Source organism: Gossypium arboreum, chromosome 6 (assembly GCF_025698485.1).
Source record: "Gossypium arboreum isolate Shixiya-1 chromosome 6, ASM2569848v2, whole genome shotgun sequence".
Taxonomy (NCBI): domain Eukaryota; kingdom Viridiplantae; phylum Streptophyta; class Magnoliopsida; order Malvales; family Malvaceae; genus Gossypium; species Gossypium arboreum.
This window is the reverse complement of record NC_069075.1, coordinates 127,244,568-127,316,656: the sequence shown is the minus strand read 5'-3', so window position 1 is coordinate 127,316,656 and position 72,089 is coordinate 127,244,568. Positions and strand designations below refer to the sequence as shown.

The following is a 72,089-nucleotide window of genomic DNA, read 5'->3' as shown; positions in this document are numbered from 1 at the left end:
TTAGTTTTGATTATGGATGTTTTGGTTGCTTAAACATGCCATAGTTTTTGCCATTGAACTTGTGTGTGTGGGTGTAAATGAGGGTGACAAATGGCTTGGAAAATACCCTTTACTTTGTCCACACGGGTAGACACAAGGGCGTGTGTGACATATAGTCTGCCCCATGGGCATGTGTCATGGCCGTGTGTCCCCTGCTGTAACGCCCCCTTACCCAAGACCGTCGTCGGAGTCAAGCATGAGACATTACTAAACTTATTTTAGCATTTAAACAAGTTCAAACAATTCTCGTGGTAATCTGTCCATCTGCATCACAGTCGCTAAAAAAATCATATCTCGAGTTACCAAACTCAAAATCAAATTCCGTAAATTGTTCCTGAAACTAAACTCATATATATACTTACTAATTTTTTTCTAGAATTTTTGGCTGGGCCAATTAGTACAGTTTATTAGTTAAAGTCTCCCCTATTTTAGGGTTAGGCTACTCTAACCCCTGTGCGCTACGAATCAAATTTCTTTCTGTACAAAGATCCAATGACCATGTAGTTTGTTTCTATTAAAAATAGACTAAATAAGGAACCTGTACATATAAAGTGTGAGTCCTAATTATTTTTACACAATTTATGGTGAACTTCTAAAGTCAGAACAGGGGATCCAGAAATCGCTCTGACCTTGTTTCACCAAAACGTAAATATCTCATAAAATTCAACTCTTTTACTTATTTTGTTTCTTCCAAATGAAAATAGATTCATTAATATTAAATTCCATATTCTATTCATCATTTAATTCTATCTCTACAATTTTTAGTGATTTTTTCAAATTCACGTCACTGTTGTTGTATGACACTATTTTATAGCCAATTTCACCATTTTATGGTTTTCCATGGATTAGGAAATTCATTAAGCATACATAACACTAAATATAAATTTTGATTAGCCATTTCAATAGCTAATCATCAACAAGCATTTCCATATCACTCATTCACAATATAATAAGATTATATACACAAAAGAATCATAATGCTATACATGCCATATTCCCAAAATATGCAAACCACTAAACCGAGATGGTCCGTTGATAATGTGAACGTGCCTCTGACAGTCTCAATCTCCAAGCCGGCTTGTCAAAAATACAAGGAATGGAACGGAGGGAATAAGCATAAATGCTTAGTAAGTTCACATGTAAATAGCAAGTACCATAATCATACAATCTAACATAAAACATCATTTGCATAAATATCACCAAGGCATTCATGTTACACTTGCATTTACTATCTTATCACGATTTCGACATACCAAGTTCTCAACCCGAGGGTTTAAGCACATACCTGTCAAATTTTCTCATTCACCACACTTACCAACATGTCACCTTTGTTTTAGATACTCACCTTATTCACTTAAGATTTACCCGTTGAACACATCGGAATATAATTCGAATACAAGGATTTCATGCACATAAGTGCCATACTTACAGCTAGACAAACTCAATAGCCAGCGAAAATTATGTAGCCAAGCTACCATGTAACCCACCCATAAGCGAACTCGGACTCAACTCAACGAGCTCGGGCGTTCGCATCCATAAGTGAACTCGAACTCAACTCAACGAGCTCGGGTGTTCGCATCCATAAGTGAACTCAGACTCAACTCAACGAGCTCGGAACTCAAATATCCTAGTGACATGTCACTTATATTCTAATCTATTCCCAATGTTCAAACGGGCTTTTTCCTCGATCACACATCTTTGTCGTCTTCCATGGAATATCGAAACCGATACTCAGTAGCAATTCATATTTAACAAGTAGCACACATAATTTGCATATTACTCAATAATAACCACAAAGCATAATAGTTCATGATATTAATCATCATATCATATAAATAACATTAAATTACTTAAAATGAAAATTATGTTACTACATTTACACATGAACTTACCTCGGTACAAAATAAAGAAATTTTTGCAATTTAGTCCACAATCTTTTCCTTTCCCCGATCAAGGTCGACTCCACGTCTTTCTTGGTCTAAAATAACACATTTAACTGATTTAATACTCACATTTATCAAAATATTCCTTAGCTCTAACTTTGGAAAAATTATGATTTTGCCCCTAAAATTTTGCATATTTACACTTTTGCCTCAAAGCTCAAAAATTAATTTGTTTTCCAAAATTATTATGTTTTATGACATGCTGATCATTTTTCCCTTCTATGGCAACATCAAATTCTCACTTTAACATGTAGTTATAAACATTAGGTATTTTTACCGATTATGTCATTTTACTCGTTTTCACGTAAAATCGTTTAGTAAAAGTTGTTTAACACAATTTAAAGCTTCATATTATACCATAAAACATCAAAATAAACACATTTCATGTATGGGTATTTTTCCAAATATAAACCCTAGGTTAAATTATTGCTAGAATAAGCTAAATCAAGTTACCGGGACTCCAAAACGTAAAGAACATTAAAAACGGGGCTTGGAATCACTTACTATGGAACTTGGAAGCTTGAAACAAACCCTGGCTATGGAGAACCCTTGAAATTTCGTCCTAATTAAGAAGATGGACATATTTTGCCATCTTTTTCCTTTTTTTAATCTTTTAATTACCAAATGACTAAAATACCTTTCATTAAAAACTTTGGTTATTTCTACTATGTATGTCCATTTTTGTCCATGAAAACCTAATGGTATAATTACCATTTAAGGACCTCTACTTCAATTATGCTCTTCAATTAAATCCTTTAACATCTAAAACTCATATTTATCAACTTTTGCAACTAAGTCCTAATAGGCAAATTAGACATGCAATTCATGAAATTTTCTATCGATATTCTAACACATGCATCTAATCACTCAATAAATTATAAAAATTAATCGAAATAAACACCTGCACCCTGAATTTTGAGAAACAAAATGCTCAAAATTGAGCACACGAGTAGAGACACAAGAGTGTGTCTCAGCCGTGTGGATGACACAGCCTCAGGCACGGGTGTGTGCCCTGGATGTGTGAAGCCTGCACCTATTTTATGAAAATTAAATTATCCACATGGCCTAGCACACGAGCGTGTGACTTGGCCGTGTGACATCAATTTGTTCATGTATTGCAAACCAGAGAGTTACACGGGTTAGGGACACGGGCGTGTGTGGCCACACAGCCTGCCCACACGGGCGTGTCCCAAACCACACGGGCATGGGACCCCTGTTTTGTGGAAAAATTTTCTAAGTTTCATAAAATTTTCCTAAGCCGTCGGTTTAGTCCCTGCTCGCTTCCAAAACACGTTTTGGGCCTTGTAGGCTTGTATTAAGGACTGTTTGGTTGAATGCAAATGGTTTTAATTTGGACGCAAATTTATGACTCGAAATTGTGTGAATGCTTGTGTTGTAAGTCCAGTAATGCCTCGTACCCTGTTTCAGTGTTGAATACGGGTAAGGTGTGTTACATGGGGTCTTTATTGGAAGGTGGATATCGCGATACCCCAAGGAGATATTACGATACCACTGAAAAGAATCTTTGGTCTTCTATACTATCAGAGGTATCGTGATTCCAAGTGTTGGATATCGCAATACCCTTGCCTTAGGTGTCGTTCTTGCTCATTTTCAACTTCGACACATCCCTACAACACTCAAACACACGTTAGGTCTCCAAATGGCACTAGCAACCAATTTGGGTAAAAATAGACAAAAACGAGACATTTTTACTTATTACCCAAAAATATGAAAATAATGAAAAACTATGCTAAAAAATCTATTTTGCTCGAGAAAAAGCTTCTTAAATGCATCAGAAAAGCTTAATTTTCCACATCTATTTATGGCATGTTCCCAAACTCAACCTACTATTATGGTCATTCCTCCAGATCAAGCCTCCCAGCAATATCAACTCATTTGTTCTCAACACCATCTTATGGAGATGCAGGAAATATGTATCTCATGGAGAAACAATTCTTGGCTCAAAAGAGTCAATTCCAGGAATGATAAGAGCATCAATGACTACTGGATCAGCAAAATGCTCACAATGAACAATTAATCGTGAAGTTGCGTGCAACCAAAGACGTTGTCAAGGGTGGTGACTTTCCCGTTCCATTGAAACTAGAAGGTATGACATAATCTACTATCCAAAAATATAAGAAGGATCTTGACAATAATAAAGTAGTACAAGATCTTCAGCCTATCAATCCTTGGAGCAAAAACCCCAAAATAAGGTTTTTTTTTCTACTAAAGAACAAATTACAACCCGTAAGTTAGAGCTCTCACAAGAGGCTAAAGGTTCTAAGTCCAATTAAGTTTGTTAGAGCTATGCTAGAAAACCCTTAGCCCCATCCATGCTTACTCACAACCTTTTCACTTCTTTAAAGTTTCCTAAGTTGTCTTATACCGGCGCGAGTGACTTAGAAGACCACTTAGCTCATTATAACAACCACATGGATATTATTGGAGCCTCTGATGTTGTGAAATGCAAAGCTTTCTCCATGACCCTTTCTAGCATTATTAGGCAATGGTACCTATCGCTCCCTTCGGGGTCCATCGACAACTTTGATTAGTTAGTCAGCTTATTCATGAGCATATTTTTAGCCAACAAAACCCTTCACAATAGTCCTTGGCTTATCTTATGTCCATTTGGCAGAAAGAGAATGAATCCCTCCATGATTTGATGAAGAGATTTAATGTTGCAACCATGATAACAAAGGGTGTTTATGATGCTCTAGCCATTCAATCTTTTTTGCAAGAACTACTCATAAGTTTCTCCAATTCCACCTCATTGGTAACCCTTTGGAAAAGTTATCTCAATTATACAAAATGGTTCATCGTTTCATGAAATGTGATAATATGGACATAGATCAAGTCAATCCTATGATGTAAGCAACCCAAGGATCCTACTTTCCGAAATGATATTCCCTTCCGCGTCACAATCAAGCTTTAACATGCCAATACCATCCCAAGTAAAGGACTCACCCCCAATAGGTGACGGGCGATTCCAACAACATAACCCTCCACAACAAGGGGGTAAATGGATGGTTAAAATTGTAGGGCCACCTCGTCACTCAAGACCTATAAGGGACAGTCGTCCTAACCATTATCAGTGAGAGTAGGTTCCATATAATAGTAACCGCACATACCATTAACTTAATTATTCCACTGTCATCATATTTGACCAAGTTGAGTAGCAAGGAATCTTACCAGATGCTCCCATTATACCCTTCAATGCAAACTGAGATGATTCTCCCTTTCATTGTTGCTATCATAATATTGAAGGCCATACTAAAAATAGATATGTCCAACTTAAAGATGCCATTGAAGATGCTACCCGAAAGGGTCAACTATAGCAATATATGGTCCGAGACACCTACCTACTAAAGTGAGTACACAATCAAGAAGTAGAAACCTTTGATAATTGATGTGAAGACAAAAGAAAGAGGTCGATACATGAAGTTATAGATGTCTTGATTGGTGGCAAGAGAGATTGGGTCACTCGAGCTCCAAACGAAAAGCTCACCAGCAGAGCGTTTTGTCTATCTCTACGTGTAACACCTATATCCCATTTCTGTTGCCAGAATATGATATTGAATGTTACCAGTCAAATTGAAATAGTTAATATGATTTACATTCAATATTCAATTCAATTCCATAATAGAAAGTAATATTCAATATAACAGAGATCATTCGGAATCGAGTCTTAAATCGAGCTCCCAAAGCTCTAAGATAAGTTATGACCATTCAAGGACTAAATCAGAACAAATCAAAACTTTCAGGAAAAATTTGGAAATTTTCAAGTTAGAGGTCACACGGCCGTGTGATAGTGTTCAGCCCGTGTGGCTCCAACATGGCTGTATGGATAACCCACACACCCGTGTGCGACTTCACAAGCCCGTGTGCATGGGTCGTGTAACTCACTGATTTGAATCACACAACCATGTCGTAGGCCATGTGCCAACCCGTGTAACATTCAAAATAACTATACACAGTCGTGTCACAGGCCGTGTGCCTGCCCGTGTGAAAACTGTACCTATACTATTTTACACACACCCTGAGGACACGTCCATGTGAATTATCTTGTGCCTTACACGGCAGTGTGACAACCCGTTTGAGCCCAAAAATGACCAATTCCAAGCTCAATTTCACCCCTTATTGTTTAGGTATCTATACACTTTCAAATACACATTTGAAAGGTGAAATTCAACTTCAAAACACACTCAAACATGACCATAAATTCATTTTATATATCATACATTTGTCATCATGGACACCCAATGTATCTCACCATAATTCACTTCAAACTTTGCAACCACAATCACATTTTATCTCTACAAAATAATATTCATTTCATTACAAGCTTAAAGTTAATGCATAGCATAACATTTCATACCATGACCTTTAAAACGCATTTAGGTAACAAGTAGGAGATCACAAATTATTCAAGAGCACAACATGACACAACATATTATACAAAACTAAGTATTTAATATAACTATACATAAGGGTCCTAGTACATGCCATATACCAAAATTGAGAAATTAAGTCTACCAAGATTCTCGAATAGTCTGATTCTTAGCATTGACCCGATCTTCTTAGCCTTCAAAATGTAATCTACAAAATAAACAACATATGGATAAGCTTTAATAAAGCTTAGTAAGTTCGTCTAGAATTTAATAAACCTTTCAAGTCAAACTTATATTTAATCAGTATTAAACATAGAGAATTCATTATACGCAGCTTATAACAGTAATTAACAACCAATTCAGTAATTCAATATACTCGGTGAACATTGCTCGATTTAAGTTTTCATCAATATATCCGTAGATTTCTCCTCGTTTGAGTTTCACTTAGTATAATAGTAAGATTTTCTCGATTGAGCTTCATTCAGTAAAACAGTAAGATCTGATCGATTGAGCTTTATTTAGTACAACGGTAAGATTTGACCCGATTGAGCTTCATTCAGTAGGACCAATAGATATGGCTCAGTAGAGCATACTTTCAGTATATGATATAACATTCATTAAGAGCATGTTAACAAGAATGTAAATATTTTAGAAGTATAAATAAACATACGAACTTACTGGATTGATTTGTAGGAGATTCCAAAGTAAGGACTACTCCGTAGTTTTCCTTTTTCCATGATTATCAGCACATTCTTGATCTAAAAATAATAATTTCATTCCATCAATTAGAATAACAACACAATTTAATCATTTCATGCAACTAGGTCCTTTTTAACAAATTACCTATTAGTCCCTTAACTTTCCATTTTTATTCAATTCAGTCCTTAGTCCCTAATCATGCAATTTACCCATTTTTCCTAAACACCCTTGATAACCAAATGTTCTATAACTTCATATCAGTCCCTATTTGCAATAATTTCACCTCAAGTACAAGCAATTTATCATTTAATCAATTTAGCCTCTAAACATTAAAATCATCAAAAATCACTTTTCAAAATAATCTAATCTATTAACAAAGCTTCATATTTCATTATAAGCATTAAGAAATAACTTCATTCATTAATGGAAAATCTTATAACATTTAACAGTTTCACAACTTGGTCCTCGATTTAGCTAGACCAAGCTAATATGAACTCAAAAACATACAAATTACTAAAAACGAGCATTAATACACTTACCAAATCAAAGCTTCAAAGCAAATCATGATAACCCTAACATCTTCTTTCTATTGCCATGGGGAAGATGAGAAGAAAATGATTTTTTTAAATTTAGGTTTAATTTATTATATATACTATGACATTTTTGTAAATATTTCAACTTTCTTAATTAAGCTTTAATAAATCATTAATTAAGCCTAATTAAACCACTTAATTAAGCATAACCTCGTCAAATCCCACTTACTAATTTCCCATGAGTTAAATTGTCCATTTAGTCCCTTTAATTTAACTACTCAACCTTTGCAGTTTTTACAATTCAGTCGTTTTTACCTATTGAACTATCTAAACAATAAAATTTCTCAACCAAAATTTAATATGACTTTATATACCTCGTAAATATATTAATTAAATAATATTTACAAAGTATTTCGTTAGAATTATGATCTTGAAACCACTATTTTTGACTCCATTAAAAATCAAGTTGTTACACTACATTAATAAAGAAGCCTAGATCTCCTCTTTGGAGTTTGATATTTTCAGAGGTAAATGAATGGGAAGTTTTAGATGTAGTGTAACAGCCCATTTCCAGTAGTATAAAAAAATGGTTTTGGGACTAGAATTTTGATAAGTGAGTCAGTAAATATTATTTATTTAATATTTACGAGGTCATTAGAGTGTCATACTAAGGTTTGGTCTAGAAATTTTGATATTTGAATAGCTAATTATGGTAGAAAGACTAAATTATAAAAATTGGAAAAGTTAATCGCTATTAAATTATATATTCTAAATAAGTATAAAATCATGATTGGAAGGTTTTAAGTGACAATTAGTCCATATTAGTTTATAGTGGATGGTTGTGGTATGAATATTAAAGAAATTTTAAGTTAAATTAAAGGGTAGTTTAGTAATTAAGTAAATAATAAACATAAAAAAAAGAAGAAAAAAACCAAGCCATCATCTTCTTCATTTTTTCTTCCTTGAATCGAAAACACCATTGTTGGGGTAGGAGAGAATCGAACAAGCTTATTTCTTCTTGCAAGATATGCAAATCAAGCCCGTTTTTCGTAAATTTTATATTATTGAGATCGTTGTAGCTTAATCTAGCTACCCCAGGTATTAAATTGTAAAATTGTTAAAAATTTTAAAAGATACTGTAACACCCCAAACCTGGCCTAGAGATTATGGCCGAATTTGAAAAGCTACATTGGCCATTAAAATGGCCTAGAAAATCTTTCAAAGTTTTCAAACGTACTTTTTAAAACCATTTGCGTAAATCATTTCAAACTAGTGAAATCGAGAAATTTTAAAAACCGATGACTTCGGTATTTTATTTGTAAAATTTTGATCGTTGTTCAAAACTTTCGTAATTTCAATCATATTTAAAATCATTTATTCAAAACTAAAGAAATTGACTATTTGTCACTTGTTTAAAAAACATGTTAAATTAATAAAATTAAATGTCTTTAGAAATTTCATTTGTAAACATTATAAATTTTAAATTAAGTCTAATTTTATTAAGAACTTATTTATCATATTTGCAGCGGAAAAATGTAATATTGATATGTTTTTACGAAAATCGCAATGAACTATTTTGCTAAAAATCAGCATTTCATGTAAATTCAATAAAACATCAATAGGCAATTTAAAACCTCAGAAAAAAACCAAGTCATATATTTGTCTAAAACTTGTTTTCATTGTCGTAGTGAGAAAGAGTGATTTTGTCAAGTTTTAATAAAAACCACATTTCATGCATAATATTAACCAAATACTAATTCATGCAATTTTTTTTAAACTTAATGTCATGCAAGCAATTCAAGCAAATCAGAATGAAAAATCCCCAAAGTAAAGTCCCATTCCACAATCCATAATCAAACTTATTACAAACCCAAAATAAAAAAAAAATCAAAATAAAATTTAATTAATTTAATTTAAAAATAATTCCGAGAAACTCCTCCAAATATCGTCATCGCATCCTAACCTCGGTTTTATCTATAAAATCAAAAAAACTAAATGGGGTGAGCTAAAAAGCTCAGTGTAAGTCTTATAACAAGTTAAATAATAATAAACACATACATATCGTACAACACATCAATATTATGCATATGATCATGGTAGTGCAATTTTTAGAAAACAATTATACAATTTTTTATAAAATATCCTACCAATCACTGTTACACTCCAAAAAGAGTTCCCCATAACTCATCCATCCAAACACTCCAATATGTGGATGAAGCCACTGATATTCGCAGATATGTAGGTTGTGGATAAACCACCATGTAGGTTGTGGACGAAGCCACCAATTCTTTCTCCTTATAATATCCCACTCGTGCATGTGATATAGCCACAATGAACATATAAATATTTCATTTCAAAATATCATTTATCATATTGGACATGTTGAAACATGCAAATCAAATCATATAATATCATGTATGGCATGTTTAACATGCGTTTCATGTATTGTTTCAAGATATCGAAATATCACCATTTATTTGTCATATAAAATCAATTATGCCATAATATCACATAACATGAGAATGAGAATAACATACATTTCAAACAATGAAAATCATAACCACACAACATAGATTTCACAAAATTAGTTGGTTCAAAATCACTTACTTGTATAATCTGTTTCGATGGATTTAATCTATTGTTTTAGAATACTTAAAGTATTCACATAAATCACAAATAAAATAATAATATTTTGTTTAGGCATTATTAACGTTATATATATAACTTGTATCGGTTTAGACCCATACCTGAATTTGTATGACTCGATAATAATGATGTTGTTTCCCAACTTTAAGAGAGGAGATCAACCCTTGAATCCTTAGTTAAATGTTAATACCGCGTCAGTATATTGAAAATTTTTAATAATATTTTTCAATGAATGATTAAGTTTAATCACTTACTTAATCAATGGTCCCAATGACAAACACCTCTAAAGGATAGAGTATGGATCCGGGGTTTCAAATAAACACTTCATGCCCAAACAAGAAATACCCTTGTTAGAATATTTCATAAACGAGAATAAAGAAATAAATAATATAATCAGAGGATTTATCAATACTTATGTAAGCTCGAGGGTAAGGAGACTCAACGATCCTTTCGGTGACTCGATTAAAAGGGAGAATTCTCAACTAACAAATAAAATGAAATAATAAAAATGATAGATTATAAAAGATTAACAATAAAACCTTTCAATAAAATTGATATATGAAGTTGAATAATAAAAAAGTTGATTACGAAAGAGAGGAGGAGAAAAATAGAAAATGGTGAAAAACAGTGGTGGACGATGGCGACGGCATAACGGCGGTGGTGACCGTGGAGGTTCGACGGTGGAGATGTGGTGGTAAGGTAGTGGTGCAATTGGTTAGGAATGGAGGAGATATGGAAGAATTAAGGAAAAAAGCTCTGTTGAAGAGGTGAAATGGAAGAAAAATGAAGAGGAAAAGGAGGTGCAAAAGAGGGGGTGGCAAAAATGGAGAGGAAGAAAAAAAATGAACATCAAAATGTGTAATTCACCTTGTCCAAGATCAATGTATGTCACACAAGGTAAGGTGAAGAAAATAGGAAGGTTGAGGGGGTAAAGGAGCAAAAAAGAGATCATGAGAATGAAATCTTCCTTTGCATGGAAACTAGGAGTGGACGATTAAGGAAGTTTTTTCCCATGCAAAAGTTGCCAAATAAATTAAATAAAATATAGAAAGTGTGGAGACTTAAACTTAAGACCTTTAGGAAATTATTTAAGCTCCTAACCACTAAGCTAACTTACTTCCTTGTTCACAAACTACAATATTTATTTTAAAAATATGGTGTGACATTTGCTAAGATTTGAAGCGAAATTGCACCATATAGAAACTAATGTGAGGGAAGGAATTTAAACACAGATCATTAAGGATAGTTCCACCACTACTTAATCACTATACTTGATACTTATTTATTATCAAATGAGCAAAAGATCATCTAAAATAAATTCAGGCGTGACCACTCTCGGTTCATTAACCCAATTTCTACTAACCCAGTTTTTGAGATGTAACAAACACCATTGTGATTTTTGAAGCTTTTTGGATGTTAAATGGTAGAGTTTAAAACTTTGTTATGGAATAGAATTGTTTTGTAAAGTGGTTTTTGATAGTTTTAAGTTTAAGGACTACAACATAATGATGTCAAATTTAATATAAAAATTTTGTAATTTTTTATTCTAGAGATTTATTGAAGGACGAAATTGATAATGGAATGAAAAATGAAGCTCAAATAATAAAGATATGTAAGTTTCAGTTTTATGGACTATATTGAATAAAAGGTAAAAGTTTAGGAAAATATTGTAAAATGTTATTAAAGGGTCATGTAATAACTCAAATTTTACGGTTATCGGAAAAAGTGTATTTTTGAGTCTCCGTTCTGAAAATTGGATCCGTAAATAATTATAAATTTTTTTTAAAAAAGTTAATTGAGTGGTTAATTAGAGTTTAATTAAGTGAATTTAACTTAATTAAGGATAATTGATAAAATGATTAAATTGAATAAAGTGTAAAAGTTTAATTATAGATTAAAAGAAAATAAAAGGACCAAAATGGAAATTATGCCATTTAGCATAAGTGACGAAGATATAAAGTAAAAATCTAAGATTTTTACTTAGATTTCAAATTATAATATATATATATTTATTAGTAATAAATGATATTCAATTAATTTATTATAATTATATTATAAGATATTTATATGATAAATAAATTAGTACAAAGACAAATGTATAGTAAATAAAATATATGTGTATGGATAAAAATACATACATTTGTAAAACATGTATTAGATATTAAATAGATATTTATTATATTATAAAAGATATTTATTAATTAAATAATTATATTATAAGATTTTATATGATAAATATATTAAATAATGACAAATGTATGGTTATAAATGAATATAAATGTATTAATAATATACACATGAATAAATAAATAATACTTATTATTTAAGTATAAATACAGATGTGTGTATATATATATATGGAAAAGAAAGAAAAAAAAAGGATAGAAATGAAGAAAACAAAGCAAACGAAACAGAGAGCAGGGGAAGAAAGAAAGAAAAAGAGAAAAGAAAGAAAAAAAGGGGAAAATTAAAGGTGTGATGCTTGGAAGTTTAATAGGTAAGTCAATTTAGCCCTTTTTACTTAATTTTGATGTTTTAGAAGCTTTGGAACAAGATTTTGATAAAATTAAGTTGATATTTTGAAAGTTAATAGATTTCTAGATAATGTTCATGTTGAGTAAAATGATGAAATAAGGATTTAATTGATACAAATTCAAGTTAGAAATGAAATAAAGATTGAATTGTAAGGTAATTCATAAGTTTTATGTTGAAGGGCTAATTTTTAAAGTTATTATGGATGAGTGCTGGAAGCATATGATGAATAAACATAGAATTGAAGCTTTAATTTTGATATATGATAATTTTATCAAGTAAAATTAATGGAAATTGATTTTAGGACCTAATTGTGAAAATGTTTGGAATTAAAGTCTAGTACTAAAATTATGATTTCCAAAAGTTGTAAAGTAGTTTAAAGTGATATAATAAAGTGTTAATTGAGAAAAATCAGCTCAATTGAGAGGCTAATTGAGTAGGGACGAAATTTTTATTTATTAAAGCTTAAGGGAAAAAAATGGTAATAAACAGCTTGCACTAAAACAATATTGGACAGCAGCAGTAGAGTAAGTTTGAAAAATCACCATGAATTGTATAAATCGAATTAGAAGATGAAAAAAATATGAAATTAAATATTATTTAGTTTAGTTTCTCATAGAAGAAACGGTGTAAGTAATAGATTTGTAAATCATGAGATATAATGAATTTTGTGAGACAAAGTCGAATGAATTTGAGTTCCCCTGTTCTGACTTCGGAAAATCATCAAAACTTTGATAGAAATAAACGGTAATATCATTCGAATTCTGTACAAGGAGATAATTAGTTTTCAAAGAAGAAGAATCGAATCATCGACATGCAGAACATGGGTAACTTTAAAGAATAAAATGTACTTATTGGCTAAACCAAAAATTCTGAAAATTTTATTATAAAAATATATATGAGTATAGTTTCATGGAAAATTTGTGTATCTTAATTTGGAGTTCTATAGCTCCATATATAAATAATTTAGTGACTAAGACACAGATGGACAGCTTGAATATTCATAAAAGTAAATAATAAAAATTATAGATGATGTTACTTACAAGTGTGTTATATACATTAAGGATGTGGAATGGAGAGGAGGAGGAGGAAAATATATATTAATATCCAGCTAGCATGGCTAATTTGCATGTTTTAGTCTTAAGGACTAAATTGAATAAAAATAAAACTTTAGGGGCAATTTTGTAAAAATGTCAAAAATGACCAAATTGAAGGGAATGAATTTTTTTATTATCCAAATTAATAAATTGAATGAAATTGTCAATTTAAGATCGAGTGAAAATCGAAAAAATGGTAAATTACCAAAATGCCCCTGAATCTTGATATTTTTGTAATTTCGCTAGGTAAGTTCGTGTAACTTGAATTATATTCTTAAATGCTTGAAATGCATGTTTTTTTATATGAATATGATTTGAATGTTCATTATATGAAATTTTATGAAACATTGACATATTTGATAAAAGAGAAAGAAATCTCGGTTAAATGAAAGGAAAATTCGATAGATCTCTGAAAAAGAATTGACGGTAAAAAGGATCTAGCCTGGACGGGTGATCCTATCCTGATATAGCCCTCCCGAAGAATATGTGGAAATGGATTTAGCCCAGACGAGTAATCCGAATTAGGGTTTGAATATAGCCTGGACTAGTAATTCAGATCCAAGCTCATTAGAATAATTGTCGTTGCAGGGGATTTAGCCTGGACTGGTAATCCTGACAATACTCTATGAGTTTATATTACCAAGGATTTAGCCTGGACTGGTAATCCCACTGTAAGGATGAGGTTCGCGGGAGTGTGCTCTCTGATATGAAATGTGTAAGACCATGGTTGAAAGATACCATGGCAACCTGATATGAAATGTGTAAGACCATGGTTGAAAGATACCATGGCAACCTGATATATGGTTGAAAGATACCATGGCAACCTAATATGAAATGTGTAAGACCATGGTTGAAAGATACCATAGCAACATGATATGAAATGTGTAGGACCATGGTTGAAAGATACCATGGCAACATGATAGAAAACGAATAAGACTATGGTTGAAAGATACCATGGCAGCGTGACATGAAATGAATAAGACCATGGTTGAAGGATACCGTGGCAACATGACGGGAAAATGAATAAGAACATGGTTGAAAGATACCGTGGCAACATGACAGAAAATGAGTAAGATCATAGTTGAAAGACACAAAGATAAATAAAACCGTGGATGGGAGACGCTATGACATCTATTGAACAATTGATTTCAGGTAATATGTACCGGATGACGAATGGTTATATGAAATGGTTGTGTGAAATGCTTACAAGAACTGGTCATATGGAAATATATGTACAAAATAGTTGTATGAAATAATTATGAAGATAGATAGACGAAATAAGAATAAGTACATGGAATATAATTTATGTTAAGTTTGATATAAACTTTACGGAATAAATATACATAAAATATATGGAAATGATGGAGCATGAAATATTGATATAATAAAATGATTGATATATATACTTATGAAAAAAAACGGTAAGAGAATGATATGTTTCATGACATGTACATATATGATTGTTTTTGATATATTGATACAAGGAAATTATGTAAGTAAAGACAATTATTAAACTCAAGTGTGACATGTCAAGAAAATAAGTATATCAATGTTGAATTTATATGAAATATGTGCAAGTATACTAACAATGATGTTGTTGGACGCTTAGACAAGTACCAAGCTATTGATTGAATGGTAACATGTTTAATTATAAGGAGCATTGAAATGGTAAGTACTTAGATGAAAATAAAATTTAAGATTTTGCGAATTTTTTTTTAATCCCGATTTAATTCCAGTTGGTTTCTAGTGTATGTTTGGGGCTTCGAGGGCCCAATAGAGAGACGTTGTAACGCCCCAATTTTCGGGAATTCTGTGAATGTTGGCAAAATTTCATGCTTTGATTTTGTCATTTGTGAGTGAAATTATGAAATAGGACCTATGTGAAAATGTTTGAAAATGCTATAGGCTAAATTGACGTGGCCAAATAAATAGGAGTGCAAAATAGGAGGATTTGCATGACAAACCTCCCATTTTACATGAAGTGGCTAGCCATCATGTTATTGTAGACAAAATGTACACTTGATATCCATAATTTATGGTACAAATTGATACAAATTGATAATAGGTTAGGTAAATGTTCCATGATAATAGGTTAGGTAAATGTTCCATGATAATGGGTTAGGTAAATGTTTCATGATAATGGGTTAGGTAAATGTTTCATGATAAGAATTTCATGTCTTTTGTATTAAATAATTAAATGGATGAAATATGAAGTTTTATTAAAAGAAAAAGGGGTGAAAAGAACAAAGTTTTGTCCATCTTTGTTGATCATAGCTGAAAGTTAGAGAAGAGAAAGGAGAGGAGAAAGCTCTTGAGTATTCAGTCATTAGGAGGAGGAAAATTGAAGGTAAGTTCTTGGTACCTTGTTTCTATTTTGAGGTTCATGAGTTCTTCTTGATTCTATCTTAACTCTTGAAGTATAATTTGATTTTTAGTTGTGTTGTGAGCATTTGGTCATGAATTAAAATGAAGGAAATGGTTGTTGTTTCATGTTCTTTTGATGAAAAATGGAAGATATGTGAAGTTGAGCCAAACAAATGAGCATGCATGTGCCTTAGATGCTAAAGGGAAAAATCGGCTAACATGTTGTGCTTTGAAATGATGAAATGGAGATTATGCTTAAGTAAAAATCATAGATATGTGATGATTGATTGGTGATATACATGTTTAAATAACATGCATGCAAGATAGGTGTATGAAAGAGTGATTTGGTAATAAATCTGCTTGGGACAGTAGCAGTAACATGACTTTGGAAAATCACCATAAATTGTGGGAGATGAATTAGAAGCTGAATAAATTATGTAATTAAATCTTATTGAGTCTAGTTTCTAATGAAATAAACGAGAACATATTTTGAATTCTGTACAATGAGAAATTTGATTCGTAATGAAGAGTGGTCAGATTAGTCAAACAGTGAAACATGCGAAACTTTGAGAAAAATCTGGTATTGATTGGCCAAACCAAAAATTCTGAAAATTTTATGGATATAAGATATATGAGTCTATTTTCAGGGAAAATTAACGGTACTTGATTTGGAGTTTTGTAGCTCCAGTTATAAATGATTTAGTGACTGTTGCTCAGGAAGACAGCTTGCAGTGAAATGATGATTATGTGGTAAACATTGACAAAAATTTGTTAATGAGTTGCTTATTGATTTCTTATAAGCTTACTATAATCTGTAGGTGTGGTTGGCCGAATATTGTAAGGGGTTAATACGTAGTTTGTATTTGAATAGTTAGATTAACGTGTCAGTAATCCAATTGTAGGCGGTTCGTGTGTGGATCTCACAAGATATCGTCGCAAATGTGTGTGTAACTAACACCTCTTTCTTAGTCTAGATCGGCAAAAGTCGAAAAGTCAAATGCCTAAAACCGGTATTTTGTAGATTTGCGAGTGTGTGAATGCTCGTGAGGTAAATCGATTAATGTTTTGGTAAGCTGCAATGTTTGGACCGCAAAGTGCATGATTTCGTGTTCTCGATATTTTTGGGCTTAATGGGCCAAAATTAGAATGATGGGCCAATCTGCCCAATTCGGTAAGAACCCTTGGTACGTGATTCTATTAGTACGTGAAAAGTAGGAATATGCATGAAAAACCCTAAAATAGATAAATTACTGAAATACCTTTAAAAGTGAAAATTTACGCTTTACCCCTAGTAGATAAATTACCAAATACCCCTAGGGTTAAATTGACCTAAATGCATGTTTGATCGTTGTTATTTATCGCATGCCATGTTGTTCTTATCTGATGCATGGACCGGGATATTGACGGAGGAAGTACTTGAAAGTGGCTTGTCCACGATCGGAGGCTTTGCCTCAATTTATCGTTAATCGAGCGACAAGGTCAAGAATGTGGAGTGTTAAATGGGTGGGTTGAGCTATTCCCACATGGAGTGTATGGCTGGTACGGGTGGAGTGTAGTGGTTGGTGGGTTGAGTAGTCTCCCAAATGGGCTTGCATATGTTATTGATGTTGCATGTATTTTGAAATGGGCCTATGGGCCATATCATTATCTGAATAAGGGCTAAGGCCCGCTTTATTGTAATCTGAAAAGGGCTCGTCCAAGACCACTGTTACTGAATAGGCTTAGCCCAATAGGCTTGAGCTGGCTTGGGCTTTGAATGGGTTTTCCTTACACAATGAGTTTCCTCAAACTCACCCTTTTATTTTCATCCACGCAGTAATCCCCAACCATAGTGGGCTTGGAGTCATGAAGGAATTGGAGTGGCCACCCGCTCGAAAGTTTGATTTTCTTCCGTGAACTGGACATCCTTTTAATTACGCTTTGTGGTTTTGGGCTTTTAAATGTAATAAGGCCGCTTATTTATTTTTGGTGGTTTTAATATGTATTACTAAGATAGGTAATACTTATTTTAACTGTTGAAATTGGATAGCTTTAGGCGCGTTTTCAAAAACAACAGTTGATTTCAAAATAACACGACAACAAGCAAAGCTTCCGAATGAAAGTATTTTCCAAAATTAATCACTTTTCCTAAAAATGACTTAATTGAACCGGTTTTCTAGAAATATCCATGACGTTAAGGTGTGGCAATGGCGGTATGCATGTCTAGGATTGGATCCGAAGGAGCTTGGTACTTAGCATCCGATGGACTCACCACCTCTTTCCGGTTTCCTACCGGTGCACGACTTCCATTCACTTTAACCCTTAATGAATTAATCTTTTGAACATCAAGTACGATTTTCTGGACTTAGAATGGAAATTTTTTTTAACGTTTTTGATGTGGCATGCCGGATTCGGCCATAACTTCTGGGCTGGGTTTGGGGTGTTACAGACGTTATGATTATTTTCAAAATATGAATAATAAATGACTCAAAATTATCTGAAAATGTTCAGTAAACTCCGGTAATGCCTCGTACCCTATTCCGGCAATGGATACGGGCAGGGGGTGTTACAGGTCATATGCATATGTTTAGACATTATAATGTATTTAGAATTGTTAATTGAGTTAAATTATTATATAGATCAAGAAATGGACCAATCGATCGATAAACGTAAAAAATAAAAAATTGTTGAATAATCTTTGGTGTCATATTTGTTGCTGATTCGTGTAGGTAAGTTCGTATTAGGTTTGTTTTGATTAATACTTATTCATGTTTGTATTATGTATATATGTATTTGAATTTTAATTGAATGATCAGGATACAAATGACATGTCATTAGGATTTAATGTATCAGGTACTTCGTACCGGTGATTTCGTTATATCAAATACTATGTATCGGTAACTATATTATCAGGTACTTTGTATCGGTGTTCATGTTGTATCAAGCACTATTTACCAGTGTTTATATTTTATCAGGTACTATGTACTAGTGGCTAAGATCTAACATTTTTTTTGAATTCTCCACAGCTCATGGGAGTAGCATCGAGTAATAGTTTATGTCCCTATTTACGGCTTGTGTGAGCAAAGTTATCCCGAGTATTCGAAGTTAATTTACTATAGTTCCTCGGGCAACACTAAGTATGAAATTGAATTGAGATAAAAAGATGTATTTGAATGGAAATGTTAGCTATGAACTGAATATGGTTGTTATGCATATTATGTTATTTATATGTATGGAATGATGTAATAACCAATTTGGTTATGTCATGAAAGGTGTAAGGTGAAAATGGAATAATATGTATATATGTTATTTTCATTAGTTAAATTATGAACTGTTAGGTACATTGTGTTTAATTTCATACGAACTTACTAAGCTTTAAGTAACCTTACCTTTGTTTCGTTTTTATTTCTTGTAGATTTTCAAAAATCGTGCAGTCAATTGGATCATTTTTGGAGCTCACACTATCTACAGTCTTTTTGGTAGACTTTTAAACATTTTGTCCCAGTTATAAATGGCATATAATAGGTGTAATTAGTTATATGATGTGAAGTTAAGAATTATGCTTTTGTGCCAATTTGATGTGAATGATATGTAATGTTAATATTTAAGTTGTGTTGTCATGTTATGGCATGAGTTGGTACTTATGCTTAGAACTATTTTGGTGAACTTTGCTTGATGAGACTTTGGCATTTGAAATGATGATCATCTGGTAGAAGATTATACATGAAAATATGGTATGCATGATAACGAATGGTTTGATTGTAAATTGTTGGATTGTTGTGCCAATTGTGGCATATTAGTTAGGCACTTAGGATGGACGTTATAAGTTGTATTTTTGGTGCATCTAAATAGGTTTAAAGAATGGTTAATGCATGCTTGTGGCATATGTGAGCATAGGGTTTTATAACTTGCTTTGAAAGGTTCTTTTGGTATACACAGTTTAACACACGGCCGTGTATGGCACAACTGTGTGGTCTTTATGATTTGGGAGGTGATTGGTGTACATGGCCTAAGTGAGTTACACAGTCATGTGACTCTAGTTTGTACAGTCTCAGTCTATTACATGGTCTAAGAATACAGTCGTGTGACTATAAGTTGAAATTTTGCAGATAGGTCCACACTATTTCAGTTGGTTACACGTTCCGGCGACACAGTTGCCTAGCACCCTTCCACATGGATTCAATTAGGGGTACGGCTTGGTGACACGATTGTGTGACTTGCTTACACACGGCAAAGCTTGTCACATGGCCTAAACACATGGTCGTGTGACCCTTAATTGTTGAAATTTCCTTACCTTTTGTTTAGTTTGCAATTAAGCCCTTATTTGATTTTAGGTTGATTTGAGAGCTTTTGTAAGCTCGTTTTAGATTTTTTTTTTGGTAGTAAATCATATTATACTTAGATTATTGAAATATTTATTGTTTGATTGAATGTTTAAGCTAAAATCATAGGTGATACTTGTTGTTAACCGTCGTAGCATCAAATAGCTCAGGTCCGGTGACAGAACCTGGTGTAGGGTGTTACACATGGAAAGAGATGATCCTCTTATTGTCTTAGCCACCATTTCATCCTTCTAGATTAACGGATTCATGATAGATACAGGAAATTCCATGGACATATTAATCGTTAAGGCATTTCACAAGATGTGTAACACCCCGAACCCGAGACCGTCGCCGGAGTCGAACGCGAGGTGTTAACAGACTTCAACCCACTTATTGACAATTTTCAGACAAGCTGCCAATCTGAGTACTAGTTGTTCCAAAATTCATAACTTGAGTTTTACAACTCGAAAATCAGTTCCGTAAATTTTTCCTGAAACTAGACTCATATGTCCATCTACATATTTTTTTCTAGAATTTTTGGTCGAGCCAATTAGTACAGTTTATTAGTTAAAGTCTCGCCTGTTGTAGGGATCGACTACACTGACCTTTGTGCGTTACGAATTGGATATCTCCCTGTACAGGGCTTCAATACTAATGCCGTTTGTTTCTATAGAAACTAGACTCAGAGAGGAATCTACACATATATGGAATGACTCCTAATTATCTCTGGTTAATTTACAATGATTTTCCAAAGTTGGAACAGGGGATCCAGAAACCGTTCTGGCCCTATTTCACAAGAACTTTAAAATCTGTTAACTTATAACTCATATGACCATTTCGTTTCTTCCATATGAAAGTAGATTCATCAAGGTACACTTACATAATTTATTTGCTATTTAATACCATTCCTACTATTTTTAGTGATTTTTCACATCCACGTCACTGCTGCTGTCAGCATCTGCCTTTAGTAGGCTTTACCTATTTCATACTTTCCATGATTCAATTGGCCCTTTTTACATACATAGCACAAAGCGTGATCATGATTAACCATTCCAATGGCTAATCGTTTCAAAATAATTCCATACCTCATAAGGGTCAACATACAAACGATTATAGTTCTATGCTAAAACGTATATAAGCCATTTTCGCATGGCTACCCAAGTTTACACAAACCGAAGGTACATGACCTTCAACAAAGGATGGTCCTATACATGCCATTTCAAAGTTCAACCAAAATTTGTACCAAAATGGGGCTTCGATAGTGTGGATGACTTGACTTCTTTGATCCCGAATCCGATAGCTAACGAGCGAAACCTATAAAACAGAGAGCCAAAGCAACGGGTAAGCATTTTAATGCTTAGTAAGTCTCAAGCAATGAAATCAGCTTTGACTAAGGTATTTTATTCACATGGCTAATTAAACCACTTTACTAATTCACATTCCCATACTCATACTTATTTCACATCACCGACCCTTATGTTCATACACAAAAGAACAACTTAGCCCAAGGCCGGTAGCTCGTTTATCAACTTAGCGCATACTTACTTGTAAGAATTCAATTAGTACAAGTACATACAAACATACCTCATTGCTGGAATTTTCACAAGTGTATAAGCTGAAATTTTCACAGCAAGATTGCTCACTTCCGAATCACATACTTTCGGGATTTAACCGGATATAGCGACTCATACGATTGCCTTGGTCATAACCGGATTTGGTGACTTGCACAAAGGCCTTGGTCTTAGCCGGATATATCAACTCGCATACGAATGCCTTGGTCTTAGCCGGATATATCAACTCGCACGAATGCCTTCGGTCTTAGCCCGGATATATCAACTCGCACGAATGCCTTCGGTCTTAGCCGGATATATTTTCAATGTTCACTTACACATATATCAATATTCAAGACACGTCCATAGTTCATTTTCGTTACTAAAGCTCTAACACAAAATATTTATCAACCTTTACTATTTCGCTCAATGGCCACACAAACAAGGAGCATAATTTTGATATAATTCAAGTAGGGTCATCACTCAAGACTTACCTTGGATGTTGTCGAGCGATTTCGACGGCTATTCAACTACTTTTTCCTTCCCTTTATCGGATTTAGCTCCCTTTGCTCTTGAGCTAATTCACACAAATTTAACTTATTAAAATCTCATCATGATAGCTTATGGCGAATATGACAAGGAGTGTAAATGGTCATATGGCCATCCTTTAGCTCAAATACACAATGGTCATGCACATTTTACATCACAACAAGCAATTCAATACATTCAAACATCAACGTGAAGTTCAAAGTACTTGGCCCTTATATACATTAGGCATCAAAGTTGCATATGTACGAAATCATAAATCGAACTCAACACATTAGTTAATATTCCTCTTAGCCAATTTTCTAAGCCAAGAATAGGCATCAATATGCTTGCCTCAAACCGAATGCATGCACACTAATTACCCCTCATGTGGCGAATATACACTTAATACCACACAAAAAAACAGCATACATTTTACTACTAACACATTACATATCGTAATTCATTGCACATCTCTTATTTACTTCATAATCAACACATCATCACAAGCAAATATACACTTTGAATTAGTATATATGTCATACCAATCCATCATGTGCAAACATATATTCATGTAGGTGCAAGGGCAATTCTCAAATGGCTTATATCCAAATATATACACATTTCCAAAGCTTAAATCTTACTTACCATGCAACATGCATGAATTATACTTATGGATATATCATGGCGAATACCACAACACCACACCATTTCAATTTGGTCATGGTGAAACAAAGAACTTAGTATCTCATTCAAAAAAAAAATGCTAAAAGAAAATCTAAGAATCTTCAATCCTCCATCACATGTATCACTTTCAAGCTTGTCATTTAACATGCAATGGCATTAACACCACATTCACTTTGGCCGAATTTCATTCCCATGACATAACAAGGATTTGAACCATGGGCTAACAAGAACATTAAGCTAGCATGCATGAACCTCAAACATACCTTAATCTTGATGCAAGTTTAGCCAACCTCTTCCTAATCCTCTTCCAAACCAAGTATGAAGCAAAACTCCTTCCTTAACCTTAGTATTTTCGCCAACAAGAGAGTGAAAAGAGATGAACAAAATTTTTCTTTCTTCCTTTAGGACATTCGGCCAAGCTATGGAGGAAGATGGACACTTTTTTTTTTTTTGTTTCTCATCTACTAACATTAATTGTTTATTCCATACCCTTATTTTATTCTCTCCATCATAACCCATTTACCAAACATGTTTCATGACATGATTTTTGCCCATAAATCCTTGTCATGGCCGGCCACTAGCTATGGGGAAATTTGACATGCAAGTCCATTGTTTTGCATGCATCCTTTAATTAGTCATCACACATTTCCCTCATACTTTCAAAGTTTATTACTAGGTCCTTTCTAGTGAAATTCACATCTATAATTCTAAATCAAAGCATAAAAATATCACACATGAGTTAACACACATTACAGGCAATAAAATAAATATTAAATTATTTTTATGCCTTGGTTTTGTGGTCCCGAAACCACATTTCGACTAGGGTCGTTTTAAGGTCACAACTCTCCCCACTTTAGAAATTTTCGTCCCGAAAATCTTACCGTAAATAGGTTTGGATATTGCTCTTTCATAGAGTTCTCGGGTTCCCAAGTAGCTTCTTCTATCCCGTGTTTGAGCCATAACACTTTCACTAGCGGAACCCTTTTGTTTCGCAACTCTTTCATTTCACGAGCTAGGATACTGAATCGGTTCTTCTTCATAACTCATATCGGCTTGAATTTCAACCTCGATGGACTAATTACGTGCGACGGATCGATCTATAGCGTCGAAGCATTGAAACATGGAAGACGTTGTGAATCTTTTCAAGTTCGAGGGCAAGATCAAACGATACATAATCGGGCCAACTCGTTCGGAGATTTCAGACGCGCCCAATGAATCTCGGCTCAACTTGCCCTTACGGTAGAATCTGAGTATCTTTTTCCACGCGAAACTTTAAGAAATACTTTATCTCCCACGATACTCAATGTCCTTTCGTTTCAAATCCGCATACGATTTACGACGATCGGAGGCTATCTTGATTTTCACGGATTACTTTTACTTTCTGTTCAGCATCTTTAATCAAATCCACTCCAAAATTTTGTTCTCACCGAGCTCGGTCCAAAACAATGGTGTACGGCATTTACGCCCGTACAAAGCCTCGTAAGGCGCCATCTTAATACTTGATTGAAAACTATTGTTGTGTTTAATTCAATCAAAGGTAGGTACCGTTCCCCACGAACCACCGAACTCGAGGATGCAACATCTCAACATATCCTCAAGTATCCGAATTATACGCTCGGATTGACCATCGGTTTGGGGTGAAAGGCGGTCTTGAAATGCAACTTGGTGCCCAATGCTTCTTGTAATTTCTTCCAAAATCGCGAGGTGAACCTCGGATCTCTATCCACACAATGTAAATCGGTACCCGTGTAATCTCACAATCGAGAAACGTACAATTCAGCTAGTTTATCCAATGAAAATCCATACGCACGAGGATAAAGTGAGCCGACTTAGTTAGTCTATCAATAATAACCCAAATTGCATCCTTCTTACTTGCGACAACGGCGGTCCGGACACAAAGTCCATTGTGACTCGATCCCATTTCCACTCGGGTATCGTGATCGGTGAAGTAACCTCGAAGGCACTTGATGCTCCGCTTTCACTTGTTGACATATTAAACATCTTGCAACAAAGTCGAGATGTCTCGTTTCATACCATGCCACCAAAACCGACGTTTCAACTCATTGTACATCTTCGTACTCCGGGTGGATTGCCATTCGGCTACAATGAGCTTCGTTCGAATTATCGAAATAAGTTCAATTCTTTGGAACACACAAACGACTTCGAACCTCAAACAATCGTCATCATCAATTTGAAACTCCGATTCCTTGTTCGAACACACTCACCCGTTTTGCACGCAACTCCTCATCAACTTTACGAGCTTCACGAATTTGATGAGTCAACAATGGTTTGGCCTTTAATTCGCTACTAACACATTGTCGGGTAGGATAGACAAGTGCACATTCATCGCTCGTAAAGCAAGCGGTGATTTCCGGCTTAAGGCATCCGCAACCACATTAGCCTTTCCGGGTGATAGTCAATGACCAGCTCATAATCCTTTAACATTCGAGCCAACGTCTTTGTCGCAGATTTAAGTCTCTTTGAGTCATCAAATATTTGAGACTTTTGTGATCCGAATACACATGGCACTTTTCACCAAATAAGTAATGTCGCCATATCTTTAAGGCGAATCGATGGCGACCAATTCGAGATCATGGGTCGGATAATTTTTCTCATGTGGCTTTAATTGTCTCGGCGCATAGGCCACAACTCGACCTTCTTGCATCAATCGCAACCTAACCCAAGTAGGGAGGCGTCACTATAGATGACAAACTCTTTGCCGATTCGGCTGTATTAGTAATCTTGGAGCTTCCGTCAAATGAGTTTTCAATTGGTCAAAACTTTTCGACACTTTTCCGTCCATTCAAACTTGACATCTTTACAAGCGGTTTACGTCATGGGTGTGGCTATCATCGAGAATCCTTTTACAAACCGTCGGTAGTAACCGCAAGTCCCAAAAGCTCCGAACCTCAAGAACATTTCTTGGAGGTTTCCGATTAAGTATGGCTGAAATTTTGCTTGGGTCGACTCGAATACCCGATCGAGATACCACGTGACCCAAGAAGCTAACCTCTCTTAACCGAACTCACACTTGCTAAACTTAGCATATAACCGCTTATCCCGTAAAATTTGCAACACTAATCTCGGTGCTCGCATGTTCGGTCTCATCTCTTGAATAGACCAAGATGTCGTCGATGAACACAACTACGAACCGATCCAAATATGATCCAAGATCCGATTCATCAAATCCATAAATACCGCAGGGCATTAGTGAGCCCAAACGGCATCACTAAGAACTCGTAGTGACCATATCTCGCTTAAAGGCGGTTTTGGGTATGTCCGATCTCGGATTCATGGCGATAATAGCCCGATCTCAAATCTATTTTTGAGAACACCGAGGCTCCTTCAGTTGATCGAACAAATCATCGATACGTGGTAACGGATACTTGTTCTTTATTGTCACTTTATTAAGTCGACGATAGTCGATGCACAACCTCATGGTTCCGTCCTTCTTTTCACAAACAACACCGGTGCACCCCAAGGTGAAAAACTCTCAGGCGAGCAAAACCTCTATCCATCAACTCTTGCAACCGAGCTTTCAACTCCTTTAATTCCGTTGGTGCCATACGATATGGAGCTATCGAAATCGGTGTGGTCCTGGTACAAGCTCAATGCCAAACTCTATCTCCGAACAGTGGCAAACCCGCAATTCTTGGGAAAAACGTCCGGTATTCACAAACCACCGCAGATTTGGGTTCTATTCCTAACTCCTTATCATCAAGTACATACGCAAGGTATGCTTCACACCCTTTTCTTACATATTTACGGGCCAACATTGATGATATTACACCGGCAACCCTTCAAGTTCGTAGACTCAACTCGGATCATCTCGTTGTTTAGCATCTCAAATCAATAGTCTTGCTTTTGCAATTCACAACCGCATCATGCACGGTCAACCAATCCAACCCAAGAATAACATCAAATTCATCGAACGGCAAAAGCATCAAGTCCGCGGAAAAACAGTACCTCGAATTACTAGGGGCACTTCTTACACACTTTGTCGACCAGCACATAACGACCCAAAGGATTTGACACCGAATTACGAACTCGATGAGACTCAATAGGCAAAGTCTTCTTGGATGCTAAGGTTTCGCATATATAAGAATGAGTAGAACCGAGGTCAATCAAAGCAATCACATTAGTATCAAAGAGAGTGAAAGTACCGTAATAACATCCGGCGAGGAGGCATCCTCGCGTGCGCGTATAGCATAAGTCCTAGCTGGGCGCGAGCCTCGGATCTGGTCGCAGATCTCTAGATCCTCTCGACCACCACTAGCCTTGCCGTATTTCCGGATGGTCTACCTCGAGCGGTGGTAGTACCGGTTTCCCACTCCGATCTACATTCTGCTCGCACAACCTCGGGCAATCTTTAATGAAGTGGTCAACTGATCCACACTTGTAACAGAGCGGTCACGGAATCTGACTTCCAAAATGCCATTTGCCACAATCTGGCACTCGTCCTCTCTCGTCGATCATTCCCACTCATGGCGATCGAAGTGATTCGTGTGGTCACAGGGGTCGATCGCGATCTCGTCTAGAAAAGCCCGAAGTGTCTCTAGATCGGCCTAAGCCATCTCTAAGTTTCTTTGATGATTGTTGGAAGGGCTTCCCGAATACCTCTTCTGAAACTCCCTTGCTCCCGCTTCGCTTTCCTTTTCTCCATACTAAACTCCTCGGCTTTGCATCGCTCGCTCGACGAGAGTCACAAACTCTCGGATTTCCAAAATGCCAACATACAACTTTATCTCATCATTCATCCATCTTGAGCGTTTACACATCACACTTACAAGAAATGCATTCTCAGCGTCTGGCTAAGCCTCACGAATTTTCGTTCATAGTCGGTAACCGACATGGAACCTTGTTTAAGTTCGAGAAATTCCTTTCGTTTTGGTCCATAAATCTCGATGATATACTTTTTCCGAAACTCGGTTTGGAAGAACTCCCAAGTTACTTGTTCATGGGCACAACAAAGTCGAGTACTCCACCAATAGTAGGCGTAATCACGTAGCAAGGAGATGGTACACTTTAGGCATTCATCGGTGTACAAGATAGCTCATCGAGTGCGGATCGTGTTGTCCAACCAAAATTCGACTTGCTCGGCATCATCACTATCCGTAGCTTTAAATTCAGTAGCCCCATGTTTTCGGATTCTATCAACTGGGGCTTATTCGACCTTATTTGGTCAATTACGGAGGCATTGTAGGTGCGGGGTCTGTGTTTGTTGGGAATGGAGGTTGTGGAACAGTAGTATTAGTTCGAATGTATTGGTTGAACCAATCATTCATCACGCTATAAAAGGCTTGTCTAGCCTCGTCATTCGGATTACTAGCAACAGGTTGAGAGTCCGCGGCGCTGTCCCTTGTGCGGAGCAGCGCCACACTCTCCACATCATCAGCTATCGCTTCGGTTGGGATCGGGATCCATTACTATAAATAAACACAAGTTCAAACGTCGAAATCACCACACTATCATATAATCACATAAAATGGCATGTATAGCTAGACCCAAACGCATTACGGTAGTCCTAGAATCGACTAAACCGTAGCTCTGATACCAATAAAATTGTAACACCCGAACCCGAGACCGTCACGAGTCGAACGCGAGGTGTTAATGAACTTCAACCCACTTATTGACAATTTTCAGACAAGCTGCCAATCTGAGTACTAGTCGCTCCAAAATTCATAACTTGAGTTTTACAACTCGAAAATCAGTTCCGTAAATTTTTCCTGAAACTAGACTCATATGTCCATCTACATATTTTTTCTAGAATTTTGGTCGAGCCAATTAGTACAGTTTATTAGTTAAAGTCTCGCCTGTTGTAGGGATCGACTACACTGACCTTTGTGCGTTACGAATTGGATATCTCCTGTACAGGGCTTCAATACTAATGCCGTTTGTTTCTATAGAAACTAGACTCAGAGAGGAATCTACACATATATGGAATGACTCCTAATTATCTCTGGTTAATTTACAATGATTTTCCAAAGTTGGAACAGGGATCCAGAAACCGTTCTGGCCCTATTTCACAAGAACTTTAAAATCTGTTAACTTATAACTCATATGACCATTTCGTTTCTTCCATATGAAAGTAGATTCATCAAGGTACACTTACATAATTTATTTGCTATTTAATACCATTCCTACTATTTTTAGTGATTTTTCACATCCACGTCACTGCTGCTGTCAGCATCTGCCTTTAGTAGGCTTTACCTATTTCATACTTTCCATGATTCAATTGGCCCTTTTTACATACATAGCACAAAGCGTGATCATGATTAACCATTCCAATGGCTAATCGTTTCAAAATAATTCCATACCTCATAAGGGTCAACATACAAACGATTATAGTTCTATGCTAAAAACGTATATAAGCCATTTTCGCATGGCTACCCAAGTTTACACAAACCGGAAGGTACATGACCTTCAACAAAGGATGGTCCTATACATGCCATTTCAAAGTTCAACCAAAATTTGTACCAAAATGGGGCTTCGATAGTGTGGATGACTTGACTTCTTTGATCCCGAATCCGATAGCTAACGAGCGAAACCTATAAAACAGAGAGCCAAAGCAGCGGGTAAGCATTTTAATGCTTAGTAAGTCTCAAGCAATGAAATCAGCTTTGACTAAGGTATTTTATTCACATGGCTAATTAAACCACTTTACTAATTCACATTCCCATACTCATACTTATTTCACATCACCGACCCTTATGTTCATACACAAAAGAACAACTTAGCCCAAGGCCGGTAGCTCGTTTATCAACTTAGCGCATACTTACTTGTAAGAATTCAATTAGTACAAGTACATACAAACATACCTCATTGCTGGAATTTTCACAAGTGTATAAGCTGAAATTTTCACAGCAAGATTGCTCACTTCGAATCACATACTTTCGGATTTAACCGGATATAGCGACTCAGACGATTGCCTTGGTCATAACCCGGATTTGGTGACTTGCACAAAGGCCTTGGTCTTAGCCGGATATATCAACTTCATACGAATGCCTTGGTCTTAGCCGGATATATCAACTCGCACGAATGCCTTGGTCTTAGCCCGGATATATCAACTCGCACGAATGCCTTCGGTCTTAGCCGGATATATTTTCAATGTTCACTTACACATATATCAATATTCAAGACACGTCCATAGTTCATTTTCGTTACTAAAGCTCTAACACAAAATATTTATCAACCTTTACTATTTCGGCTCAATGGCCACACAAACAAGGAGCATAATTTTGATATAATTCAAGTAGGGTCATCACTCGAAGACTTACAGGATGTTGTCGGCGATTTCGACGACTATTCAACTACTTTTCCTTCCCTTTATCGGATTTAGCTCCCTTTGCTCTTGAGCTAATTCACACAAATTTAACTTATTAAAATCTCATCATGATAGCTTATGGCCGAATATGACAAGGAGTGTAAATGGTCATATGGCCATCCTTTAGCTCAAATACACAATGGTCATGCACATTTTTACATCACAACAAGCAATTCAATACATTCAAACATCAACGTGAAGTTCAAAGTACTTGGCCCTTATATACATTAGGCATCAAAGTTGCATATGTACGAAATCATAAATCGAACTCAACACATTAGTTAATATTCCTCTTAGCGAATTTTCTAAGCCAAGAATAGGCATCAATATGCTTGCCTCAAACCGAATGCATGCACACTAATTACCCCTCATGTGGCGAATATACACTTAATACCACACAAAAAAACAGCATACATTTTACTACTAACACATTACATATCGTAATTCATTGCACATCTCTTATTTACTTCATAATCAACACATCATCACAAGCAAATATACACTTTGAATTAGTATATATGTCATACCAATCCATCATGTGCAAACATATATTCATGTAGGTGCAAGGGCGAATTCTCAAATGGCTTATATCCAAATATATACACATTTCCAAAGCTTAAATCTTACTTACCATGCAACATGCATGAATTATACTTATGGATATATCATGGCGAATACCACAACACCACACCATTTCAATTTGGTCATGGTGAAACAAAGAACTTAGTATCTCATTCAAAAAAAATGCTAAAAGAAAATCTAAGAATCTTCAATCCTCCATCACATGTATCACTTTCAAGCTTGTCATTTAACATGCAATGGCATTAACACCACATTCACTTTGGCGAATTTCATTCCCATGACATAACAAGGATTTGAACCATGGGCTAACAAGAACATTAAGCTAGCAACTAAAAACATGCATGAACCTCAAACATACCTTAATCTTGATGCAAGTTTAGCCAACCTCTTCCTAATCCTCTTCCAAACCAAGTATGAAGCAAAACTCCTTCCTTAACCTTAGTATTTTCGGCCAACAAGAGAGTGAAAAGAGATGAACAAAATTTTTCTTTCTTCCTTTAGGACATCCGCCAAGCTATGGAGGAAGATGGACACTTTTTTTTTTTTTGTTTCTCATCTACTAACATTAATTGTTTATTCCATACCCTTATTTTATTCTCTCCATCATAACCCATTTACCAAACATGTTTCATGACATGATTTTTGCCCATAAATCCTTGTCATGGCGGCCACTAGCTATGGGGGAAATTTGACATGCAAGTCCATTGTTTTGCATGCATCCTTTAATTAGTCATCACACATTTCCCTCATACTTTCAAAGTTTATTACTAGGTCCTTTCTAGTGAAATTCACATCTATAATTCTAAATCAAAGCATAAAAAATATCACACATGAGTTAACACACATTACAGGCAATAAAATAAATATTAAATTATTTTTATGCCTTGGTTTTGTGGTCCCGAAACCACATTTCGACTAGGGTCGTTTTAAGGCTGTCACAAGATGGGTCTCAAGGACACAACATTAATGAAAGTCAGTCTAGTTTATGGCTTTGCCAATAAACCAATCACGATTAAAGGATCCATCACCCTCCCTATAGTATTAGGAGATAAAGAGCATATAGTCATAGAAATGGTTGACTTTTTATTGTTAGACCATCCAACCACATATAATGCAATCATTGGTAGGCCAATAATGGAAATGGCTAAAATGGTCGTGGCTACTTTCTATATGATGGTAAAATTCCAAACACTTTCAAGAAGAGTGTACCTGAAGTGTGACTAACGAAAGGCTCGAGAATCTTATATCATTTCCCTAAAGCTTGCAGAAAAATAGATAGTTCTTCCTCCTCCTTCTCCTCCTCCTCTTACATGTTACAATTATATTCAACAAAACTTATTGGTTGGGGTAAATTTGATTGACAAAAAGGACATAGACTTGGAAGGTTTGGAAGTAAGGTCAGAAGACAACCCTCTAAAAACTGAAAGTACAGAGGTCACAAAATCTTTGTGTTTAAGTACAAATGATCTGGAGAAAGTCACAAAGATGGCTGACACCCTCCCTACTACATAAAAAAAGTTGTCAAGCTCTTTACTAATTGAATATAAAGATGTTTTTGCTTGGTCTACTATTGATATGCCTAGTATACACCTCTTAATTTTTCAACATTCTTTGGGGTTGGATCTCTAAGCTCAACTAGTAAAACAAAAAAAAAAGCAACGGTTTTCCCCAGAAACAAGTACAACAACTAGACAAGAAGTAAGTAAGTTGGTAACTGCTAAGTGTTGGAAAAAATCCAATTCAAAAATGGTTTTCTTGCATAACAAAATATAAAAAAATTGAAAACTGATCTAGATTATAATATTTATATCAATAAACCATTTACTGAAATCACACTTGTATTTTCAACTAGACGGATCATTATGATTCCTAGCTTTCAACCGAATGGCTTTCTCTACTATTCTCGTACCATGAAATGCTTCGAGTGTAGGCTTGAATGATTCGAATCAAATACAGAACCACAAATAGTTTTATTAGCTTTCAGTGTGAAAGCAAAATCTCTCTCAATAGAAACTGGTAGAATTGTTATTTCGGAAAATAGAATTGATATTTAGAGAATAAAACTCTCACTATTTTTGGGAAGAATAACAATATCTCAAAAGTCTATTTTTAGCTCTATCGGTGCCATCTATTCATAAAGATAAGAAGTGAACTCCTTATTGAATTGTAGAAGTCTATTTCCAATAGAAAAATGAACTCCTAGTCTAACAAGAAGTATATGAGGTGGCTACCCTAGTTAATTATACTAGGGTTTGTTGTCCCTTACTCTAAACATGATGGGCTTTTGGGCCTCTCCCATATTAGGTCCAATTACATGTACTTCCTAGACTTTTAACCGAATACTTTATAATTCGATCCAACCCGATATTTGTTTTTCTATTTCCCAAAATAAACATTTTAAAATTAATTTAAACAAATTAATTTCTTAATTAAATAATTTTCTCAATCCAATTCTAATTTCGCTTAAATCATGAAAACTTTACCGTAAAAGAATCTACAAGAAAATATATTTAATATTTCTAAATTCAATGATTCATTATGACCAAATGATTTATTTTATTTTTTAACTTTATTTAATTTGAAAAGTATAAATTCATTTTTAGGTCATTTTCATTTTCATTTTGGAGAAAACCAAATTCATTACCAAATGATTTTATCATTTCTCCATTTTTACCATTTCTATTAATTTATGTTCATTTGATTCAACATGCAATTCATTTTTTATTTTAAAGAGCTAGCGGAAGGACCAATTGGTCATATAAGATTAGGGCTCAAATGATTTATAATTAAGTTCCAATTTTTCACCTATAATTTTAAACTCTTTGTAACGAAGTCATTGCATTATAGAATCATGACTGAGCTTTCCCCAACGACATATAATTACGAAAGCAACTCGATCAGTTCTCCTCCAATGATCTTGCTATAAGTGTGTCATCCTCATAGGATATCTTTAATCTTTCTAGGATAAAATCATTCTTCCAATATGATACTATTTTATCTCATGGTAACCATTACATCTTCCTTCATGAAAATTCAATTACTATCAAATAGTAATCAAGTCATTCATCACAAAGACGAATGATTTGTGGCCACATTTACTTTTCATCAATCATGTAATGCCAATGAAAGGATATCATTTACCTATATCTCAAGCAATGAATTCTACTGTTGTGAATGACACTACATACTGCAGAAGTCGTATACCCAACGACTAACTTTTGATTTTTTATTTATTAAAATCTAAGTTTTTACTTACATCAAAGTATACGAGTCACGCATACATAGTCTGTAATCCACTCAGGATTTAGGTATGTTATACATTAAATGTCACAAGTGAATAAATCTATAAATGAATTTAGGATCTATTCTTCTTAGGTCTAATTTGATGTACTATCATTCCATCTAGTCACATCTATATCTTTATCTTCTAGGAGTCATCCGCTCTGATACCCAAAATAAATCATTTCCTCAATTGGACTTGATAAACGACATATTAGTCATTCAATTAATTTGCTCATTTCCGATTAGACAAAGGCATATTTAGGTTTGTCTACTAATACAAGTTGTCATTCCTTATTACGATTCAACCACGTAATACCGCTTACGATTAGTTTAACATTAGACAACTAATGTGCCAATATTTGCTTCTATTTTTCTTTGTATGCAAAAACCAAATAACAATATACAAAAAGGCATTAATGTAATTTATGAATGATTTCATTAACCAATTTGTTCAAAAAATTGACAAGTGTACATAGACAAAAATACTACACTTAAGCCACCATATCCAACACCAGGTTCATCTATAAAGTCACCTACCTAAATTAGTGCCAAATGTGGTAATAGTGCCCAAGCCTAGGAACAAATAGCGAATGTGTGTAGAGTTCACAAATATAAATAAATTATGCCCAAAAGATAGTTTCCCACTACCTTCAATTGATCAGTTGGTGGACTCCTCGATTGGGCATGAATTTATGAGCTTCATGGACGCTTTCTCCTGATACAACCAGTTATAAATCAAACAATCAAGAAAAAACAACATTCATTACTGAGGATGAGTTGTTCTACTATAAAATGATGTCCTTTGGATTGATGAATACGGGTGCCACCTACCAATGCTTGGTGAAAAAGTTATTCACCAATCAAATCAGAAGATGTATGGAAGTATTTGTGGATGATATGTTGGCAAAAAGCACCACGATGGAACAACACATGAATGATGCCGATAAAAGCATGAAAAAGTTACTTAAATCATGAAAGGATTTCTAAGAAATTATATAATTCATAAAATATGAAATGATTACTTAAATCTTGAAAGAGTCAATTAAACCATGAAAAGATTCTAAAAAATTAAGTAATTTTTAATATATGAGAGAAATACTTAAAACCTAAAAGTATTATTTAAAACATGAAAGAGTTCTAAGAAATTAGGTAATTCGTAGTACATAAAAGAACTGCTTAAAATTTTGAAAGTTTTACTTAAAACATGAAAGGGTCTTTAAGAAATTATCTAATGGGTAAATCACATTGGTAGTCACTCAACTATTAGTAAATTTTTTTGGTTATACAATTATAAAAAGTTACAAAATGATCACCCAATTGTTTGACTTTTTCTTTTTTGATCACCTAACTATTCGAATTTTTCTTCTTCTTTTTTGCCACCACTTGTTAAATTACTAACAAATAGATAACTTGATAGCTTTTAAAATTGGAATAATAACCACTTTAACCCTCAATATAATTTATTCGCTTGCAGAATTGAGAAGAAATGGAGAGATCATTTCATTAATTTTTTTAATCAACAGATAAATGATAGATTATTTATATTTAAACTCAAAACATGATTTCAACAACAATCAATTATTTGTCGCACACCAGTAGCTCAAAACCTAATTTTAACAATAATAAAATCATTTGTCACTTTAATTAACTTTCTTTTAGGGTCCGTTTGTTTACATGTAAAAAGTTTTACAGTTCTACATTTTTCTGTGTTTTTTTAACAGAAAATAGCTTGGTCAACAAAAAATGATTTACAGGTCAATGTAAAATAAGTCAATTTTCTTGTAAAATAACTTATCTTTTTAAAAGCGTAAGTCATTTTCCGGAAAAGAGCTCTAGGTAATTTTATTTTTATATAAAATTAACTTAAATCAAACTTAATATTATTATATTGATAGTAGATTTTATTTTTATTTTTAAAATTAATAAAATTTATTAAAATTTTAATATAAAATATTATATTTTTCAATATTATTAAACATACATATTTAATTATTTATATTTAGTTATATAATAAATTATTAATATAATTTATCATTTCAATAGATTATTTAATATTTCAATTTTATTTTAATAATAAATTTAAATAATATTCTTCATGTATTATTAGAAATATTCAATATTAATATTTTGATAATAAATATTTATTACAATTATAAATATATTAATAATAAATATTTTGTAGTATAAAGATTAAAATATGTCATAAGTCTATGTACGCTTTACAAATTTGCAATTTAGTATCTATACTTTTGTTTTCAAGAATTTAATCCTTCTACTTTTCAGATTTGAAAATCAAGTCCAATTGTTGACATTGTTCAATTTTTTTATCAATTTTGTTGATATCACATTTTAAATAAAAACTCACTTGGTAGTCAAGTAATTAAAAGATGACATTATAATAAACTTGAATTTAACAAAATATTTTTAATATATACAAAAACAATGTAAAATATAAATTTTGATATAAAATAAACTCAATTAAATAACGAAAAGATAAGAAAATTTCAAATGTATGCTTATTTCATTGAAAACAACATTTATGAAATATTTACAAGAATCATCAAACAACAAAAAATATTTTACACAAATTTATCCAAAAATCAGAAAATATTAACTTTTTAGAAAATAAGTCATTTTTAGAAAATTATTTTCTAGAAACAATTTTTAGTCAAACAAACATTCTCTTAGATGTTAACTCTAGTAACTGTCACCGAAGTAGCCAAAATTTACACTTCTAGTACCCCTAACAAAAGGAAAAGAAAAATTGCCACCCTTGTACATTTTTTTTCACAAACTAAGAGTCTGATTTAAGAAATAAAGAATGAGTAGCCAACCATCTTTTGGTGAAGTGTTATTATAGAATAAAATACAGAATGAGTTGTTTTCTCCATTTTTTTTTTAAAGAAAAAGAGTTATCTTGAGATTCAAATTTATTCAACGTAGTCTCTTCAAAGTCACTATATAAACTAATGTTTCAAAGTGTCGAGTGATACTATACTGGTTGCACCATTGCATTTTTTCTGGAGTACTAAAAACAGCAACATAGGTCAAGTAAATAATTTTCACCATGAGAGTAAGGGCAAATGAGATCCTAAGCTGATGGATCCCTAAATCACACCAAGTTAATATTCCACCACTACACACACAAAAACCATTCAAGAAAGCAATAAATACATGAGAGAATGAACAATTCCCGCTATCATTCTTCCAGTCAGTTCAGTTTGTCTCTCCATCAACATGTCATTGAGTCAACCAAAACAGAAAACATTAAAACCAGTTCTGAAATTTGCTGTCGGGAAGCAATACTATTCAACAACGAAATCCATCTTTCATCAGTTTCCAAATTTAAGCATCATATCCTCCACAGATTATGCTCCTGAAAACAGATAACCATGTGCTAGTTGGTATTAGATTTCATATCAGTTAAGGTGAATGACCATAGGAAACTTTTCCTCGATTTTGTTCCTATAGAAAGAGGAGATTATAAGGTGCTCCTATAGTTTCAGTTGCATTTCTCCCCTCATATTGTTTGAAGTTCATGTCTGACATATATCCGGACATTCTCTTCTTCTCGGACACATACCATACCCGACACATATTTAGAAATGAATACGAAGATAAAATCCCAAAATTTATGTATACACGTATTAGATACGAACCCTCAAGTCCTAGTAATAACATAGCTGGTAACTGTATTATTTGTTACAATGGTACAAAACAACTCAATAATGTGCACTATAACAGTAACACTAACAAACTAATGTTTCCAAATGACATGAATATGTCATAAACAACCAAAAGTACCAAAAGAGAAGAAAGAAATGAACTACAACTTACGCGATGGAGCAGCCAGATCTCCGGCGCCGTTTCTTCCTCGTCACATCCTTCCTCCTTGGGGGCTGAAGAACAACCTTGATGGCAGTATCGAAAACGGCTTTGACATTCTAATCCAATATTGAATCCGTTAAAAACATGAAGGAAGCACATTACAAGCCACAATATCTATAAATGACATCAAATTACCTGCTGAGTCTTGGAGCTGCATTCGATATAAGCTGCTGCACCAATTTGTTTCCTCAGTTCCTCTCCCTGTGTAAGCATTATATCCAAATCATCTACTTGAATTGCGATCGAATAGCGGTTATGGATCGTAACTGAAACCAGAAATTAGCTACCGAAACATTGCTGACAATAAAGTTGAAGTGAAGAAGAGCATACCTGAGCAGATGTTATAATATTAGACCCCATTTGATCAGCAAGATATGCTCTATCTTCCCGGAGATCTGATATATACACATGCACACAGAAAGAACATAATTCAATGTCGTTAATGGAATTATTCCATTCAAGCAATAGTTGAGTGAAACATTAAATGAAATAGTTTCCTACCTAGCTTTGTTCCAACCAGGACAATGGGAACATTTGGTGCAAAACGGCGTAGTTCTGGCATCCACTGTGAACAGAGAATTTTGGGATATTGGATTAGGAATGTTTTGTTCCAAGGAAGAAAGCAAAGCCAACAACCCTTTTGATTTTAATTGAAATTTATAAAAATTCCACCTTTTTTCAAACATGATGTAAAAGACCATTAAAAAAAATCTTTTTAAAGTTAAAAAGTTGAAGATGAGAAAAAAAAAAAAGAAAAGGTACCTTCTTGAGAACATTTTCATAGCTTGCTCTGCTAATTAATGAGAAAGCTAAGACAAATATGTCTGCACCTCGGTAACTCAATGGCCTTAATCTGCTATAATCCTCTTGACCTTTAAGATTAGATAAAAAAAAAATGGATAAGTCAAATCAGAAATAAAACACCAAGAAAAACCCAGAAAAAAGAACTTTCAACCAATCATAGCAAGCAGCAAAAAAAAAAAAAAAACCTGCAGTGTCCCATAAACCCAAATTAACAATGCTCCCATCTACAGCCACATTGGCACTGAAATTGTCAAACACTGTCGGTATATAATCCTAACAGAAAAAAACCAAAATAATGAAATAAGTTAAAAGTCTATCAATGCAATGAAAACAAGTAAAAAAAGAGTAAAGAAAGTGTTTAGAGGTGGTGACACTTACAGTGGGGAACTTGTTGCTGGTGTAACAAATGAGCATACATGTTTTTCCAACAGCTCCATCTCCAACTGTAACACATTTAATGAACTTTGAAGCACTCATCTTCTTAAACTTCCATCTACTTCTTCACCTAAGCAACAATATGTGTGTGTGTGTAAGCAAGCTGGTTAAGATTAATAGAGTAGGAAATGTTGAAACAGAGAAAGGAAAGTGTGCTTTAGAAGATGAAATAGCTGTAGTTGTAGTTTCCCAAAGAGAAATATATATATTAAAAATGACAAAGGCTTATGAGAGAAGTAATCATCTCTGATACTGTAGTCAAAAGGGGGATGTGTTGCATTGAACTTTATTTATTTATCCATCATCCCTCTCAATATATTTCAAAAATGAATCCAACAGAAATTTTTTTTGAAATGCAGAAATGGGTGCCCCCACCCCACCCTACCTTTCTCTCTCAAACGGGCACCTCTTTCTCATTGTTGCTTTCCAGCTTATGTTCTTTCACATTATTTATTACTACCAAGTAATAAACCCTCCTATAAATTGCACGTAAAAAGACAAACTTTTCCCAACATGTTTCAACTGCTCATTAACTGTTAAATTTGAATAAAATAATTTTGGATAATATTATAATTATAATTATAATTAAAGTATAAATGACTGTTTATATAAAATTTTAAAGAATATATTTATTATAAACTTTTTCCAAATTCATTATCGATTGATCTAATCTACTAATTCAAGTAAATAACATGAACAAAAACTGCTAACTTTTTTTATTCAATCTTTGATTATAATATGGACATTGGATTCTGTCTTTTATGTAACAGCATCAGTGCTTCAAATAAAAAGACAGAAGAACAGTTATGGGAAATGGTTTCTTTTTTTTAAACAGTTTTTTGAAATGAATGCGACCGTTGGATTCATTCAATTTTCTTACACCAACCTATGTTATGTCCTCTTGTCTTTTATCCTATTGTAAAGGACAACATATAAACATAGCCATTTTTTTTTTTGGCGGGGCAATCCGCCCGTTCATCCCCACCATGCTTCTTTCTTTGCTTGGCCCAAATCTCTATTTTCCTTTTTCAGGTGACTTTTACTCGACCTTTAATTAATAAACGTGGGTGTCAAAATAATGTTTTTCTTTTCAACTTTTCTTGAAAAAAAAAAAATGGACCACTTTTTTGGGGCTGTAAATTTGTTCATGCATTTATGTTGGAAGGCAGAGTATAGTTGGGCGCCATTAATTGCTTCGGAAACTGATTTGGTCGTTGCTCTCCTCCGCTTTGAAGAGTTTTTCAGCTTCTTAACCTAATTTAGAATTATGGTCACAAATTGTATGTATAATTGAAGCTAAAAATGAATTATGAAGGATAAATGAAACAAGATGTGAACCTGAAGAAAAAAGAAGGGTTTTATGACAAAGAAAGAAATTAAACTTGAGTGCAGTAATAATGTGATGGATCAAACTTTGAGCGCTTTGCGACAGTCCACTTTTGTTATATGTATTTGGAAACTCTGGATTTTATGCTTTCTGTTATTGCTGCAGATGCAATTGAAGCTCATTTCTAGCTATCTTTTTCTAAATTATAAATGTTCGTTTGTTAGAAAAAGAAGTGAAAGTCTCATTCGAATCTTTTGGTTGATTTTTTCTTTCAGAAGGGAAAATGCTTTTTTGGGTTTTCTAAGAGAGGAAAATTTGGTCTGTTGGGGCCAATTTGGAGCTGTCTTAAACCAAACTTAATGTTTAATCATCATTAAAAATAGTGCCTTCCCAAGTTTTACCTGTAAAAAAACTTTCCCTTGATTTGGGGTTACTCGACAAAGTTTGCAAATTCACTGCTTCATTTCCTGTTTCTATGTTCATTCTCCAAATTCTACTGCAAAGTTGGATTTAGTTTTATCCAACCCGGTTTCTTAAAGGGTTAGTACTCATGCATATAGTAGAAACATACAATCACAGTATTTAGTATTCACACATAAAGTAAGAGCATATATCACACCCGCACACATCGAAAATTTACCACTTGTTACTTAAAATTGAAATCCAAATAGATTCTTAAGTAAATGTTTTTAATCATCAAATCAATCATGGAAATTATAAGATTATTAAAATTTAAATCTCAATACTCAAATAATAGTTTACTTCAAAATCTATTAGAATCCTAAGATCAAGTTATCAACTTTATATTTGTATGATATTCGTATAATATATCTAATGATAATTATATTTAATATTTTAAATAATTTATATGGTATAAATTCTATGCGACATTCATGTGTTCAATATCATTTTGCGTATTATATTTATAGATCCAAATCCAATCTCAAAGCATATATACATATTAACCTAAGTTGGAGGCATAGAGCTCAGTATTCAAGAGGATTAGATTTTTCATGGATTGCCTCGGAATGCTGATTTTTCACCTTCTTTACTCTTGTATGCCCAAATCTATTATCTTTAATAAGTAATGTTTTGTGGGTGAGTATTTGGTAATTGGTATATTAATAGTGTTTTTTTTTACAATAGATTTAAAATTTTAATGTGTATATTTTTTTTATATTTTTATAAAAATTTTGTTAACTCTCTGATTTTGGTTATGGAATCTAAAAACTTTGTTGGTAGTGTACAAAATAATTTTTCATATTTTATTTTAGAATATTATATATTTGCTTTAAGGTTAGTATTTAGTATGCTGGTAGTGTATTTTTTTTTATTCCACAAGCAAGCTCAAATAATTGTCACGTTATAGGTTTTTATCATATCTGTTCTTTTTTATATAATGCCTAAAATTATTCATAGTCAATCTCCAACCCTTAAATAGGAGGTTAATGTGCTTCAACACACTCGAACCCATACCCTCCTATACTGATAACAATGACTATACCAATCGAACTAAAACTCAATCAATTACTAAAATTTAAAAATATCAATCTTCATACAAATAATTGAAATGGAGCAAAACTTATTCATATGATTCAATAATAAATTTGAATTATGATATGTTTAGTAATTAGTAGGTACACTAAATTGAGTGTAATGAATCATTTAAATTAGACACTCCAATTCTTGGAAAGTAAGAAATAAAGTAATTAGGTGGATAATTAAAAATAATTATAATCAATTCAATTATTTTATAACTTTTAAACATATAAATATATTATTTAAGTTTAAAAGTTATTTTTATACACTAATAATAGTAATTTAATCTTAAGACATATTTTATTTTTAAATCTAATTATATGTTATTTTATTAATTTTATTCAAATAATCTTAAAATTTTATTGATGAAAAATAATTTTCTATACATTTTAACTTACTAAATAATATCGAAATTGCATAGTATTTATTATAAATTATTATTACTAATTTTAACTAAATTATAATATATATTATTAATTATTTATACATGAAAGGAATATATATTTATGTTAGACAGAGAATAATTCAACATATATAAAATGTTAGAATAATTAGATAAAATTACATAAAATGTTTATTTTTTGATAATTCTATTAATAGTCATATTGTAGAGTACTTTCTTGAACTAACATGTTATATTTACTTGTTTAGAGAATATTTTCTCAAGCATTATTGTTAATTTTATAATAATTAATAATTATTTTTAATTTAAAATTGTCATGCACCAAAATTAAAATTTTAGATTAAATCAGAACCGATGAATTAATTTTAATTTTTGTTTGAACGTGTAATTGAGCTTCTATTTGAGGCAGATATGCTTAAATGCCGAAAACTGTATCGATAGTTAAACAAAAATCGATACCTTTTTTAATAAGTATCAATACCTTCATATTTTTATACTTATACCAATAATCCCTTGGATAAAAAAAAGAAACATACAAGCTCAAACTCAAATCTTAATTATTACAATAAGATTGATAGTTAAAACTCAATTAGTGTAGAAGTTCTTGATCACCCTTTTTTTTTTTATCATGTTTTAAACGACAATGATATAGTAAATTAAACCTTGAAATAGGATGGAACCCAACAGCCACCAAATTATGGCAAGTTCAATCTGTCATCAGGCTAGTTGCATTTTCACGTTTCAGGTGAACAGTTTTTGGATAAGAATAATACTACCGTATCAAGTAAATGGTCACTCCTCGACATAGTTCCTCCTTTTTACAATTTGGTCCAACTTGCTCCTACTCTTTACACTACTTCCCATCCAGGAGAACCATCAAACAGTTGGAATCATATACAGCAGCTGCCAAATTGATCATAGTTTTTGCATCATCATTTCCTCTCACCATGTCAATCATAGGATCACATACCATCCATTCTCATCATGCCATACAATGAAAGAAACTGACTTAATTGTGCCATATTTTGTCACGAAAACATTTAGATGTTGTGATTGGACTCAGAAGGTTCAAATCAAGGTATAAACAGTCAATATGATATTATAGTGATACGGTGTATGTGGTATGATACTAACTGATTGAATCAGTAAAGGCATAAAAGTTCAGATTTGTCTGAAACCATATAAAGGTTGGTTAGTTTCTATAAATTCACAACAATGAAATCTAAGCTAAAACTAAAGGACAAAAAAGGCACAAAAACATATACAGAACTAAAAAACCTTTTTCGAAGCCTATACTGAACAATTGTACAAGTATCACAAATGACATATTATTATTATTATAAGTTCATCAATCAAGAGTATATTTATACTTTGGTTTCTCCATTGCTGCATTGATCTTTTAACCGTTAGGGTAGTCTCACCCATCAGAATCCTATATGGCAACAAGGTTAGGTGATTGATTTTCTATGCCACCACTGTGACTTGGGGAAAGCTGGCAAATCAGCACTGAGAACATTAAATTATGAAAAATAATAAATCCTGCTGGCAATCTGAGGACCATGTTTCATCAGGCCTAGTCTTGAAGATAAAACTAAAACGTAATATAACCATAGAAGCTGTTCCAACCAAAGGATAATACCAGTCGAAGCAGTTCCAGCAGAACCCCTTAGCTTACGGTCGTCAAGATTGGGAAAATAATTGGGGCACAGTCAAGCAACAAGGCTCAGTGCCAGCAGCTATTCTACAGAATAAATAACTATAACAGGCCCAGCTAGTTTGGTTCTGAAGACATGCAACTTTTTTATATTTTGTTAGGTGTTAAGCATCAGCTGCTAAAATAGACCCTAAAAAGGTACAAAATGTCAAAAGCACGTTGCAACATGTATAACATAGATGATTAAGAGAATGACAGTGCTTGGAAGAATTATCAGTTAATAAACACAAGCAAGGTAATCAAATCATTATCAAGGTATTAAAGCTCATACAGAAAATGGAAATCAAGTAATTAAAATTTCAAATTCAGTGGGACCAATACCGTTACTGATATCTGAAGTAACATGGTAAAGTGAAAACTTAGTCTGGAAATATAACTCCATAATTATAGTTGGTAATTTTCAACCAGGGCTTTTCGCTTTCCCGATAATGTATGTCAGATCGCATGTAATAATTATCTCCAACAAATTGATGCTAGAGAAAGCTGCATTACCTTAAAGTAGCTCCTAAGCACATTATTAAGACTTTTGAGGCGGATTGATTCCTTCAGAGTATTGTCAATAAAGGTAAAATTCTAAACATAAACCTATATATCTTCTTCCACCAAATAGTAACAAGTGAGGCAAATTAGCAAATTAACTTCCGGAAAAAATGACTGATTGAACCTAGTGAAATTAGATAAACCTGATCCAAGTATGAAGGAACATGGAAAGGGCCAAAGAACAGGTAAGAAATGAAAAGGGCTAATCAAATGAACAACATGTTTGTCGCTAATGAATTCAACATATTGATATAAATCAGGTGCAAGATCATAAATGCCTGAATGGTCACAATAGCAACTTTCTCAATTGTCTCATTCTTCTTCTCTGGCCATTTTCTTAGATGTCTCATAATCGTAATACATAAACTTGAAAGGGTCATGGGATTATCCTTTTACAAGTGAGATTAAATAGACATCCTGAAATTAATATGGAGTATATCAAGAAAAGCATGTTCTTCTCTAAGACTATAAAAGGCAATGGCTCCAACAAAATTGCAACATAAACTTATGAAGAACTTAATCAAAGAATAAAAAATGGTTAAAATAGATGCTGCAAACTATACACCTGAATCAAAATTGAACTTCCCCAAAACAAGACTTCCTATAAAATTCAGAAACTCCTACCTTTCAGAGAAAGTGGTAATCAGAAGGAACAGTTAGATCGAAGTGCAAGGGCCAGGGTTCTGGAATTTCCATCTACTACATAAGCAATACCGGGCTTCAAGCTACATCTCTTACCCAGGTTAAGTTTCACATAGGATTCAACCTGAAAGTGGTCCCAATTTCTAGGACCTTCAACAAACCCCCCAACACTCACACCCCAACCAAATACATCTTCAGAAGTATCAGACAAATTAACAGCCCATTGTAAAATTTTCGAATTTGTTTGTTTCATCTCAATCCAACCTCCAAGTCTTTGGTATTCATCAAGTTCAGACTCCAGCATTAGGGCAATAGATCCAGATTCTGGGATGTTTGTGTCCGAAGGCATAAAAGCTGCCTCATTTACTGTATCAACATCTTCAAGATATCTAGACAATCCAACCGGAAGCGCAAGGGCTCCAAGGCGGAAATTACGACTAGCCAATTTAGGCCCTCGGCGAAGGCCTAAAAATGAGAGTTTCAATCTTATTGGAAGATGACAAACAACTTGTCCAAACGTACTGAAGCAATGTTCATTTCCCATTCCACGGAAGGATTGAGCCAGCGAAGCAATGATATTTGATCTTTTCACTGTCACCCCAATTGCACCTCCATTATGCTGATGCAACATAGGTGGTCCAAATGATAAATCAGTGAGGCCCTTTTCCTCCTAGGCAACAAATAAAAACCATTTCAGGACAAGAACTAAAAGTTCATATCAATTATGGAAACTAACCAGGAATAAGAAGTGCAATTCATACAAACAAATGGAATGTACTCAACACTGCATCAAGAATACATGGTTTGTACAATTCAAACAAAACACTTCTCAACATTACAAGTATAAAAAAAAGTAACAGTGAGTTGGAAACCGGGAATAATGAGGGAATACCTGAAGGGAAGAGGCCGAGGTAACATTCAAATCTCTAAACTGAGCTCCAAATGGAATTGCGATAGCAGAAAACCAATCACCAGCACTTCCTTTATAGAACAACTTAGATAGCGTGAGTGGGGTTCCATAGACATCGCCATTACTATTTTCAATCCTTTTCTGATTAGCCATGAATTCAACCCCAAAGGTATCTTTGCCCCCAACAGTGGTTGCAAATCTAAACCTGGAATCAACCATAGTTCTGATTCCTGCCTGACCAACCCCGTCCCAATGTTCGTCGTCGACCTTGGACATTAACAATACAGCTGCGAGAATATCAACTTCCCCTCTCAAAAGGGTATTCGATCCTTCGAATGGATTCTCTTTGGATGTTTTGTAGAAGGAAAGTAAACGTTCGACTTTGTCTTGTCGCTCTCGGAGTTTCATGAGGTCTGAAAATGATTCTCGCTGCAACCGCTTCAAGATTTCAATCTTAAGAATATAGATATATATATTAGAAACAATGCAAGAAAAATAGGGAGGAAGAAAGAACTATACAAAAATAATAATAATAAAAATAAAGAGGAGATTATAAATACCGGATTGCGGCGAGATGAGTAATCACGGCCTTTAACTAAGTCGTGAACGAACCCTTTTATTTTGTCCACTCCAGAAGCTATGGGATTCATTTTCTCCAACCTTTACTTACTCTTTTTTCCCTCTTGTCTTTGAGCGTGGTTTTGGATGAAGGAATCGGTGGAAATGGGATTTTGATTCCGTATTTCAAAAGCGGGACGTCACTTTTGTTTGTGGGCTTTATTGCTGCGGTGGATTATTATTATTACTACAAATCCAATCACATGCAACTACACGTTCAGAATATGGATGTATGTCTGATGTATGCTTAAAATAATATATAATAAACAATAAAACTTGTATAGTTTAAAAATAATTATTCATAATTATAAAATATTTACGATTAAAATTAAAAAATAAATTAAATAGTTTATTATTATGTTATCATCAATTTTACCTTAGTATCGAGTTAATTTATGACACTACCTCAATTAACATTATTATTAACATTAAAAATCTTATCATACAATTATGCATGTGAAAACCACAAATTTAAAATTAACATACAATAAATAATTAAATATATAATTTGAAACTAATTAATTATAATAACATATGAAATTTGTAAATTATTAAAATAAAAATAGATTAAATTGTGAGTACAACGAAATTTACACACAAGTACATAAGATAAACAATGCAAAATGTATTACAATTATTTATCATGATTTGTCTACGATTGTGAATTAGTATTGAGTTGACTTATGACACTGACTCAATTAACAACATTATTAATATATACAACTAATAGAGATAATAACTTGTGCATATTAAAACAAAATGTATAAAATGTATCAAAATGAAATTTTGGTTGAGTGATAAATTTAAGGTTTTATTAATCCAATTGGATTAGGTTTAAATCCTACCATATGCATATTTTAATTGGCTTTTGTAAAAATAAAAAGACTAAAATACCCTCAAATAGTTTAACTTATTTTAATTATGAATGGACATTTTGCAATTTTTAACAGTTGATGACCCGATTGAAGGTGGCACCAACTCAAGAAAATACTTAATAGTATAGCTATACAACTAATAGAAATAATAACATGTGCATATTAAAATAAAATGTATTAAAATGAAATTTTAGTTTAGTGGTAAATTTAATGTTTTACTAATTCAATTGGTGTAGGTTCAAATCTTACCATATGTATATTTTAATTGGTATTTGTTAAAAAAAACTAGGATACCCTTAAATTGTATATTTTAATTACAAAAGGACATTCTTATAATTTCCTAACCAAGTTGGCGACTCAATCAAGGGTGACACCAACTCAATAAAACACTTAATAGATAGTATAGATATACAAATAATGGAGATAATAACTTAATCATATTACAATGAAATTGTACAAATTACATCAAAATAAAGTTTTGCTTGAGTGGTAAATTTAAAGTTATACTAATACAATTGTTGTGGGTTTAAATTTCACCATATACATATTTTAGTTAGTTTTTCTTAAAATGAAAAGACTAAAATACCCTCAAATAGTATAAATTTTTTTTAATTACAAAAGAATATTTTCTTAATTTCCTAATTAAGTTGGTGTGTCACACCCTAAAATAAGTCCCAGAAGTTACGAGGGTATTTTAGAGATTTTAGCTTTAATGAGTTCGGGAATTTCATTAGCATGGTATTCAGAAATGTTTATGTCTATGACATTTTGGAAATTAAATCAAATTTTGAAAAGATACTAAAAAGTCTTTCAATTTTGAAATAATGATTGATTTGTAAAAGGGTCAAAATTCTGTGCGTTTATTAAACTTTTTTACCAAATTTTAAAAATCACCTAATAACTCCCCACTTGCAGCTTATTTTCACTTAAGTTTTCTCTTCATCTTGCTGTGTCGTTTCTTGCTCTCCTAAGCCTCTTTCAATTGATTTTTTATTTCCAAACTCTAATATTTTGATTTCTATCAACATCCAAGCCTTAAACCTCCTAAAATACCAAGAAAAACACCCAAAAACCATAGATTTCTCCATTGTCAAGTTTGTGAGTTTTTCGAATTTTCAACAAAAGCTTCATTTTTCTTCCATCAAAGGTAATCATTTGTCTTTTCATTAGTATTTAATGTTATTTAGTCTTTAAAACAAAGTTTTTAGCCATTAAATTGCATGTTTTAAATAAAAGCCAAAAATTAGGTCATTAATGGTGGATTTCGGGTAAAAACGTGTTTCAAAGTGTTTTTCAATTAGTTGTGACATGATTAGAAGGTTTCTAAATTTACATTGAAGTTTCATTAAAGATTTCTAAAGATTTAGTGAATTTTTGTGAAATTGCCAAAAACATGTCAAAAATTTTGATACCATGAATTGAGTAGTTTTGCGTAATTTAAAGGTTGAGAATTAGTTGTAGGTGAATAAATAGATGCATGGAAGTGGTTTTAGGCAAAACGATTGAGTATAGACCGAGATATTTTGATATCAAGTTTGTTATGTTGAAGATTTCAATTACTTGAGAACTTGACTTATGTTTATGTTTTTGATTGCTTGAGTTGAGTCCTTAGCTAATTTTTGAATGTGTTGTTGTGTGATTTGTTGTGTTAAAGCTTCAAATTCATTAAGACCATCTACGAGTTAAGGAAAGACTAGTTTGGGCTTCAAATTTCGGCGAAAGCATAATTGGTGAGTGTTTAGAATAGCTGCTTGTGGACATGATTCATTGCGTTAATGGAGAATTTAAAAATAGCCTAAACCCCTACTCTAAATTCTAAGTGTAAGCTTTCTCATACTCATGATTTTATATGTGAAAATGTGTTGTGAATTTGTGGATTATAATGTGACATTGTGATATGTGTAATAAGCTTATAATGGCTATTGAGAAAGAGTTAATTGTGGGCATGATATACATGCTACATGATAGTGAAAACGTTATGCTTATAATGTGACTATGCAGAGATAAAGTGCAGTGAACAGTAAGTAAATGTGTGTGTTAATAACAAATATGTTGGCCTTGTGAACCTTAAAACCATTGGATATAGTTGGCATGCCATAAGATTGTGAGAACTCACCTATATATGTTATGTGATTTGGGCTTTGATGCCTTGGGACATGTTTGGTGTAATGGTAGCTCAAGTGCCAAACTATTTTTAAATGTGATGGTATGAAATGTGTTATATGTTGACAAGTGAATCTGATTACTATGTATATGAATTAATGAATAATGCATGAATAACTCTAATATGATATTAAAGATGAGACGTTGTAATTGTGCTAAATGGATATTTCGATAATGCGTGATGACTTGTTTGTATGATAGTTGTTCTAGGCATTCACTAAGCTCGTCAAGCTCACCCACTTCTTTTAAATCCATCACATATTAGTAGCGTTCTGGTGTGAGCGGTGTGGTTCCGAGGGGTGATCCAGGCAAGTCTTTTATGTTAATTCATAGGTGTTTATTTATTCGTTTATGTTTTGGGAAAATAAAGGCAATGTGGTAGAACTATTGCATAAATGTTGCCATGATGTTTTGGTTATTTGCGTAACTTAATTATTCTTAAGATTTATGGATACTGTTATTGTTATATTGCTTGGTTACTCAGACATTGTAACACCCTCAACCTGTATCCATCATCGAAATAGGGTTATAGGAATGCTACAACAAGTTAACAGAAATAATAGGTAAAAATCACGATCATTACAATATAATTTCTTAAATACCACAAAATAATTAATTTACAATAATAACTTACATTTATGAGGCTTAAATCGAGCTTACGGGACTAAAGAAATAATCTTAAAACTTTTAAGGACTAATTTGAAATAAGTTAGGAAAATTTGGGAAAATATGAAAATTTTCAAAAACAAGGGACAAACGACCGTGTGGTCATGCCCTGTGGAATGCCCCAGATCGTGTGACTTTTGAAGTTGGGACACACGACCGTGTCCCAACCCGTGTCTCTACCCATGTAACTCACTGACTTGATACACACGACCATGTCGTCGGCCGTGTAACACACTAACTTAATACACATGGCTGTGTCTTAGACTGTGTGTAGCACACAGCCGTGTGGCAGTCCGTGTCCCAGGCTGTGTGCACCTAAATGAGCCTTAAACATCAAGTTTACCATTTCAAGATTTTTTGGTCACTAAATAATCCATTTACCAACCATTAGACCTATTCAAAATGCAATTAAACAAGCTCAAATCATGTTAATTCAACCATCTTAAGTGCCTAATCAATGTAACCTCAATGGTACCACAAGTATTCACACTTATACAACAATATAAATCATCAAGAAAAACATGCCAATTCACACAACTTAAACTTCTAACCAATATGCCTATCATAGGCATCTCAATTCACAACAATTCAATATAACCTATTAGTCATACATATGCTAAAAGTTTGTATCAAAGACATCTTCCATCATTCATATATCACAATAAGTTATCAACTTACACTTAGGCACAATTTATATATATTTACATACTAAAACAAAAGTAATGACATAGCAAGCCTATTACATGCCATATAATCCAAAATAAACGTTTAAAAACTACTGAAATCGGATGGATAGTGTAACTTGAGTGCTGATTTGCTCATCCAACCTTCAAAAGTATCTACAAGAAACATAAATTAACACAAGTAAGCTTATTGAAGCTTAGTAAGTTCGACGGACAGAAGAAATAAATCTTATCGAAGTAAATATAACAATCAAATCAAATATGATTCAACAACACATGTCTCCTGCCATCCACAATTGAAAATTGGTAAATTGCAAATTTCAATTCAAAGCTTAAATAATAATCTCCGAGAAAACATACATGCCCACAACAGAGTCAATTCAAGATGTCAAGTACATGTCATGCCATTCAAAGTCATTACACAAATTATAATACAATAATTTACGACCTGATGAACAACTTAAAAATAAAAGTACATAAGTAATCCAACCGAAACATGCCAAATGCTCATGAAATCTAATCCAATTGATAACATGCCTCGACACTAAGTGCCTAGCCCGTAGGCTATACATCCGCCCCCATAACACGCCAGGACAAGATAATATAACACGAGGGTTCACAACAAATGTTGAACCTTAGTATACTCGAGAAAAATATATAGATCACACCACATCAATCTCCACTCCAATCCCTGCATAACATGCCGTCATTTAGTTGTATTCTATCTCGCGTTCATCCGGCCCAAGCATCAAAATTCAATAACATTTTCCCAAACAACTTTATATCATCAATAGAACAATTAATATCCACTATTTCATATCATATCATCATACAATTCATATAGATATTAAATTACAAACCAAAAGAACTTACCTGGACTGAATTGTAATAGTTGTAGAAGTTTAGGGACTATTTCACAATTTTTCCTTTTCCACATAAATCAAACAAGGTCTTGATCTAAAATGAAAAATTTTCCAATTATTATCTTACATTTCATATTCTAATTTATTCTACAATTTATACCCTTTTATTTTCAAAATTTACACAATTACCCCTAACTTTTACAATTTAAGCAATTTAGTCCCTTAACCCAAAAATTATCAAATTAAACATTTCTAAAAACTCATCATACTAGCTGAATGTTCAAGGTTTCTAAATAGTCCACAAAACACCTTTTATACACCAATTAACCATGTGATTTTAACATTTTAACAATTTAATCCTTTAATTAAAAACTAAATAAAGTCACTTTACAAAACAATCAAAAATCACAATCAAAGATTCAAGCACATAATTATATCAAAGCTTCAAACACATAATTATCACAAAAAAAAAACAATCAAGATTCATCAATAACAACTTCTAAAATTTTTGACAGAATAAAAAACGAAGGTACGGTCTAGCTGGACCTAGTTGCAACGATTTCAAAAACATAAAAATTATAAGAAATATGTGAGAATTGAGCTTACATGCACTAAGGAGATGAAACCAAAGCTTGGAGCCCTTCTTTAATGGTGTTTCAGCAAAAGGTAAAGAAAAATGAAGAAGAAATGTCCATTTCTTTCAATTTGTTTTATTTAAATTTGATTTATTTACAAAATTTCCATCAATTACACTCAATTAATTAATTTTTTTGTTCCATTTTGCCGTCTACACACCTACCAAGGTTTAATTACTTCATTGGTCCTTCCTTATTTAGTAATTAAGTTATTTGATAAAATCTAAATGCAATAATTAACAAATTTTGCACCTTTTACAATTTAGTTCTTTTATCTTAATTAGTTATCTAAACGTTAAAATTTCTTAACTAAATTGATGGGTCGACATGACAAAAATTTGTGGTCCCGAAACCACTATTCTGTCACCATTGAAAAACGGGCTGTTACAGACATGTTTTCGATGATTGAACTGTTATTGTGGTCATTCTGATGTTTATTTGACAAGGTATTAGTTACATGTTGAATGGTTTATGATTGGGATGGATTATTTGCCTTATTATGCTGTATTTTTTGTGTCTGGAGTAGAGGTATCGATATTCGGGTTTTAAAAATGATACCTCTGTGATATTTCATTGTGCAGGAAGCCAGTATTGTAATTTGGTATCGACACCTTATCACGAGTATCGATACTCGGGGTAAAATAATCGATACTTTAATAAATGTACCGATATTTTTTGGGATTTAATTTTTAGACGAGAAACAAAATGCTGCTTTGGTACAGATTTTCCAATCGGTATCGATACCATTTAAGGGAAATATCGATACCTATGTTTCAGTATTGATTCCTGCGTAATTGTTTTGGAAAATTTTTCTATGTTGTCCTTATGCATGTCTAATTATATTTTATAAGACCATTTGATGTGTGTTAGCGTGTATTAATGATAATTAGGAGTCTATTTGACCTAAAACTCGTGTAAAAGTTAAAATGGAAGAAGCTTCTTTAAGAATGAGCTCATTTGTATTGTGTATGTTGTGAGACGGTGGTGTGGCATCCTAATATTTGGGCTCGACGATCGGGCCAAGTATAAGGTGTTACATTTTGTCCCAGTTGAGGGCAACACCAACTTAGTAAAACAGTTAATAGATAGCAAATATAGATAATAACTAATGAAGATAATAAGTTATGCATATTAAACTAAAAATGAATAAAATATATTAAACTGAATTTTTTTATTAGTGGTAAATTTAAAGTTTTGTTAATCAAATTAGTGCGAGTTCAAATCCCACCATATGCTTATTTTAATTGGTTTTTGTTAAAATGAAAAGACAAAAATACTCTCAAATAGTATGCCTTATTTTAATTATGAGAGGACATTTTCATAATTTCCTAATTGAGTTGGTGACCTATTGAGGGTGACACCAACTCAGTAAAATGCTTAATAAATAATACAAATTATTATTGTTATTATTATTAATTTGTTTATAGTAAATTGGTTTTTATTAAGGCTAAAATGCTAAATAAACCCTAAGAAAATAATTAGAAAATCAATTAAGCCCATTGAATTTATTTTTCTGTTAAAGCCCCTGAAGGTGGTTAACTACTGATGCGGTGGGTGATGTGACAAGCTGACGTGGTGGGTGACTGTGCAAGTGACATCGTAAGTGATGTAGAGGGCTTAATGATTTTTATTTTATTTTATGAGGGCTTAATACATTATTTAAGTAAAAAATATTAAAATTCTAAAAATTCTAATTTATAAATATACGTTATAAAATTTATAAAAAATAGAAATTTATAAATAATTATAGAAATTATTAAAAATTATATAAAATTTTAAATGTTATAACAACTTTTAGAAAGATATTATAAAATTTTTAGAAAAATATAGAAAAATTATTAAAACATTATTAAATATTATAAATTAGAATAAAGTTTTAGAAATTAAAAAATACAAAAAACTATAAATAAGTTAGAGAAAATAATTAAAATTAATAGAAGTTTTAAAATAAAATTTATTTAAAAGTTATAAAATTTATAGAATTTTTCATTTTGCTGATTTAGAGTCTTTTGTTTTAGTAATAAGGAAATGGGAGATTAAAATTAATGGTTAGACTTCTATGGTGTAGAGTTTGGGGTTTGAATGACAAATGACGATGAGTTTAATGCTTGATGACTTAAGGTGAGCGATAGGTGTGTTCATGGACAGATCCGATTTACTATTTAAAAACTAATATACATATATAATAAATTAATATTTTATATACTTTATAATTAAATTTAAATAACAATATTTTTATTACTTTTAAAACAATGAAAAAAATCATGTAAAACTAGTAGATCATTTTTGTAATGTTACTCCGTAAAGCCAGCAGATCATTTATCCAACCCAACCTCATCAAATTCCCTTTCATTTCGCCCATTCCTCCATTACGCCAATTTTCCTATCTTTAACTAACCAGTACTATATTATGGAGTACGCCACACACCAATTCATCGATACACAGTTTTATCATGCAGAGCAAAAATCATACTTGCAAACATTCATGTATTTACACAACTTTATACATGCATAACTTCCTCATTCACCACAATCATATACAACCATAGAACTCAAACTGAACTTAGAGCAGAACATTCAAGTAACACAACAACTAGCATGTGACAACCCGAATTAGGGCCTAATCGGAATAGTGGTTTCGTGACCACAAATCTGAGATAGAAATAATTGTTTTATAAATATTTTGGGGTTTATGATATGATTGCATGATTGTGTGAAAATTTCGTGATGAAATTCTATGCCTAAAGTGTTTAAATTGAAAGTAGGGACTAAATCGAATAAGTTGCAAAATTTGCATACTAGAAATTTTTAGTATGAAATTGTTTTGAAATATTTATTAGGAGGTCTTAAATAGCAATTCTACCAATTTTAAGTTCATGGACAAATTTAGGACATGGAAGGAATTTTTGGAAAGTTTAGTAGTAAGGGTATTTTAGTCATTTTGATATTAAATGAAATAAAATGGGAAAAATAACACAAAATAGTCATCTTCCCATTTAGTTGCTGCCGAAACTTCACTCTCTCCATAGCTAGGATTCTTCAACTTTCAAGCTCCATAGTAAGTGATTCTAAGCCCGCTTTTAATGTTCTTTACGTTTTGGAATCCGGAAGCTCGATTAAGCTTATGCTAGTAATAATTTAACCTAGGGTTCATATTTGGAAAAATACCCATAGGTGAAATTTGTGTATTTTGATGTTTTATGATAGAATATGAGGTTTTAAATTGTGTTAAATAATTTGTGCTACTCGGTTTTAAGTGAAAAGCGAGTAAAAGCAAGATAATCGGTAAAAATACCTAATGTTCATAACTATATGATAGAGTGGGAATTTGATGTTGTTGTAGAAGAGAAAATGTTCAGCATATCATAAAACATAAGAATAAGGGCTGAAATTAAATTCCGAGCCTAGGGGCAAAATTGTAATTTTGTAAAAGTTAGGGGCAAAATGTAATTTTTCTACAATGTGATTTTTGGATTGAAATAAATAGTATGAGTATTAAATGAGCTAAATGTGTTATTATAGATCAAGAAAGGTGCGGAACCGACCTCGAGCTGGGAAGAAAAGTTTTGGACTAAATTGCAAAATTTCCATATTTTGCACCAAGGTAAGTTGTATGTAAATATTACAATAATTTCATGTACATTCTTATATTTCAGCCTATTATATAAATATACTAGCTGATGTTAAAATATAAATTGACTATGGGAAGAATGGAAATAAATACAGAGAGAGATCCGGTTGAACATTCGAGAGATCGAATGAAATAGAGGGAGCGTAGCTAGGTCACATGTATGATGCTGAGTGCACATCATGTGTACAAGAAAGCTACGAGACACCCTGTAGTAGCTAGGTCACATGCGTGATACGAGATGTATCCCATGTAGACAAGAGAGCTACGTGAAAGATAAATGTAGCTAGGTCACATGCGTGATTCCAAGTGAAGGACACCATGTAGACAAGAGAGCTACGTGAAAGATAAATGTAGCTAGGTCGCATGCGTGATTCCAAGTGAAGGACACCATGTAGACAAGAGAGCTACGAGACAAATCGGCTAGGTCGCATGAGTGGTACTAAGTGTTCCCCATGTGTACAAGAGAGCCGAACTAAATGAAGTATGATGGTGGGGCTGTGTGCTGAAACCGTTAAATATCGAGGATTGATCCGAATTGTTCAACGGGATGGTTTTGTGGTGACATTGTGGTTTGGACCTACACTTATAGTGAATGAAATGTGGTGAAAATGAATTGTGGCATATACATATATACGATAAAATGAGGTTAGCATAAAGAATGTGTGAAAGAGTGAAATTAGTATTAAAACTGTTTTTAGATGGCAGCAGTGACGTGATTTTGAAAAATCACCAAAAATAGGAGGAATATAATTAGAGGTTGAATGAGATGTGAAATTAAAGCTTAATGAGTCTACTTTCATATAAAAGAAGCAGGGCAAGCAAAGGAATTCTATATTTTGAGATATTTACAATTGTAACTGACTTGCTCAGGATGAATACGTGATCCCCTGTTTCCACTTTGAAAAATCATTAAAAATTGTACAAAGCAAACTAAGAAATATAGTTTACATGCCTAAATTCCTTATTGAGACTAGTTTTAAATACAACAGACTTCAGGGTTGTTTGAGTTATGTACTGAGAGAAATTCAATTCGTAGTGGACAGAGGTCAGGCCAGTCGAGCTGTGTAACAGGGAAACTTTAACTAATAAACTGTACTAATCTGCTGAACCAAAATTATAAAAAAATTTAGCAAGAAGCTTTATGAGTCTAGATTCAGGAAATTTTACGGATATGAATTTTGAGTTTTGTAACTCGAGTTATGATTTATTTAGTGAATATGACACAGCAGAGACAGCTTAATCAAGTGGAATAAGTAGTGAAGTTAAAGTAGACATACTTGAATTGTTGTGTAAACATGTTAGATTCTTAAATTAGTATTTACATACTACTTACTAAGCTATAAGCTTACTTCGTTTTCTCTCTTTTGTCTTATAGTGTTCTCCACTTGCTCAGAGTCAAGGATCGTGAAGATCTACCCGCACTATCATACTTTGGGGTATTTGAACTAAATGTTTTGAATTATGGCATGTATAGTAGGCAAAAATTATTTTGTTATGTGTCATATTTGTCTAGGTTTAAAATATTAGTTACAGATTTTCGACCGGTTACTTTGTACAAGCCATAAAAGTTGGCTAATATTGTTCAAGATATATGTTATACGATGCATTATCAAATGGGATGACATATTTCTATCTTGGTATATGTTATGTTCGTAATACCTTGTATCTGTTCCGTGACAGAATGGGTAAGGGTGTTACATTTAGTGGTATCGAGCTATGGTTTAGTCGGTTCTCGGACTAATAAAGTGTGTGTAAAAGTCTAGCTATACATGCCATAAAAATATTGTGATAGTGTGGTGACTCGATTATTCTAAACTGTGTTTTATTTTAATATAGTAATGGATCCTCAAGGAACTGCTACGATGATGATCTTAGTAATGCGCCGGCTCCCTTTACAAGGGACTGCGCTGTGGAAAGTAGACTGAGACATTGGGACAAGGAGATGAGGCTCGGGACGCCTTTCTCCAAATGATGAACAATTGGTATCTTGAATTTATTCGAGCAAATTCAAATGCTCAACCTCCTCCACCCCCTATACCTCGACGATTCTCAGTATTGCTCAAGGTATAAATTTGGTAAGAATGAACAAGCCTCCGGTTGACAAGATTCAAAACAAGGGTCAAGAGTTTAGAGCAAAGGTTGATGATGATCCCGAGAAAGCGGAATTCGCTTGAAAATTCTACCTGTATTTGATGAGCTCTCATGTACACCGAGGAATGCTTAAAGTGTCAGATCACTTTTGAGAGATTCTACCTACCACCGGTGGAAGACTTTGGTTGCAGTGGTGCCAAAAGAAAAAGTTACTTGGGATTTCTTCCAGGAAGAATTTAGAAAGAAATACATAAGTCAGCGATTTATTGATCAAAAACGGAAGGAGTTCCTTGAATTGAAGCAAGGAAAAATGTCTGTCGCAGAGTATGAACGTGAATTTGTAAGACTCAGCAAGTATGCCCAGGAATGTGTGTCCACCGAGGCCATTATGTGTAGAAGATTTGAAGATGGGCTGAATGAGGACATTAAAGTGTTTGTAGGGATTTTGGAGTTGAAAGAATTTGTAGTATTGGTTGATCGAGCTCTTAAAGCCGAAGAATTGAACAAAGAAAGAAGAAAAGCTACTATTGAGGCTCGAGATGTCAGAAAAAGACAGATAAGTAAGCCATTTCAATCTCAACCAAAGAGGTCCAAAGAGACAAACCCTCGAATGACAGTTTCAATTGGGGATTTACAGAGATCGTGGTAGAGCATATTCGGGTCTAAAGCTCAAGCTACTTGGTGGCAAGTGTGGGTAATGTGCGACCTAGAAAGCCCGAGTGTCGAAAGAATGTGGCGAGCAACATTATGGTGAGTGTTGGGGACCGAGCGAGCTTGTTTCAAAGTGTTCTCATGAGCATTTTATTAGAGACTGTCCGAGAAGGTTAAAGAAGAAAGATTTCAGAGTGTTAGATGAATACCACCGCTAGTAGAGGTAGACCACCGAGAAATCTGGAGGTGGGACTAGTAGTAGAACGTGATGAAAGATTTAACGGCAAGATCGAAGCTAGAGCACTGCTAGAGCTTATGCTATACGTGCTCGAGAAGATGCATCATCTCCGATGTCATTCTTGGTACATTTTCTCTTTATGATACTATTGTTATTGCATTGATTGATCCCGGTCCACCCATTCCTATATTTGCATGAATTTAGTATCCAATAAAAAGTTGCTGTTGAATTTTGAGTTTACGATTAAAGTGTCGAACCCTTAGGCCAATATGTGCTAGTTGACAAGGTTTGCAAGAATTGCCCATTAATGATTCAAGGTCACTGCTTTTCCGCCAACTTGATGTCTGTTACCATTTGGTGAGTTTGACGTTATCTTGGGAATGGACCGGTTAACATTGTATGATGCTAAGGTAGATTGTAAACAAAAGACACTAGAGTTAAAATGTGAAAATGGAGAAATTCGTGGGTTGAAACAGACGAATCAAATAAATTGCCTATGGTGATTTTGCACATGTCCGCATGTAAATACATGAGAAAAGGGTGTGAAGCTTATCTCGGCTTATGTAATGAATGTTGAGATGTCTCAACTGAAATTTGAATCGATACCTATAGTCTGTGAGTTTCGGATGTATTTCGGAGGAATTGCAGGTTGCCTCCAAACAGAGAGATAGATTTTGCCATTGATTTGTTGCCGGCATCGCACCGATCTCGATTGCTTCATATAGAATGGCTCATCGAATTAAAAGAATTGAAGGCTCGATTGCAGGAGTTAACAGACAAGGGATTTGTGAGACCGAGTTTCTCTCCTGGGTGCTCTGTATTATTCAGAAGAAGAAGGATGGTTCAATGAGACTTTGCATTGATTACCGTCGACTTAATAAGGTGACTATAAAGAACAAGTACCCATTGCCGAGGATTGATGATTTATTCGATCGCTTAAAGGGGGCCACAGTGTTTTCAAAGATTGATTTGAGGTCCGGTTACTATCACCGAGAGTTAAGGAGTCGATGTGTCGAAAACCGCCTTTAGGACAAGGTATGGACATTATGAGTTTCGGTGATGCCTTTTGGCTTAACAAATGCTCCACCATATTTATGGACTTAATGAATCGGATTTTCCGCCATATTTGGATAAGTTTGTAGTAGTGTTTATAGATGACATTTTAATTTATTCTCGAGATGAGTTTGAACATGCGAACACTTGAGAACTATATTGCGAGATCTTGAGAGAAAAGAAACTGCTTGCCAAGTTTAGTAAAAGTGAGTTCGCTTCGTGAAGTCGGATTTTTGGGGCATATAGTCTCGGTGATGGTATTCGGTGGATCCAAGCAAGATTTCTGCGATCGTTGATTGGAAACCGCCAAGAATGTATCTGAGGTTAGAAGCTTTTAGGCTTGGCCGGTATTATAGGCGTTTTGTTGAAGGATTTTCGATAATTGCCTCTCCTATGACTAAATTGTTGCGAAGAATGTTAAGTTTGAATGGATGATAAATGTCAACGAGTTTTGAAAAGTTGAAAGCACGATTGATGAAGCACCAATTTTAGTACAGCCCGAGTCGGAAAGGAGTTCGTAATTTATAGTGATGCATCATTGATGGGCCTTGGATGTGTGTTGATGCAAGAGGGCAAAGTAGTAGCTTATGCTTGAGGCGCTTAAAACCGCATGAGAAGAACTATCCTACACATGATTTGAACCGCATTGTTGTTTTTGCCTTGAAGATTTGGCGACATTATTTATACGGTGAAAAATGCCGAATTTTTACCGATCACAAAAGTTTGAAGTACTTGATGAATCAAAAGGACCTAAATTTGCGACAAATAAGATGGCTTGAATTATTAAAGGATTATGATCTAGTGATTGATTATCATCCTGAAAAGCAAATGTAAGTCTTGACGCCTTGAGCGAAAATTTCTTTTCACTTTGAGAGCCATGAACACGGGTTAGCATTGTCGATGACGGGTCAATTTTAGCGAGATGAGAGCTAAACCGTTATTTCTCCAGTTGATTTGTGATGCTCAAAAGAATGATAGTGAGTTGCGGATCAAGAGAACTCAATGCGAATCGAGTTATGACTCGATTTTCGAGTTGGACCAGATGACTGCTTGATGTTTCGAGACGTAATATGTGTGCGAAAATGATAAATTGATTAAGAAAATATTACATGAGGAGCACAATGGTGTTTATCAGTTCACCGTAGCACAAAAATGTATAATGATTTAAAGAAGTCAGATTGGTGGCGGTATGAAAAGGGACATTTCGAATTTGTAACTAAGTGTTTGATCTCATCAACAAGTAAAAGTTGAACATCAAGTACCTTCAGATTACTTCAACCGTAATGGTGCCCGAGTGGAAATGGGACAAGATTACCATGGATTTTGTAACCGGTTTGCCTTTAACTCCTAAAAAGAAGGATCTTTGTTTGGGTAGTGGTTGATAGATTAACAAAGTCACCCACTTTATACCAAGACGTTACTCACTTGATAAATTAGCGAATTATATATTGCTGAAATTGTGAAGTTGCACGAGTACCTATGTCTATAATATCGATAGAGATCCAAGATTTACCTCGAGATTTTGGAAAAAGTTACAAGAAGCTTTGGGTACAAAATTGAACTTTAGTACCGCATTTCATCCACAAACAGATGGTCAAACGGAAAGAGTAATCCGGTACTCAAGATATGCTTAGATGTCGTGTTTTAGAATTTGGAGGTAGTTGGGAGAAATATCTATCTTTGATTGAGTTTGCCTACAATAATGCTTATCAATCAAGTATACAAATGGCACCGTCTGAAGCCTTATATGGTCGTAAGTGTCGGACTCCTTTATATTGGACCGAGCTTAGTGAGAAACAGATTCACGGAGTTGATCTAGTTAAAGAAACCAAGAGAAAATAAAAGTAATTCGGATTGCTTGAAAGTCGCTTCAGATCGACAAAAGTCATATGCGATTTAAAAAGAAAAGAGATTGAATTTCAAGTGGGTGATAAAGTGTTCTTGAAGGTGTCACCATGGAAAAGATTCGAGATTTAGTCGAAAAGGCAAGTTGAGTCCGCGTTTTATTGGGCCGTCGAGATTATTGAGAGAATTGGACCAAGGCATATCGGTTGGCCTTACCGGCAGAGTTAGAAAAGATTCATAACGTGTTTCATGTATCAATGTTGCGACGTTATCGTTCGATCCTTCACATGTGATTTCCCAATGAAATTGAGATTCGATCGGATATGACCTATGAGGAGGAACCAATAAAGATTTTGGCTCGAGAAGTTAAACAGTTAAGAAACAAAAGTATAGCCTTAGTGAAAGTATTGTGGCACGACATGGGATAGAAGAGGCTACGTGGGAACCCGAGGAAGCTATGAGGAAACAGACCCAAACCTCTTTATCGGTAAGATTTTCGGGACGAAAATCTCTAAAGGGGAGAATTGTGACAACCCGAATTAGGGCCTAATCGGAATAGTGGTTTCGTGACCACAAATCTGAGATAGAAATAATTGTTTTATAAATATTTTGGGGTTTATGATATGATTGCATGATTGTGTGAAAATTTCGTGATGAAATTCTATGCCTAAAGTGTTTAAATTGAAAGTAGGGACTAAATCGAATAAGTTGCAAAATTTGCATACTAGAAATTTTAGTATGAAATTGTTTTGAAATATTTATTAGGAGGTCTTAAATAGCAATTCTACCAATTTTAAGTTCATGGACAAATTTAGGACATGGAAGGAATTTTTGAAAGTTTAGTAGTAAGGGTATTTTAGTCATTTTGATATTAAATGAAATAAAATGGGAAAAATAACACAAAATAGTCATCTTCCCCATTTAGTTGCTGCCGAAACTTCACTCTCTCCATAGCTAGGATTCTTCAACTTTCAAGCTCCATAGTAAGTGATTCTAAGCCCGCTTTTAATGTTCTTTACGCTTTTGGAATCCTAAGCTCGATTAAGCTTATGCTAGTAATAATTTAACCTAGGGTTCATATTTGGAAAAATACCCATAGGTGAAATTTGTGTATTTTGATGTTTTATGATAGAATATGAGGTTTTAAATTGTGTTAAATAATTTGTGCTACTCGGTTTTAAGTGAAAACGAGTAAAAGCAAGATAATCGGTAAAAATACCTAATGTTCATAACTATATGATAGAGTGGGAATTTGATGTTGTTGTAGAAGAGAAAATGTTCAGCATATCATAAAACATAAGAATAAGGGCTGAAATTAAATTCCGAGCCTAGGGGCAAAATTGTAATTTTGTAAAAGTTAGGGGCAAAATGTAATTTTTCTACAATGTGATTTTGGATTGAAATAAATAGTATGAGTATTAAATGAGCTAAATGTGTTATTATAGATCAAGAAAGGTGCAGAACCGACCTCGAACGGGAAGAAAAGTTTTGGACTAAATTGCAAAATTTCCATATTTTGCACCAAGGTAAGTTGTATGTAAATATTACAATAATTTCATGTACATTCTTATATTTCAGCCTATTATATAAATATACTAGCTGATGTTAAAATATAAATTGACTATGGGAAGAATGGAAATAAATACAGAGAGAGAGATCCGGTTGAACATTCTGGAGAGATCGAATGAAATAGAGGGCGTAGCTAGGTCACATGTATGATGCTGAGTGCACATCATGTGTACAAGAAAGCTACGAGACACCTGTAGTAGCTAGGTCACATGCGTGATACGAGATGTATCCCATGTAGACAAGAGAGCTACGTGAAAGATAAATGTAGCTAGGTCACATGCGTGATTCCAAGTGAAGGACACCATGTAGACAAGAGAGCTACGTGAAAGATAAATGTAGCTAGGTCGCATGCGTGATTCCAAGTGAAGGACACCATGTAGACAAGAGAGCTACGAGACAAATCGGCTAGGTCGCATGAGTGGTACTAAGTGTTCCCCATGTGTACAAGAGAGCCGAACTAAATGAAGTATGATGGTGGGGTCAGTGTCTTTGAAACCGTTAAATATCGAGGATTGATCCGAATTGTTCAACGGGATGGTTTTGTGGTGACATTGTGGTTTGGACCTACACTTATAGTGAATGAAATGTGGTGAAAATGAATTGTGGCATATACATATATACGATAAAATGAGGTTAGCATAAAGAATGTGTGAAAGAGTGAAATTAGTATTAAAACTGTTTTTAGATGGCAGCAGTGACGTGATTTTGAAAAATCACCAAAATAGGAGGAATATAATTAGAGGTTGAATGAGATGTGAAATTAAAGCTTAATGAGTCTACTTTCATATAAAAGAAGCAGGGCAAGCAAAGGAATTCTATATTTTGAGATATTTACAATTGTAACTGACTTGCTCAGGATGAATACGTGATCCCCTGTTTCCACTTTGAAAAATCATTAAAAATTGTACAAAGCAAACTAAGAAATATAGTTTACATGCCTAAATTCCTTATTGAGACTAGTTTTAAATACAACAGACTTCAGGGTTGTTTGAGTTATGTACTGAGAGAAATTCAATTCGTAGTGGACAGAGGTCAGGCCAGTCGAGCTGTGTAACAGGGGAAACTTTAACTAATAAACTGTACTAATCTGCTGAACCAAAATTATAAAAAATTTAGCAAGAAGCTTTATGAGTCTAGATTCAGGAAATTTTACGGATATGAATTTTGAGTTTTGTAACTCGAGTTATGATTTATTTAGTGAATATGACACAGCAGAGACAGCTTAATCAAGTGGAATAAGTAGTGAAGTTAAAGTAGACATACTTGAATTGTTGTGTAAACATGTTAGATTCTTAAATTAGTATTTACATACTACTTACTAAGCTATAAGCTTACTTCGCTTTCTCTCTTTTGTCTTATAGTGTTCTCCACTTGCTCAGAGTCAAGGATCGTGAAGATCTACCCGCACTATCATACTTTGGGGTATTTGAACTAAATGTTTTGAATTATGGCATGTATAGTAGGCAAAAATTATTTTGTTATGTGTCATATTTGTCTAGGTTTAAAATATTAGTTACAAGATTTCGACCGATTACTTTGTACAAGCCATAAAAGTTGGCTAATATTGTTCAAGATATATGTTATACGATGCATTATCAAATGGGATGACATATTTCTATCTTGGTATATGTTATGTTCTGGTAATACCTTGTATCCTGTTCCGGCGACGGTAACGGGTAAGGGGTGTTACATAGCAAACACCCAAAGGTGAAGTACAAAAACTCATCTGCTATCATTCATCCTCACTAGTTTAGCTTTTCCAAATGCCAAAGCCTCTTTAGTCTTGGTAGTAAAGCTCGACAACCTACATGACAATTAAACTGAAGGTATTCAAACCTTGAAACCCAAAATCCATTATCATGAAAAATCTTTTCAAAGATTTAAGAAATCCTTCTCTTTTTTTTTTTCTCAAATTCACGAATATAGAGAGATGAAGAAGCTTACCAGCTCACCAGATTCTCTACTTTCCAGACTTGAACCTCAAAATCACTACCCCATATAGAGTTTTCCTCTACTTTCTCTTCCTCAGAGAATCGAAAGAAGATGATGCAGAAGAGAAGATAATAAAATAAAAATGAGAAGAATTCTACCTTTAGGATAATCCTTCCCACATATATATGTAACCCTTCACACACAGTTCCCAAAGCCCCAAGCAACCATCCATCAATAATCATTCTACTTCCTATTAAGGAACCAACTGGTTCCAACTTAACTGAACTAGAATTGAGACCTAACTAATTACCATTTAGCCACTAAAATTTCCAGATTTTTCAGTGGAGTCTACTGGACTTACTAGCTCTTTTAATTAACTCCCAAATCTTCCTTAATTTTTGGATGTTAATGAAAATCGGGTGTAACAGACTTATAAAAATGCTATGTGCTAAAATGAGAATAAATAAGAAGACTTGGTTAATGCGGGAAATGAGTGAATAATTGAGTATAAATGGATTTTCGAACACCTCAAATTTAGCGGATTCAAGTAGAAGGCGAATAGATGTGAAGCTTACCTATTTCTGTGTGCTATTGCAGTATAGCCCACCACTTTTTAGAATTTTAGCAAGTTCAAATCCTGACGCATAATGTATTCACCTGTGTAGAATTTGAGGATTTCATCTCAAGATATTTCTTAGAAAAGAAAAAGTGCGCCCAAGAAAGTGCGCCTATGAAGGCATACGCCTCAGAATATTGTATATTGAGAACCTATCAAGTGTATGAGGAAACTGTAGAAGACTTAATTATCTTTAAGAGCACACCTTATTAGAGTTACCACTAAAGGTATGGTACACCTGGTTTGCTCAAATATTGTGTAAGGTGGATTCTGTAACGTGATTGGCTAGGAGTTAATTGAATGGATTGACTGGTCAAATAACATCTGCGTCAGATTCTCTTTCATATTTCCCCCCAAAATTTGTAGGCATTTAAAGGACAATTTTTGTATACAGTCGACACTTGTTAAGATCCACTAAGGGGAACTTAGTATATATATATGGTATGAATGGAGCATCCAGATGGTTTTTCTTCCTTCTATTCCATACTCTGGTTCTTCTTCTTAAACCTAAAATATTTTTTTCTTCTTCGTTATACTAGAAGCAAAGGTTTTCGGGGTAATCGGTGGATGTTCCAACCTCCTAGTAAGTCTAAGAGCTTTGCATGTTATAATTCTAAAAGAGCAAGGATGTTAAGAAGCATAAATACAATAGGGAGTGAATAGAAGGCCTTATATAGGAGTTGTATGTAATTAATATAATGGTAAATTGTCTATAAATGAGGTTTTAATAGTAATCCCATTTTTTTAAGCAGTTGTTGTTGCTGGTTTAGGAAGGACGATCAGATTTGGAACCCTAAGCTACAGTAAAGGTAAGTTTTAGGTTAGTCTCTAACCTGACTCATGGATGTTAATTTATACATGGTTATTCAAATGTTGGTGTCTGCTTTAATAGTTGATGAGTGTATGTCTATATGAAGTATCGTAAGGTTACTGCATAATGATAAATGATGTATATGAGTTGTTGCATAAATAAGATGATGTGTGGTACGTACCTATGTGAAATCAGGTATGGAAGAGTATGAATTTTTTAGGAGCATGTGAATGAATCTAGATAAGTGTGTTCTTTGTTAAATGAGTAACACAACCATTTCTGATGCCTTCGGTAGGGCAAGTACATTGCTAACCGAGCTGGTAGATCATAATATGAAAATATATGAAAAACCATGTGGTAGAGACCCATGACATCATATGATAATAAGAATACTCATGGTGTTGCCTTCGGTAAGATAAAAATTGGATTGGCAGAGCACGACATGAAAATATTTACAAGATTATGTGGGAGAAACCCATGGCACCTTCTAAGATTGTCTGTCGGGACAGTAAACACGTAATGTTTTGTAAAGCCTTTGTGGCGTATTCAGTAAAGCCTTTGTGGCATATTCTATAAATCCTTTGTGGCATATTTTGTAAAGCTTTTGTGGCATAATCTATAAAGCCTTTGTGGCGTACTTTGTGATGATTGTGTGGCATATTTTGTAATGCCCTTAAGGCGAGATCTGGATAAGTTTGAAAACATCTCTATTTGGATAGCCTTGTGATGAAATTGAATATAACTTAAAGGCATTTCCTGAAAGAGTTTTTAATAGTGTTTCTAAGGGTGTATCTGCCATAGTAGTATATCAGTATAAGTAATTTTGTGTATTCGTAATTATGAGTAGTTTAAGTCAGGTCTGAATTTTTTTACACCATGTAAGGGAGTATTTTGAATTATCTAGTATCCGCCAAATCTGGATGTTTCACGCTGTATATAAAAAGGTTATCTAAAGTATAAGTTGTTTGTCAAACCAGAGTGATCTCATGACATGTAACAGGTTGTTTAGGATTCCACGAGATGACTTAGAAGATTTCATCCATAAGAATAAGTTGTGATCTGGGTTGATTTAAGACATGGTTTGAATGGTAATCTGATAGTTGTCAATTCACTATGAGAATCCACCAAATCTGTATGAAGTTTGTCTTAAAAGATCAGTTAATATAAGTATCCGCCAAGAATAGTATCTATCAGTACCCCATCCTAGGGGCATCATTCAACATCCAGCTGGGTGAGAATCTGTTGAAGGCAGGTTCTGTATGGATTTCCTTTTGAGAAGTGTATTCATTTTCTGAAAAAGAATGAGATCTATATTGAGTGTTGAAGTCTGGAATCTGCTCAATGAGTAAACTATGTGTAGGATGGTTGAGTATAGAAGTTGGTGTATATGTATATGCTCGATATTAAGGAAGTATCCGCCAAAGACAAAAAGGAAATCCAAAATCTTTAAGATGAGGAATTAAACAACAAATGCTTTAAGGTAATTTGGGTTAAAACTCACTAAGTTCGTTTGAACTTATAAGTGATTCTTTATGTTTCAAGTTCCGCTTTAAGAGTGGGTACGCTAGGAGGGACCATGTAACACCCCTATACCGGACCCAACTACCAAGTTGAATATGGGAATGTCATATTTGAGTGCCAAAGTAATTCTAGATAAATTCAATTATTTGAATCCTACAAACATATTTTTAACATATTTTTACTGTACAACTTAAAACTGAGTGAAGCTTTTTAGTAAAAATTTAATTGAATATTATCAAAAGTTATTACCCAATCACTTATTTCTTAAACATATGATATTTTGTAATGAATTTAATTATGCTCATGCCATTAATTCCAAATTTATAAAATAACACAATTATCAACCTTTTACAAATAAGTCCTTTAGAGGACTTACTCTGAAATAGTTTATCCTCTCTACATATCAATATTATTATTAACATTTACCAATCAATTTATCAAATAGGGCTTCCTTAGTTCCTTTTATATCAATCACTTACTTAATGTTCCGATAAAACATTTGTATTTCCTTTATGTATTAGCAAAACCATCCTTTGTAACAATTTCTTAGTATTAAATTTCATCAATTATTTTCCTCCTTCTCCTCTCCATCCCTCATCCTTTATGTTTATTTAAATAAATCTTTGACTCTTAACATCCCAAGCTTAGGTGTGACATTAATTAAGGTTCCTCTAATCTCACACATACTCTTATGAAAGTTGTCCATTGAGCGTCAATCACTAAAATATTTATATCTCAACCTACAGGATTCAAAATTAAGTACTGATTTTTGTTCTTGAAACTAGACTGGATGAAGTTTCTACCATAAAATTTTCAGAATTTTTATTTAAGCTAATTGATACAATTTATTCTTTAAATCTTCCCATTTTCTACTACTAGACAGCACTGACCCTTCTTTACTAAAAATGTATTAAGATACTATTTGTTTCCCTTGAAAATAGACTGATTAAGATTTTATCTATATAATTTTCATCTCTTAATTTTTTTTTTACAATTTATAATGATTTTTCAAAACTAAAATAAGGAAACCCAAAATCATTTCGACCTTGTGTCTCATAAATTATTATATCTCAAAATCTACAATTTCCTTGATTATACTATTTCTTCTATGTGATATTAGGCTCAATACTCTTTAATTCCATATTTTATTTAACCTTTAATTCGAACTCTACAATGTTTGGTGAATTTTAAAAGTGGAACCACTGCTGGTGTCCACAACTATTTGGTGCTGATATTTACTTTTTCAAGATTATTTGCATTAAAATTTTCATTTAGTGACACATAACCATTATACTTTTAATTATCATTCAATTTAATCCTTATATCTCACTTATCATCAACATATAGCTTTAAAAATAACTTCTCTTATTTCAATTATAAATTTCACCACTTTTACAATTTAATCCTTATTATCATAAGAATTCATCATCTAATATAATTTCACTATAAAATCATTTTGTAACTACTTCACTAACACTCAAAATTTCATTTTAAACTTTCTAACACAACACTATTTCTCACACAAAAACTTTGGTACACTTTACAATCTAATTATTTTCCTACTGCTTCATTGTACTAATTTAAATTCATACATATTACTTGCACAGGCACAATTAATTAGATCAATTTAGTATACTCTATATGTAACATCTCGAAATAGGGCCTAAATGGAATAGTGGTTGCGAAACCACAAATTTGAGATAGAAAAGTTTATTTCGATTAATTTTTATGATTTACCGAGTGATTAGATGCATGTGTTAGAGTATTGATAAGAAATTTTATACATTGCATGTTTAATTTGCCTATTAGGGCTTATTTGCGAAGTTCTTTAATGTTTGACCGATTTAGGGCCTAAACGAACGATGGTTTTAGAACCATGAATTTGAAGTCAAAAAATTTATTCTGATTAATTTTTAAGGTTTATTTATTGATTAAAATATTGTGTAAAAATATCGTTAAGAAATTTTACTGATAAAGTGCTTAATTGGACTTTTAGGACTAAATTGCAAAAGTTGCAAAATATGTGTTCTAATTCATAAGTACTTGATTGAAATGGGGTTTTAAAGAGGAGGTCCTTAAATGGTAATTAGACCATTATATTTCGTTTGGACAAAAATGGGCATGAATAGGACAAAATTTTTAAAGAAAGGCCTTAAGGGCGTTTTAGTCATTTGGTAATTAAAAGAAATAAAAAGGGAAAATAAAGCCAAAATTGACTCATCTTTTTCATGGAGGCCTAAATTAGCATGGGGGAAGCCATGGCTAGGGTTGTCAAGCTTTCCAAGCTCAATAGTAAGTCCGTTCTAGCTCCGTTTTTCAAGTTCTTTACGTTTTTGGAATCCCGGTAACTCGATTAAGCTTATTCTAGCAATAATTTAAGCTAGGGTTCATATTTGGAAAAATACCCATAGGTGAAATGTGTTTATTTTGATGTTTTATGGTAGAATATGAAGGCTGAAATTATGTTAAACAACTTTTGCTAAGCGGTTTTAAGCAAAAATGAGCAAAACGGCTTAATCGGTAAAAGTTGTTATTGTTCATAACTATGTGTTAGAGTGAGAATTTGATATTTCCATAGAAGGGAAAAATTATCAGCATGTCATAAAACATAAGAATAAGGGATGAATTTTAATTCCCGAGCCTAGGGGCAAAAGTGTAAATATGCAAAAGTTTAGGGGCAAAATTGTAATTTTGCAAAATTTTGATTTAAGGACTTTTTTGAATAATACATTAATTAAATAATTAAAATATGATGTTTTAGATCCCGGAAAATGAGATTTGAACCTAGAATGAGAGAAAAATAAAAAATCGGGAAAGTTGGTAAAATAGCCATTTTAGTATCGAGGTAAGTTCATATGTATAATAAGCATTAATTTATGCATGTTTCAATGTAAAATTGATATATTTACTATGATTTCCGAGGTGTTGAAAGTA

At 33.5% G+C, this 72,089-nt stretch overlaps 2 protein-coding genes and 1 long non-coding RNA gene across 4 annotated transcripts; 1 reads left to right on the top strand and 2 right to left on the bottom strand.

Annotated features, from left to right (window-relative positions):
* Positions 1-19,060: 19,060 nt before the first annotated feature.
* On the top strand, positions 19,061-19,544 carry LOC128293998 (uncharacterized). The gene is made up of 2 exons (XR_008284165.1): positions 19,061-19,133; positions 19,247-19,544. It is a non-coding gene; the product is annotated as an uncharacterized LOC128293998 (long non-coding RNA).
* A 17,860-nt stretch (positions 19,545-37,404) lies between these two features.
* On the bottom strand, positions 37,405-40,129 carry LOC108484524 (rac-like GTP-binding protein ARAC7). 2 transcript variants are annotated; one of them, XM_053029778.1, is made up of 9 exons: positions 40,005-40,129; positions 39,563-39,689; positions 39,370-39,457; positions 39,143-39,252; positions 38,882-38,945; positions 38,711-38,775; positions 38,516-38,581; positions 38,330-38,436; positions 37,405-37,868 (listed from the first exon to the last, which is right to left on the bottom strand). In XM_053029778.1, exons 2-9 carry the CDS (start codon positions 39,659-39,661, stop codon positions 37,838-37,840), a joined length of 630 nt encoding a protein of 209 aa, XP_052885738.1. In that variant the 5' UTR covers positions 39,662-39,689; positions 40,005-40,129; the 3' UTR covers positions 37,405-37,837. The 2 variants fall into 2 exon arrangements, with proteins under 2 accessions (XP_052885738.1, XP_052885737.1); XM_053029777.1 differs by lacking the exon at positions 40,005-40,129 and having other exon boundaries at positions 39,563-39,951.
* Positions 40,130-45,724: 5,595 nt separating this feature from the next.
* LOC108485812 (uncharacterized) lies at positions 45,725-47,440 on the bottom strand. Its single transcript, XM_053030169.1, has 3 exons — positions 47,255-47,440; positions 46,677-47,147; positions 45,725-46,451 (listed from the first exon to the last, which is right to left on the bottom strand). Exons 1-3 carry the CDS (start codon positions 47,342-47,344, stop codon positions 45,786-45,788), a joined length of 1,227 nt encoding a protein of 408 aa, XP_052886129.1. The 5' UTR covers positions 47,345-47,440; the 3' UTR covers positions 45,725-45,785.
* Between the last annotated feature and the right edge of the window lie 24,649 nt (positions 47,441-72,089).

Bases quoted from the DNA above. Each gene is read 5' to 3' on its own strand.
- LOC108484524 (XM_053029778.1), bottom strand. From the start codon at position 39,661: ATGAGTGCTTCAAAGTTCATTAAATGTGTTACAGTTGGAGATGGAGCT. The intron at 38,437-38,515 runs GTAATTTGATGT...ATATTGGATTAG, and splicing joins GCAGCTCCAAGACTCAGCAG to AATGTCAAAGCCGTTTTCGA. The intron at 37,869-38,329 runs GTAAGTTGTAGT...ATCTGTTTTCAG, and splicing joins AGATCTGGCTGCTCCATCGC to GAGCATAATCTGTGGAGGAT.
- LOC108485812 (XM_053030169.1), bottom strand. From the start codon at position 47,344: ATGAATCCCATAGCTTCTGGAGTGGACAAAATAAAAGGGTTCGTTCAC. The intron at 47,148-47,254 runs GTATTTATAATC...TATATTCTTAAG, and splicing joins ACTCATCTCGCCGCAATCCG to ATTGAAATCTTGAAGCGGTT. The intron at 46,452-46,676 runs GTATTCCCTCAT...GTTGCCTAGGAG, and splicing joins CCTCGGCCTCTTCCCTTCAG to GAAAAGGGCCTCACTGATTT.